Genomic DNA, 72,089 nt, shown 5'->3' with positions numbered 1-72,089 from the left:
GCCTCTGTTTTTAAATGCCACATCTCACAAAATGATGCTATTTTATTTGGTGCTGCATATTTCTTACAAATGGCTTCCAACAACACTTTGCAGTTACTATAAATAAAACAATAACAGAGCAAAGGAACCAGTGACAGGAGAAAGGGAGAGAAAATAAACATGGATAAGGCACTGCTCTACGAATCAGAAGCCTGGGTTCTAGTCTCATTTCTACTACTTCTTTCCTGCGTGCAGAATACTTCAACTCCCTCTGAGCATTGACCCCCTCGCCCTCTGTTTTCCCATATATAATGGGGACAAGGTGGTTTACCTTTGTCAAGTGGTTTGAGGTATGGAGCTAAAAAATGCCAAGTGTTGCAGGTCACTAATTGCATGTGTGTCTTCATCAGATGCACTTTGGAGGTTATTAAAGTGAGTTGTTTTAATCACAGTTCTTTATGCAAACAGAATAACTTCTGCCAGCGGATTGCAATCTGCAGCTAAACATGGACACTACTGAGTGCCAGGTCAGGATTTATTGGAAAACTACAATCTGAACATTTCATTAAAATCACAGCCACATTTTGGTTGAGCTTCCTTGGAGGGGAGGAGAGATTTGAGATTAAAATATAGGCTAGTAGATATTTCAAGCGACAGGTGTGTTATTTATGTGCATCATGGATACGAAAGGAGAACAGTTTATCTTTTTTCAGGTGGACAAATTAAACCACAGTGTCTGACACATGCTCATAAATCCAGACCCTTTACCGTCAGGAAGAGTAATTGATGGGACTAGCTTCATCACTGCCTTCTTGTAAAGGTGATCAAAGAAACACATGACTGCAGGGAGACTGCACACTCTACCAGGCTCTCTGAGGGCAAGATTTTGACAAGTGTGCAGATTCCAATAACAAGCAAGGGACACACAATCAGTGAGAGAGAGTCAGTTTAGTAACAGTCTGCAGTATCAGGCCATGGTCATGCATGCTAATTAACAATAACATTGCAGCTAGTTCATTCACGCTCTACAGCAGTGAGTCCCAGCATAGATCATAAGTAAAGGAAATGGCTTTATCTGTTAACCTGCTTCTGTTGTTATTAATCTTGTAACAACTCCACAGCTATTTAGGAACTTTATGGCTGTTACTACATCACTCAGAACCTCCCGACAGCAAGATTAGAATGCAAATCCCCCTGCTTCAAACGCACAGCCCCTACCACCTGAACAAGGGAAGAATCTTCATTAGGTGTTAGCTGTGTAGCAGGCTCTGACACACAACTGAATGCTTCTGAGTCTATCCAGCAGAAGGGAAGGGACTACAGACATGTTCATAATGTTAATTAGCCACTCATTAATCAGAGAGAGGTAGTTCATGCTAAGTAGTGATGGGAGAAACTTGTAAAGGTTTGGTTCCGTTAATATACTCATAATAATTTGGATCCAAACTTTCTGAACTAGCCAAACCTTTCAAATCTGCATAACTGGGTTGGAATGTTCATGAATAGAACTAGGCAAAACTTTTTGGCCAAAACCACTTTGGTTAAGAAAAAAAATGCTGATTCAGCAATACTAAATTTTTTTGTGAATTCATGTCAGTTTTGTTGAATTGTTTCAGTTGAAAAAAAAAAACCCTAACAAATTTCAGAAAAAATCCATGTTTCATTTTAACATTTTCAAAATGGCTCATTTCAATTATTCAATTAAAAATGGCTTTTTATTTCAAAATGTCCTTGAATTTTATTTTAAAAAGAAAAATCAAACCATTTAAAACTGGTTGAAAACAAAAAACATTTCAATTTTGTCAAAATAAATTTTTTTTTAACTTTTCAATTTGCCAAAATTTTCAAAAAAATTAATTTCAGTTCAACTATAAACATTTTTCCCCGTAATTTTTTGGAATTGCCAGTGAGCTTAAAAATCTGTTATTTGACTGTATCTACTCTTGAGAACAGGCCTATGTGAGAGATTTCATGCAACTTCCTGCTCCAGTGGACAATGACTTCTATGGGAGTATCCCACGGACTTCAATGAATGTTGAAACAGGCCCATAGTGGGCTGGGGGAGGCAATGAGAAATTTGCAAAGAGTCTTTTTCAACAGTGTGTCAGCAATTCTGATTCTGCACTTGGCAGGATCCTGCCAGTACAGAGGTCATGTGAAAATGAAACCGCAATAAGGGAAAAATTGGGTGGGGAAAGGGAATCCTTTGACCAAGCTGTTTCTGAAGTTGAAAACAATACGGTTAAGCTTTCAGGAGTGCAAATTAGGGGAAAACCTCATTGTACCCCAACGATAAATGGAGAGAATTCACACTGCATCTTTGGATCATATACTATAGTTCAGTGTCTATGTTCTAAATGCCAGGGGCAGAGTGCGTTTTCACTCCGTCTCCTAAAATAAATCTCTTTTGCAACTGAATTTTGCCATGCATCGTCTCAGCTAGAAGGAGAACTGCTTTCAGAACTGTAAGGAAAAGCTGTTCACCTGTTTCTGAGATATGTTGGCCTTCAATATCCCCACATTATTCCCACCCTGAAAGAATTATTGTTTGTGGCACTGATGTAAACTGGAGTTTGGTGGATAGTTGATTAGGGAGATAAATTCATTCAATAATTGATGTTGTATGTTGTGGAGAGTGATGTGCTTAACATGGGATTCCTTGACTTTGCTCTTTGTGTTGTTCAGATACCCACTTGAACAAATGTATTTCAACTAAGATTTGTGTGTGGGTATTTCCTAAATTTTTGAAAGCACGGATTTAAAACTATAAAGGAAAAAAAACCTGAGTAAGAGAGACTAAGATATGGTTGAAAAAGTTATTTTCACATTTTATGTTCTAATACTGACATAAAAATATCCTGAGAGGTGAAAATCTGGTATATGCAGGGTTGTTTTTTTTTAATAAATGAACACATTTATTTGGGGGAGGGGGAATAATACATTGAAAAGTTCTCTGCTTTAAAAAACATAAACTGAAGAAATCCTAGGAAAGTAATGGTAATAAACTAGGCTCTTAACAGAACATGTTGGTTTAGATAAAACATTTTCCCCATTCCCTTACATGCAATTATGTGTGTGTAATAATGCCATGATGCATACCATCTGCTTTGTTTGCAATTAGTAGGTGACAGTTTTTATTTACCTTTTACTGTGTCATTTTCTGGGTGTTTAAAAAATATTCTGAGCCGCAATTCTGTCCCTGGGGTTCACCCCATCCAGCTCAGCAATGCACCTCCTCTTACCGATTCCTTGAGACACAGCCCTGCCTTTAAAAATTTGCTTAGGCGAAGAAGGAAAACAATCCTCTAAGTGATTCTAAAATTTATGTTTTAATCCCAAATCACTTATTGGTGGGGGGCTATGAATGTGGCATCAGATATAACCCAGTCTTTCATGCAGCATGTTATTTGTATGTTGCATTTATATTAGTTAAAAGGCTGATATCATTCCAAAAAGTCATATCAGGGCTATGATGTCACAACCTGAACTATCACTCTCGGACGACATGACATTTTTGAAATATGATTATTTTTTAAACTCACCAGCGGTGGGGTTTCTCCACTCTACTCATGAAATATAAATAGATAAATATTAAAACAATCATCTGGTCCACAGTAGTAGCCCTCAGAAATGACGAGCTTTTACCGCTTGGGGTGTATTTCACTGTAACGTCATGAGCTATAAAGAGCTCACCTATCATTAGAGAAAATCTGTTTTACTCACTTCACAGATATATCAGTGTAAAAGGTGTTGCTATTAATATTGTAAAAGAATTTCAGCAAAATGTCTTCAAAGGCCACAGATTTACTGTTTTATCAGAACAAGAGAGACATTTGTAAAGGATCCAATCAGTACATTCAAAGAGACAGCTGACAACGTAAATGTTTGACTCAATATGTTGCAGACAATGGAACATATCATACCCTCTGCTCGTGCCAGAGGAAGCCATAGTTTCCAGCACATCTTCACTCTGGGGGGATGAAGTGTGGAGGGCCACCTCCTTGGAATAGTTACTCCTTTCCGTCAGCCAGCTGCATGGACGGGGCTCAATACAGAAGAATGGGAGAGGGCCAGAGCATGGTCAACGCTAACTGTGGAGGTGGCACTTTCCACCCTTGTGCTGATTAGTCAGAATTTTTGTTTATAATTTCATGCTCTCCACAATTCTTCCTACCAATTCTTCAGTTCATTCAGTGTAGCTGGGGAATCTAAGTGTCTATGCAACACTTTGTATTGTATATCCATTGAATAGCATTGTGTGCAGCTCTGGGTGAGGAAAACATGCCCGTGTAGCTAGAGCATTCATCATGAATAAGCAGGAGAGAGTCTGATCTACACCAATGCTGACATCTGCCAGGGTCCTTTGGGCAGGTCTGACATTTGAAGTGGTTGGGCTTTGTCGGTAGATTTTCATCTTTGCTTGGGAAGGTGGAAATCTGGATTTCAGCTGTGCTTAAGGCCTGGTAGTTAGACCTTTTCCCCAAGAGGATATTTAGTTTTGGTAAGACCTTGATGTCCTTTACGAGCAAGGGCTAATGCACTTGGTTGAAATTAGACTGGAATAACTGACCTGGTAACTTGTAGAACACAGAAGGTATGTCTGTCAGCTCTTAGTGAGCATTATGGGAGGACTTTCAGACCTGTATATCTGCTTAGGTTTTTCTTGGTAAGCCTACAGAAGAGTTTTGGGAGGGTTATACAACTCTGATGCTTCAACCTCTAACTAATAATTGTTAGGAAACAACTTTTCCTGTGGGTAAGTTATTCCAGAATCTAATACCGTCTACATCTTACATAGCGCTTTTTGCCCATAGTTTCTCAAAATGCTTTGCAAGTGAAGTCTGTATCATTATCCCCATTTTACAGAGAGGTAGAGTGAGACCAGATCTAGAGCCAGGAATAGAACCCAGGGCTCCTGAGTTTCTGTCTTTCTTTTTTACACCTCCCTCTGGAGCAGCTGGTGCTGGTCACTATCAGAGACAGGCTATTGGACTAGATCAGTGGTTCTCAAACTTTTGTATTGGTGACCCCTTTCACACCCCTTTCATTCTGAGTGCAACCCCCGCCCCCTTATAAATTAAAATCCCCTTTTTTATATTCAGAGTATTATAAATGCAGATGAAGCGTGATTTGGGGTGGAGACTGACAGCTTATGACCCCCCACTTAATAGCCCGTGATCCTTTGAGGGGTCATGACCCCCAGTTTGAGAACTCCTGGACTAGATGGACCAGGGTCTCCTCCAGTCTGGCCAGCCTGATATCCCTTATGCAGTGTCTGTACAGTGCTTTGAGATCCTCAAAAGAAAGGTGCTATTTAACAAAAAGCATTGTCACGGATATTGACCCTGTACTGTGAATCTCGTTCCTTGTCTTTGCTGGTGCAGTAAATCCCAGCTTCCCCAGGGTGTGTTTGTTGTTTCACCTAGATGGATTAGGAAGGTTTAACACGGCACAGCAGCAGCCCATGGAATAGGTACAGTGAGACAATAAAGAGATAAACAACGTAGCTCAGTTCTATTCACATATGTCCCTCACTTCGGACTCAGTCAGTCAGTCAGTCAACAAAACTCAGTCTCCCCCTGGGGATCAAATGCAGAAATAACCGCTCCCCCCCCCCCACACACACACACACACTGCTCTAATGTAACACAAAGCCGCTGAGCCTGGATTCTCCCACTGAGACCCAAACTGCAGCACAGCTTACTAACAAGGGATAAGGAGAAAAATGCACGTCTTAATACACCAGGCCCAGACAAACCTCGCTATTGACAGAAACGGAATAGAGGAAATCATCAAGGGGGCAGAGTAATAACCCCGCTCGGCGATAATCATAAGAGCCTGAACGCATCCACACAAAGCTGTGTAATGTATTTGTCCCTGATCTCATTCCTCGCTAGGTTCTGGTAATAGGGAGCTAGTGACTTGCTGAAGTCTAAAGAGCAGACGTGCTATGTTAACCACCAGAGCTGGCTCGCTGATCGGACAGCATGTCTACTACTTCAGTCTTGTGCAGCTGCCTCATCAGGGCAAGCTGGTGACATCTCCCACACAACAAGAGACAGGTAGCCTTTGTCCTGCACAAACGAACCACAACCTGAACCTTCGCCCAAGACTCAGCACAAACATGAACCTTAACAGCGTCTGAGCGCGTTTGATGAATGTATTTATTTTTCCATTTAGCCTATGCACATCTGGCTTCCCTCAGGAATGGAGGTACAAGAATACTAGGAGAGGGGGCAGTCTCCTGGCCTAGGTGAATTCTGAAACAGAAATCTCACAGGAGAGCCAGGTCTAATGAGAATTTCTCTTCCCAGGAGGCTTAGATGCCACAGATACAAATAAACACCTGACCAGTCACGTGCTTATCTGACCTGACCCTCAGTCCAAACCAGCTTGAGGTTCATCTATTGGTGGTGGTTATAGCAGTGGTCTGTGTGCTTGGAGGCTATTGAAAGGGGCTCTATAACTACTCTCTATATAGACCAGACAGTCATAGAGACCAGAGAACTTTAATCAGTCAGTGCATATTTATAATTCACTACGGGGATGAATCATTTATATCACATTTAAAATCCTTAATATGTGTAGCTAGGCATATTAGCAGACAAGTAGGAAATGAGTGCTGTAGCACCAGGCAGGAATTATTCAAAGGGAGTGGTACTGCTCCTTGAATCGAGAAGCAGAGTGCTGTGCTCAAATTGGTTAAGGGGAAGAATAAAATGAAATATCAGTGAATCTGCACCCTGCACGCATCTATCACAAAACAACCAAGTCATACAGTACTAAGTAGGGACAAGAAAGCTAAGCACTCATCTACTGTAGTGCTTTGTATTTTTCAAGCACAGTACAAAAATTAACTAACTAATCCTCCCAACACCTCCATGCTATTAGCTGATATTATTTACCCAAGAAACTGAGGGATGTAAGAGCTTTGTCCAAGGCCAGTCCATAGCAGAGGCAAGAGTGGAACTCGGGGGTTCTTGGCTGTCAGCCTAGGATCCAGCCACTTGACAACACCAGCCCATGGCTCTGCTGAACTACAGCAATGTCAATTTTATTTATCTTTGGCTCCCCAGAGAAGACCTTCTCCATCTCCAGCAGGCTGGCTCCACTGTTATTCAGCCAACATTTTCAAGTTGCCCCATACCCAAACAAGCCCAGCGTAGTCGTGTGGTGAGCCTTGGTAAGTCAGGGTTTGCGTGAGCAGAGACCTACATGCTTGTCCACGCATTGAGGGGTTTCCACATCTTTGCCAAGTTGCATGTTTATTGCGCCATTGATTTTAGAACATGTCTCGGGCTCTTGGGTTCAAAAATGTTAGTTAATCTCCAGGACACAAATGCAAGCCAGGCACATGACTGACCAGACTTGAATCCTGCCCCCTCCCCTGCTCAACCCCCAACCATCGCCTGTCCCCAGATGTCTGCAGAAAGAAGTGAGTTTTGCAGCTCACGTGCAGGGGTAAGAAATCTGTCCCAGGGAGGGAGGAGGGGGAGTAAATTGTAAAGTAGAGGATCCCCCTCAGGGAATGCCCTCTCATCTCTATTGCCTCTGCTAATTGCAACTGCATCGATATTACGCAAACAGAGAGAGGAACAGTCAGGTCCCAAACCATTTGGAGCTTTCTCTCTCAAACCCCACAAACCGCAGAATCCAGCTGGACGGCTATTGGCAGCCTGGACAGATGCTGGAGTCTAAGGCCTTGTCTACACTACGAGAGTAGTTCGATTTTACTTGCATCGAATTTTTGGAATCGATGTTGCAAAGTCGAACGTGTGTGTCCACACTAAGGACAGTAATTCGACTTTGTGCGTCCACACTAACGGTGAAAGCGTCGACATTCGAAGCGGTGCACTGTGGTCAGCTATCCCACAGTTCCCGCAGTCCCCTCTGCCCATTGGAATTCTGGGTGTAGCCGGCAATGCCTTCTGGGTAACAAAATGAGTCGAGGGTGCTTTTGGGAAACTGTCGTCATCCGTCCATCACTCCCGCCCTCCCTCCCTGAAAGCGCCGGCGGGAAATCAGTTCGCGCTCTTTTCCAGTCATTGACAGCGCGGACGCCACTGTACTCCGAGCATGGAGCCCGCTGCGACCATCGCTGCAGTTGTGGCCGCTCTCAATGCCTCGCAGCTTATCATAAAGATTTCCCTGAGGCAGATGCAGAAAAGTCAGGCGAGGAGGCTACGGCACCGCGGTGATGTCGTGAAGTCTGAGAGTAGCACAGACCTGTCAGAAAGCAGGGGACGCAGCGCCGAGGACATCACAGTGGCAATGGGTCATGTTGATGCCGTGGAACGGCGATTCTGGGCACGGGAAACAAGCACTGAGTGGTGGGACCGCATAGTGCTGCAGGTCTGGGATGAATCCCAGTGGCTGCGAAACTTTCGCATGCGGAAGGGAACTTTCCTGGAACTTTGTGAGTTGCTGTCCCCTGCCCTGAAGCGCAGTGACACCCGCTTGCGAGCTGCACTGAGTGTACAGAAGCGAGTGGCCATAGCCCTCTGGAAGCTTGCAACGCCAGACAGCTACCGGTCAGTCGCGAACCAGTTTGGGGTGGGCAAATCTACCGTGGGGGTTGTTGTGATGCAAGTAGCGAAGGCAATCGTTGATGTACTGCTACCAAAGGTAGTGACCCTGGGAAACGTGGAGGCGATCATAGATGGCTTCGCAGCGATGGGATTCCCAAACTGCGGTGGGGCCATAGATGGAACTCACATCCCTATCCTGGCACCGGACCACCAGGCCACCCAGTACATTAACCGAAAGGGATACTTCTCCATGGTGCTGCAAGCACTGGTGGACCACAGGGGACGTTTTACCAACATCTACGTGGGATGGCCGGGCAAGGTTCATGACGCTCGTGTTTTCAGGAACTCTGGTCTGTTTAGACGGCTGCAACAAGGTATTTACTTCCCGGACCACAAAATAACTGTTGGGGATGTGGAGATGCCTATAGTCATCCTCGGGGACCCAGCCTACCCGCTAATGCCCTGGCTCATGAAGCCCTATACTGGCGCCCTGGACACTGAAAAAGAACTGTTCAACTACCGGCTAAGCAAGTGCAGAATGGTGGTGGAGTGTGCTTTTGGCCGTCTCAAGGGGAGATGGAGAAGCTTACTGACTCGCTGTGATCTGAGCGAAACCAATATCCCCATTGTTATAGCAGCTTGCTGTGTGCTCCACAATCTCTGTGAGAGCAAGGGGGAGACCTTTATGGCGGGGTGGGAGGTTGAGGAGAATAGCCTGGCTGCTGATTACTCACAGCCAGACAGCCGGGCGATTAGAAGAGACCAGCGGGAAGCACTGTGCATCCGGGAGGCTTTGAAAGCAAAGTTCCTGAGTGAGCAGGGTAACCTGTGACTTTAAAGTTTGTGTACTGAGAAGCTAAACCTGCCCCCGTTTCTTTACCCAGTTAATGTTGACTATCCTATCCAGTTACATATCCCCTTCACCCCCCTTCCAACACACGTGTCGAAATAAAAATAGTTCTACTTTGTTAAAGCACACCGTTTTCTTTAATACTGTTTTCGCGGGAATTTTTTAAAACTGGGACGCAGACTGTGGTGCGGAGCGGGTGTAGTGTTGTGACGCGAATGCAGCTTCTAAACTCAAGGATTGACAGGCTCCGCTGCGGTGGGATGCTTGTTTCAACGGAGCCTGTCACCCCTCCTGATCGGGACTGTGTGTATGGGGGCTCTATGTGACTTTGTGGCAGGGGGAGGACGGTTACAGATCCCATGCTGTGTGGCTCTGTGATCCTGCCTAAGGACCGGCGCTTAAGATCTGTAACTGCCCTCCCCCGCCACAAAGTCACAGAGCAACCCCCCCCCCCCCCAACATAACATGAAAACAACCTCCCAGACTAACCGGGGTAACTAGTCACTGCATCACTGCACTGTGTATGTGCCCTGCTGCTGTGCCTGCCCCCGACTATGTACCCTGCCAAAGGTGACTGTCCTGTCAAATTACCAACCCCCTTTCCCCTCCTCCTCCAAAAGAACAGGATTGAAACAGTAGTTAACAGAAACGAATTTTTTATTATCAACTACACATGGCATTGGGAGGTGAAACTTGGACGTGGGCTTGTGTCAGGCGGGAAGGAAAGAACTTTTCAAATTTTGGGAAATGAGAGCCTTCTGTTATTAGAGCTCTCTGCAGGGGTGGAGTGAGACTTAGCAGGGACCCTGCCGCCTCTCCTTCTTTGCACTTTGGGTGAGGTGGGTATGGGACTTGGTGGCGGGGGAGGGCGGTTAGAGATGGACTGCAGCGGGGCTCTGTCCTCCTGCCTCCATTCCTGCAGAACATCCACAAGGCGCCGGAGCGTGTCCATTTGCTCCCTCAGTAGTCCAAGCAGCGTTTGAGTCGCCTGCTGGTCTTCCTGCCGCCACCTCTCCTCCCGATCCATGTTGGCTTGGTGCATTCGGGTCAAGTTCTCCCGCCACTGGGTCTGCTGTGCTGCCTGGGCTTGGGAACAGGCCATAAGCTCAGAGAACATGTCCTCCCGTGTCCTCTTCTTCCTACGCCTAATCCGCGCTAGCCTCTGGGAGTGTGATTCCAGGCTAGGTTGTGAGACAGTCGCAGATGGGGCTGTGGAAATGGGAAAAAGGGAGTGAATTCCTCAGAAAGATAAATGTAGTTGTGAACAAAGAACATAGTCTTTCTCTGTGAACAAGACCATGCACAGCACCTTTCACATGCGCACTCAGCACAAGGTCGAATTCTCGGCCTTCGCATTCAGTGCCTGGGGTCTTGCACAGCACATTTGAGAAGCGGGGCAGCACAACGGAATTTCTGTTGCAGGCAGACATGGTAAGCCGTACACTTGTGGCAGTTTAAAACTTTTATATTACCACTGGCCTCATTTCACATTTAAAGCAATGTCAGTCCCTGCTGCCAGCAATCCGGCAAGCGGGAACTCTGCCCCTGTCCCACCCCTTCGCGGCTGTCCCCGGGAACGATCCCTTTCGGCTGCCCCTCTCCCGCCTCCACCGCGTGGCTGCAAACCAGCGGTTACAGTTCTGTAAAGGAACGGGAAAGCAGTCCCAACACTAACATTCCCCTACCTAATTAAAAGCAGGTCACCATGGCCGACATCACCCTGATGAGGATCTCCGAGAGCGACAAAGAGAGAATGCTCCGGGAAAGCCTCCAAAGACCAGGGCCGTATGCCGCCCTGCTGTGCAGAGCAATGATTCCCGAGTACTTGATAATCTCGTGGCGCGGCAACGTGTCGTACTTCGGAGGACCCAATAAGGCCGCTCTCCCCAGGAACCTCATGCAACGGCTTTCAAATTACCTCCAGGAGAGCTTCATTGAGATGTCCCAGGAGGATTACTGCTCTATCCCCGGACATATTGACCGCATTTTACTGTAGCTGCAGTAGCAGGGAATAAACAGTAGAGCGGCTTGTGCAGGACAATCACTGAAAACCGGACATTGCTAGATTTCTTTTCAAAACTTGCACTGCCCATGACTAAACCGTTAAGCGCTTAGGGCACACTAATCATGAACAACCCATTCTTTTAATTGTTAATATTCCTGTTTTGTTAAAAATAAATGTTTAGATGTTTACAACACTTACTGGCTGATCCTTCACCAGATTCTGTGTCCGGGGTAACGGCTGGGGACGCTTCGTAGGGGATCTCTGTAAGGGTGATGAAGAGATCCTGGCTGTCGGGGAAATCAGCGTTGTGAGAGCTGCCGACTGCCTCGTCCTCCTCATCTCCTTCCTCATCTTCCCCGTCCCCTAACATGTCCGAGGAACCGGCCGTGGACAGTATCCCATCCTCAGAGTCCACGGTCACTGGTGGGGTAGTGGTGGCGGCCGCACCGAGGATGGAATGCAGTGCCTCGTAGAAACGGGATGTCTGGGGATGGGATCCGGAGCGTCCGTTTGCCTCTTTGGTCTTCTGGTAGCCTTGTCTCAGCTCCTTGATTTTCACGCGGCACTGCGTTGCATCCCGGCTGTATCCTCTCTCTGCCATGTCTTTAGAGATCTTCTCGTAGATCTTTGCATTCCTTCTTTTGGATCGCAGCTTGGAAAGCACGGACTCATCACCCCACACAGCGATGAGATCCAAGACTTCACGATCAGTCCATGCTGGGGCCCTCTTTCTATTCACAGACTGCACGGCCATCACTGCTGGAGAGCTCTGCATCATTGCCAGTGCTGCTGTGCTCGCCACGATGTCCAGACAGGAAATGAGATTCAAACTGTCCAGACAGGAAAAGGAATTCCAATTCAAATTTTCCCGGGGCTTTTCCTGTGTGGCTGGTCAGAGCATCCGAGCTCGCACTGCTGTCCAGAGCGTCAACAGAGTGGTGCACTGTGGGATAGCTCCCGGAGCTATTAGCGTCGATTTCCATCCACACCTAGCCTAATTCGACATGGCCATGTCGAATTTAGCGCTACTCCCCTCGTCGGGGAGGAGTACAGAAGTCGAATTAAAGAGACCTCTATGTCGAACTAAATAGCATCGCAGTGTGGACGGGTGCAGGGTTAATTCGATGTAACGGCGCTAACTTCGACATAAACGCCTAGTGTAGACCAGGCCTAAGTGTAATGTGCTGTGTGCATAAGGCAGTGCTTAATAAGCACACAGCTGCATATCGCTCTAGCTACAGCTTTTGAATGGTCTTATCATTTAGCCCTGTGTTTCGAGGTGGCAAAGGCATGGGTAACCATGGCAAACTTGGGCACAGCTATGTACTCTGTTTGCAAATGTAGCAGACTCCATCACTGGGTCATGTGCACGGATTAAACTGATGATCTCTGAATTTAAATACATAAGCCGCTACTGCGTAAGCTAAGTAACCAGAGCTAACAGTTTAGAGGCAGCAGCAGACACATAAACCTCATTTCTTGCTTCAGCCACTGGAGAGGATAAAATACACATTTGGCCAGTGTATTAAACAAACAAAGACTTTTAAACAGCAACCATGGTATCTCAGCGAGTGCAGCGAGGTCAAGAATAACATGCTACATTGACATGCGCTACCAATGACAAAGTATAACAAAGCACTTCATAAACTGTAGGTATACAACCCCAACTAAAATGCAGCCACCTCTGAGCTGGTACTGGCAGCTGCTTAACAGCTCACAGCAACACAAAACTCACTACCTGGCTGAGGACAAGAAATGAAGAATTACAGAGATCAAATATCGATAGCCAATTGAAACCACAGGGGACCATGAATGAGGGGCATATGAGGGTGACCATATTTTCCAAAGAAAAAACAGGATGGCTGGGACTCGCCTGAGCCACCCCTCTCCTGCTGCAGGGCTCGCCAGAGCCACCGCCCAGGGCTGGGGCTGACCACTCTCCCCCCACCCCCTGAGCTCCATGTCCCCTGCTCCCTGCGGCTGGGGCTCTCCCCAGCCTCCTGACGCATGTGGCTGGAGCTGACCACCCCCACCCCCAACTCTGTGCCACCAGTTGCTGTGGCTGACCCCCTCCCAAACTCCGCCTTGCCAGCAGCTGGGGCTGACCCCAGCCCTCCCCAAGCTCCATGCCCCGCACCACTCATGGCTGGGTCTGAACCCCCCCCAAGCTCTGTGCCACCTATGGCTGGGTCTGACACACCCCCCCCCCCCCAAGCTCTGTGCTACCAGTGGCTGGGGCTGACTCCCCTGCCCCCTTCCCCCCCCCACCTGAGATCGGCACCACTTGCAGCTGTGGCTGGGGCTAACTCCTGAGCCCAGCTGCCCAGCACCTAGCTTTGCTGCTCCCTCCAACGCTCCTCCCCACCCCCCGTAGAGGTCGCGCCCAACTTTTTTGGTAAACTGGGTATTTGTTTGTTTGCTTTTGTCAACTGATCAGTTGGGAAGAGCAAATGGGACAAATGCCCAGTTTTGTCAGACAAGTCGGGATGGCCGGAACAGAGCTTAAAATGGGACTGTCCCGGCCAAAACTGGACGTATGGTCACCCTAGGCAGATAGGCCATTCCTACTGTTGTTTCAAGCAGTTGGACTGTACTTACGTTGCCTGTGCGAGTCAGTAGAACAGGCTTAAATGAAAATGGCTCCAATTACTCCCAGACATAACAAAGCAAGGGCAGTTCAGTACCACATGCAAGGGTCCCCTAAAATGGGTTGTGATACCTCATTCGGAGTCCTGTGTTGCTCCTGTATGCAGTACACCCATTCCTAAACTGGTTGTAACATCAGCCCTTTGCATTCAAAATGTTGGTGAGACTCGATGACGGTGGCTAACGCGAGGCAGCAGCGGCTGTTCCAGACAAAAGACAGTGAAGGAAATGTCTTTTGTAAAACAAGCTGACAGTCCTGCTGATGAAGAGCTGTCCCCAGGCTGATTTATTAAACATCAGAATTCAGCGGCTCATCCCTCTTTGTGGTGCTAAAAGGCGCTGGAGCAACGTGGAACGAGAGAGGAAAAAGTATTTTTTACCATCTGATTATACAGAGCAGGCCATCTCCCTCCCATTGTGAAGGAGGGGAAACTTACATACTAAATGGTGCAGTTTAATTAATCCCATCTGCAACTCCATGTGGCAAACTGATGAGACAACACTTTGTAGAAAAGTCACTAGGCAAAGAGTTAATTGTAAGGAGCATGTTGATGAAAATACAGGAGTTCCGTCTTTCCTTTCTAACACCCACCTGTAGTAGGAAGAGGGCCTGAAACATAAGCCCAGGTATCAGAGGCCTGGTCTGAGGCCGGGGCTAAAGTAGTCAAAACTTTGCTGATATAAAGCAAAGTTAAGTTGTGAGCAAGAGGCAGGCCCTGCTCACAGAATCTGGCAAGAACAGGGCTAATAGTGCAGAAATACACATTTCTAAGGCCTGGTCTACACTACGAGTTTAGGTCGAATTTAGCAGCGTTAAATCGAATTAAGCCTGGACACGTCCACACGACAAAGCCCTTTTTTTCGACTTAAAGGGCCCTTTAAACCGGTTTCTTTACTCCACCTCCGACGAGGAGATTAGCTCTAAAATCGGCCTTTGCGGGTCGGATTTGGGGTAGCGTGGACAGAATTCGACGTTATTGGCCTCCGGGAGCTATCCCACAGTGCTTCATTGTGACCGCTCTGGACAGCACTCTCAACTTAGATGCACTGACCAGATAGACAGGAAAAGCCCCACAATCTTTTGAATTTCATTTCCTGTTTGCCCAGCGTGGAGAGCACAGGTGACCACGCAGAGCTCATCAGCACAGGTAACCATGATGGAGTCCCAGGATCGCAAAAGAGCTCCAGCATGGACAGAACGGGAGGTACGGGATCTGCTTGTCATATGGGGGGATGAATCAGTGTTAGCTGAACTCTGTAGCAGTAAACGAAATGGCAAAATATTAGAAAAAGTCTCAAAGGCCATGAAGGACAGAGGCCATAACAGGGACGCACATCAGTGCCGCATGAAAATTAAGGCTCTAAGGCAAGCCTACCACAAAGCCAGAGAGGCAAACAGAAGGTCTGGGGCAGAGCCGCAAACATGCCGCTTCTACGCAGAGCTGCATGCCATGCTAGGGGGTGCAGCCACCACTACCCCAACCGTGTGCTTTGACTCCATCAATGGAGAATCACGCAACAGGGAAGTGGGTTCGGGGTACGAGGAAGATGATGATGAAGACAATGAAGATAGCTCACAGCAAGGAAGTGGAGAAACCGGTTTCCCCAACAGCCAGGATATGTTTATCACCCTTGACCTGGAACCAGTAACCCCCGAATTTAGCAAAGGCATGCTCCCAGACCCTGAGGGCACACAAGGGACCTCTGGTGAGTGTACCTTTGTAAATATTACACATGGTTTAAAAGCAAGCATGTTTAATGATTAATGATTAATTTGCCCTGGCAATCGCGGCCAGTACAGCTACGGAAAAGTCTGTTAACATGTATGGGCATGGAGCGGAAATCCTCCAGGGACATCTCCAGAAAGCTCTCCTTCATGTACTCCCAAAGCCTTTGCAAAAGGTTTCTGGGGAGGGCTGTCTTATCCCGTCCGCCATGGTAGGACACTTTACCACGCCAGCCCAGTAGCACGTAGTCTGGAATCATTGCATAACAAAGCATGGCAGCGTATGGTCCCGGTGTTTGCCGGCATGCAGACAACATCCATTCCTTATCTCTCTTTGTTATCCTCAGGAGAGTGGGGTAACATTCATGGTCACCTGGTTGAAATGGGGTGATTTTATTAAAGGGACATTCAGAGGTGCTCGTTCCTGCTTGGCTGAACAGAAATGTTCCCCGCTGTTAGCCACGGGGTGGGGGGAGGGGTGAAGTGATCATCCCAGAAAAGTGGGTGTGTGTGGGGGGGGGGTTAGTTGGGTTTGTGCTGCATGTTAACCCGGAAACCGCAGCCCCTCCTTTTACATTGCAAACCCATTTTAAATGGCCAACCCAACAGGTGCTTGGTATGGGAAATGAGGGCGCTACTGTTTGAAACCATTCTCACATGTTAAGTTTAAAAAAGCCAAAAGACTGTGGCTTACCATGGCTGCCTGCAAGCTGAAATCTGTTGCCTGGCACTGCGTGAGTGATCTCTCACACCAAACCGGCAGGCCCTCAATATAAGAGGAAAAATGCGACCTTGTAACGAAAGCACATGTGCTGTGTAATATGAACAGCAAAATTTAACGTGAAAGAGTGTATCCATTGTTCTCTAAAATGTGTCTTTTTAACCACTTTTCCCTTCTCCTCCACCAGCTGCAAATGTTTCTCCTTCACAGAGGCTAGTGAAGATTAGAAGGAGAAAACGGCAGACTCGGGATGATATGTTCTCGGAGCTCTAGATGTCCTCCCATGCTGACAGAGCACAGGAGAATGCGTGGAGGCAGTCAATGTCAGAGTGCAAAAAAGCACAATATGAACGAGAGGAGAGGTGGTGGGCTGAATTGCGGGCTGAAGAGAGCAAGTGGCAGGCTGAAGAGGATAGGCGGCGTCAGCTTGCTGACAGAAGGCAAGAGTTGATGCTCCGGCTGCTGGAGCATCAAACTGATATGCTCCAGCGTATGGTTGAGCTGCAAGAAAGGCAGCAGGAGCAGAGACCGCTGCTACAGCCCCTGTGTAACCAACAGCCCTCCTCCCCAAGTTCCATAGCCTCCTCACCGAGACGCCCAAGAACGCGGTGGGGGGGCCTCTGGCCACCCAGTCACTCCACCCCAGATGATTGCCCGAGCATCAGAAGGCTGGCCTTCAATAAGTGTTAAAGTTTTAAAGTTTTAAACTACAGTGTGTCCTTTTCCTTCCCTCCTCCCCTACCCCTCACGGGCTAACTTGGCAGTTATCCCCCTAGTTGTGTGATGAATTAATAAAGAATGCATGAATGTGAAGTAACAATGACTTTATTGCCTCTGCAAGCGGTGCTCGAATCGGGGAGGGGAGGGTGGTTAGTTTACAGGGAAGTAGAGTGAACCGGGGGGTGGAGGGGCAGAGGGTTCATCAGGGAGAAACAAACAGAAGTTTCACACCATAGCCTGGCCAGTCACAAAACTCGTTTTCAAAGCTTCTCTGATGCGCAGCGCACCCTGCTGTACTCTTCTAACTGCCGTGGTGTCTGGCTGCGCGTAATCAGCGGCCAGGCAATTTGCCTCAACCTCCCACCCTGCCATAAATGTCTCCCACTTACTCTCACAGACATTGTGGAGTGCACAGCAAGCAGCAATAACAATTGGAATATTGGGTTCGCTGAGGTCTATCCGAGTCAGTAAACTGCGCCAGCGCACTTTTAAACGTCCAAATGCACATTCCACCACCATTCGGCACTTGCTCAGCCTATAGTTGAACAGGTCCTGACCACTGTCCAGGCTGCCTGTGTACGGCTTCATGAGCCATGGCATTAAGGGGTAGGCTGGGTCCCCAAGGATAACGATAGGCATTTCAACATCCCCAACGGTTATTTTCTGGTCTGGGAAGAAAATCCCTTCCTCCAGCTTTTGAAACAGACCAGAGTTCCTGAAGACGCGAGCATCATGTACCTTTCCCGGCCATCCCACGTTGATGTTAGTGAAACGTCCCTTGTGATCCACCAGGGCTTGCAGCAGCATTGAAAAGTACCCCTTGCGGTTTATGTATTCGGTGTCTTGGTGCTCCGGTGACAAGATGGGGATATGGGTTCCATCTATCGCCCCACCACAGTTTGGGAATCCCATTGCAGCAAAGCCATCCACTATGGCCTGCACGTTTCCCAGAGTCACTACCCTTGATATCAGCAGATCTTTGATTGCGTTGGCTACTTGGATCACAGCAGCCCCCACAGTAGATTTGCCCACTCCAAATTGATTCCCGACTGACCGGTAGCTGTCTGGCGTTGCAAGCTTCCACAGGGCTATCGCCACTTGCTTCTCAACTGTGAGGGCTGCTCTCATCCTGGTATTCTGGTGCTTCAGGGCAGGGGAAAGCAAGTCACAAAGTTCCATGAAAGTGCCCTTACGCATGTGAAAGTTTCGCAGCCACTGGGAATCGTCCCACACCTGCAACACGATGCAGTCCCACCAGTCTGTGCTTGTTTCCCGGGCCCAGAATCGGCGTTCCACGCCATGAACCTGCCCCAGTAACACCATGATTTGCACATTGCTGGGGCCTGTACTTTGTGAGAGGTCTATGTCCATGTCAATTTCCTCATCACTCTCGTCGCCGCGCTGCAATCGCTGCAATCGCCTCCTCGCCTGGTTTTGCTTTGGCATGTTCTGGCTCTGCATATACTCCAGGACAATGCGCGTGGTGTTCATAGTGCTCATAATTGCCGCGGTGATCTGAGCGGGCTCCACGATCCCAGTGCTATGGCGTCTGGGCTGAAAAAAGGCACGAAACTATTGTCTGATGGAGGGAGGGAGGGGTGAGTGACGACATGGCTTACAGGTACAGGGAATTAAAATCAACAAACGTGGCTGTGCATCAGGGAGAAACACAAACAACTGTCACACAGAATGGTCCCCCCAAAGATTGAACTCAAAACCCTGGGTTTAGCAGGCCGTTGATTTCACGGAGGGAGGGAGGGAGGGGAAAGCAAATGAATACAGAACAAATCTGGTCCATCTATTTTTTACATCTTAAGCTGCCAGCAGACGGTGCAGCATGACTGATAGCCATCAGCATCTTCTGGGTGCTTGGCAGAAGAGGCTGTACTACAGCTGCTAGCCATCATCGTCAAGACGGTTCAATAGGACTGTCGGCAGGACTGAGTCTCCAGGAGACAAAACATGTCTGCCCAGGTGCCTCTGATCGAACTCACTGAGGAATACAACGATGATGGATACCAGTCGTAATACACCATCTACTGCCAAAAGGCAAGGAGCTGCTGCTGTATAGCAATGCAGCCCCACATCTGCCAGCACCCAGATAGTCGATGACAGCTACCGTCTGCTGCCAAAAGGCAATTAGCTGCTGCTGTGTAGCAATGCAGTACCATGTCTGCCGGCACCCAGATGACATATGGTGATGGTGAGCTGAGCTGAACTGAGCGGGCTCCATGCTTGCCATGGTATGTTGTCTGCACAGGTAACCCAGGTAAAAAGGCGCGACTCGATTGTCTGCTGTTGCTCTGACGGAGTGGGAGGGCCTGACGACATATACCCAGAACCCCCCGCGACACTGTTTTTGCATCATTCAGGCATTGGGATCTCAACCCAGAATTCCAATGGGCGGTGGAGACTGTGGGAACTGTGGGATAGCTACCCACAGTGCAACGCTCCAGAAGTCGACACTAGCCTCGGTACTGTTGACGCAGTCCGCTGACTTAATGCACTTAGAGCATTTTATGTGGGGACACACACAATCCACTGTATAAAACCGATTTCTATAAAACCGGCTTCTATAAATTCGACCTAATTTCATAGTGTAGACATACCCTAAGTAGTGCTAGGCACAAGGATATATATGGAAACACAATCCATAAAGATGGTACCAGAATACCTTGATACCAGCACATTCCCCAAAGATAACAGGAACACACTGACCCATCCTAAAGATAAGGTCAGGATGACAGCATGATGGATAGAGATGTTTTGATCAAACCAACATGTACAAGGCAATTGGTGGCACCCTAATGCGTCAGAAGCAATACATAACTTGTTTGTATTGGTGTATAAAGATGCATCTCAGAGGGAGTGTCTTTGGCCAGCCAAGGGGGGAATGGAAAATCCCACCATTGACTGAGCTGTGTCCATTGTCACAAGCATAGAAGTGCTAGTATAACTGTAGACATTGATCCAAGGAGCTAGGACCATGCTTCATTGACAATAAACCTGGCTGGGTGCCTTCGTACCTTAGTGGGTCTTGTGGTCATTGACCAGTTCACTTAAGGTCTGCTGTGCCAACTGTCTGTGCAGAGCTGGGATGGCACACAGGGGAACACACACACACGCAGCCAAACATCTGACGACACCACCTGCCCATCATCTGTCCAGACCAAGAGCGTACCAATCTCACCTAGCTTCTTTGCAACCCAGGAAAGTTACAGCTAGTCATGTTATTTGTTGTGAGCAATCTATTCATCACACATGGCCCTTTTTAGTTTGTGAACTTTTCCCAAATATTTCTATTACTGATAAATGTTCTGACAGTTTCCACAAACTTATTTGGCGATATGGGCTCTCTAAATTCCTCCTTGAAGTATCTGTTAATAGGAATTCAGGATTCAGGAGGTGCAGCTGATCACGCAAGGTCTTGTCTTCACTGCAGACTTAAATGGGGTTCAGCTCAAGGTGAGGCACTGGAAGGCCAAAGATAAGGTTAAGAAATCTGGTGCTGCCCCAACACCCTGTCTGGTTTATGATGAGCTGAGTGTGTTCCGAGCAGTGCCCCAAGCACGCAGCCCCAGATCAGTACAGGTTCATCTGCAGAACCAGGGGTATGTCCAGAGTCAACCTGTCCCCCTTCAGTGGTGTTCACCAGCAACCCTCTCATATGCAGCGAAGGACCCAGACTGCCCCTGGCCTTTGCACAGGTGTACATGGTCAGAGAAGGCAAGGAACCTTCCCTCTTCACTTTCACGCCTGTGTCAGGGCTCATGTAGCCATAAGGGGGTAGGCTATGCTGTGCTCCCGCTTCCCCTTTGCAATAGCCTGAGGAGTGGCACAGGTGTCATCCTAAAGGAGGCTGCCACTCTGCACCGCGCCCATCCAAGGGCACAGTCTGGGCTACCCTGTGTCAACATCCCATGGCTGTGCAATGTGTGCTGGTAAATAGCTTCTGACAGGCCAGGAGCGGGAGCGGTTGGTATGCGTGTTGAACACCACTCTTGTCAAGTCAACTGAGCGTCCCTTTGCATCAGCACTCCTCTGCCGGGGAGGAGGCAGAATTCAGCACCTTGGAGCCAGGTGTCCTGGCTGAGTAAATGCAGAGCTGCTGCGATAAGGCACGTCAGGCACTGATCCTGGGTGACAGACTGAAATGAGCCCGAGCTCATTACAAGCTAATTCTCATGTTTGCCTCTCTCTCTTTTTGGAAATCCATTACATCATGCCCTTGACAAACTGGTATGGCCCTTAGGGGGTCTATGCTATTGAGTAAGACACCTGGCTACACGCATCTGAATTCTGTGAAAAAAATCCATGGACAAAGAAACCGAGGACTTCCATTTAAATACCTGTGATAACAAACTCTTCGCTGAACTTACAAGTGAAAGGAAAGCCCTGGGGCCAGGTTCTGCCTTGCCCTTCTGCCATCCTATATGCTCTCTCTGCACCAGTGTGGAGCCCACAGGAGGCTAGATATCCCCTGTTTGGAGGCTGATTGAAGAATCCCTAAATTGCACCCGGCTGCTCATGGCCCCAATGGGTCTTGCAGCAGCTGAAGAATCGCTTGGCAGAGGGATTGCCCTGGATACAGCCCTCCCACCCCTAGAACACCACACACCCCAACCAGCTCCCTCCAGAATCTCAGCCCGGGGCTCTTGTATGCGGAGGAAGCCCTTGGGTAGTATCTGTGACATGCTGCTGGGATTCCCAGAATTGTAAGTTACTGTGTTACCCTTCTCAGCTTCAACAAGGGAGAGCTTTGCTGGTACTAGGCTGTCAGCTCCTTGACACACCCGCTTGTCTGCCCTGCCAGAGAACTCTACAGGCCCCTGCCATTCCAAACCTTGGCTAGTAGGTAACAATCAGTGAGCCCCAGTTCCCAAGTTCCTGTGAGAGCTCTCCGCAGTGCGCAGATTTTTCTTACCGAGCACTCACAAAACCTTACCTAGTTCACTGCTCCTTTAAAGAGTCAGTACACAGCAGCTTTCTACCTTAACTGGGGTTAACAGACACTGTATTGGAATCAAAACACGGAGATGGTTTATAGTCAAAGTAAAGCACGTTTATTAATAAAGGACAGAGGTTTAATTGATATCAGGTATTAGGAATAAAAATATCCATGGTAACAAACAAACAAAAGAAAGAAAACACTCTAAGACTTCAATCTAATTTAACAAACTAGAAGCTTTTGCTGAAAGAAGTTTTTCTCACCAGTCTTTCTTCCAGCAGGGCAAACCAGTTTTTTAGTCAGGACCCTTCATAGAGCTCAAAGTGCTCAGTTTCTTTGTCCCTTGGGTGAAGGATAAATTAGGGGTTCTCTCCCTCTCTCTTTATAGGCCAGTAAACCTTTTAAATGTATTAGTCTGAAGCCCAACCCCAGATAAAGTTCCTTCCCACTGCTGTGTGTAGATGCCATGCTGGCTTCTCCCCTGCTGGTGATTCCTACAATGCAAATGATCTCCCTGCAGTATCTGATACCCATTGTCTTTTGACCACACCTGGCTTGATTTACATAGGACACAGACACAAGTAGGCAGAACCTCATTCCTTTGTCTAGGACTGGATACCTTATGCCCTGCCTGCTACACATTTTAAGAACATCATTTTCAGCACATATTTGTAATTTTCCATACATCCCCCATACATACACCACACAATAATATTAATGACCAGCGTGTTGCCAGTTCACATCTGGTACCTTGCATGTCACCTTTTAGATACAGATTATGAGAAAAGTGAATTGGGGTGCACAGAGTTGGTCAGGCCAGCAGAAATTCCCTGCTAGATACTAGGGAGCCCTTTGCCTTCTGGCATATTGGCTATGCTGATACAGAGGAGCTACAAAGAGCTGTGAGCCCTCCTGGATAATGGCACTGTGACCCTAAGGCAGGGGAGAATTCTTCCCTTTGCACAGGTGTAAATGACCACACCACGTGCAAGTGGTGGAGAATCTGGCCCCATAGTCTCAGTAACCGAGAGAAGCATTCAGTTACCTCTTTTGCATTTCATTTTTTAAATCATAAATCTCTTCACTCTGATTCCAATTTGGATCACCATATGTCTCTCTTTAAGCAATGCTGGTCACTTGGGGATAACCCACAGTGCTGCATATGGAAGATTTAGAAACCACCAGCTTTAATTTCAGAGTTTATGAAACAAACAGAAGCGGTTCCAAGGCATGAACGAGATCAAAAGGGCAGCATGCAGACAGTTCAGTACAGTGTACAAAGCAATTCTAATTAGCATAAAGGTGCAAGATCAGATAAACAAGTTTGCCTTTTCAAATGACCCCAAGGCACTTCTCCTTCAGGGGAACCCAGCAGCTCCCACACAATCCATTTTAGACCACCTGCATATGTGCCAAAACTCATTAAGCCTATGAAGTGCTGGATTGAAAGAGTCTTCGGAATAAGTATCTAACAGCTACTTAGCTGTAAGTTTTCCCCTCATCTATTGTATTTCCTCTTTTTTTTTTTTTTAAAGAAAAGCAGGTGGGATGGTGGTGAAAGGAGCCAGACCGACACCACACTAGGGGATTTGGTGCTCTGCTTATCCATAGATTAGGTACCACGTTGGTGCAGAAATTGGACTACACTTAACTTACACCGGCAGAGTTATGTCGGTCCGAAGCATGAAAAAAACAGATCTGCGAGGGACAGAGCTATGTCGGCAGCTCCCCCCTCCCCCCCAGTGTATACACAGCTATGCCACCATGAGTGTGCTTCTGTCAACATAGCCAACATCAGTCGGGGAGGCGGTGTTTCTACGCAGGCAGAAAAACTCCTTCCATCGCTGTATGCTTGCACCTACACTAGGGGGCCGTGCTGGCATAGATATGCAGACAGACTCTATAGCAGTGGTTCTCAACCTATTCGTCATTGTGGGCCACCGAGGCAGCCCACAATGTGTTACCTGGGCCACAGGTTGAGAACCACACAGTGCGTCCCCGTCCCTCCCCTGAATCTTCCTACAGACCCCTATGCCCAGCGCCTCCCACCCAGAGACCCCTCCACAGAGTGGGGCCAGGAGTAGAGCTCTGGGCGGAGCACTGGGCAGCAGGGACTCCGACCCTAGACCCAGCTGCATGGTCAGGAGGCAGCCCGGACCCTGACCCCGCGGAGCCGGCCGGCAGCCCCGACGCTGACCATGGCCCCTAACCCTGTGGGGCAGCCCCAGATTACGGACTCTGTGGGGCCAGGAAGCCCAGACCCTGGCGGCCAGGCAGCCAGGAACCTGGACCACACCGCATGGCCCAGTGGCCTGTAGCACACAGCTCTTGACCTTATGCTTGAACCTTGACCTGGAGAGGCTGCTGCCCTGTCCTTCCTGGCCCAGATACCTGGTCAGCCACAGCCCATGTATTTTAAACCCTCCAGAGCCTGAAGGAGTGAGAGGCTCTAGAGCCTCTGGCCATGCCATGGGCTTCTCCGGGGATGGAGCCAGCTGGGTTCTGCCACCCACTCCCCTTAGTAAGTCAGTCACTTTCTGCCCGATTGCAGGAGTGGGCTGATAAAATTTGCGGATGATACGAAGGTGGGAGGCGTTGTAAATTCGGAGGAGGACAGGGATATCCTGCAGGGAGACTTGAATGAGCTTGTGAATTGGAGTATCAGAAATAAGATGAAATTTAATAGTGAAAAGTGTAAGGTGATGCATTTGGGGATGACTAATAACAATTTTAGTTACAAGATGGGGACGCATTGGTTAGAAGTAACGGAAGAGGAGAAGGACCTAGGGGTTCTTGTAGACCGCAGGATGACTATGAGTCGACAATGTGACGTGGCGGTGAAAAAAGCCAATGCTGTCTTGGGATGCATTAGGCGAGGTATATCTAATAGGGATAAGGAGGTCCTGCTTCCGTTGTACAAGGCGCTGGTGAGACCTCATTTGGAGTACTGTGTGCAGTTCTGGTCTCCTATGTTTAAAAAAGATGAACTCAAACTGGAACGGGTGCAGAGAAGGGCCACTAGGATGATCAGAGGAATGGAAAAGCTGTCGTACGAAAGGAGACTAGAGGAGCTTGGGTTGTTTAGTCTGACAAAGCGAAGGCTGAGAGGGGATATGATTGCTATCTTTAAATATATTAGAGGGATTAATACAAGGGAGGGAGAAGAATTATTCCAGCTTAGTACTAACGTGGATACCAGAACGAATGGATACAAACTGGCCGTGGGGAAGTTCAGACTTGAAATTAGACGAAGGTTTCTGACCGTCAGAGGGGTGAAATATTGGAACGGCCTACCGAGGGAAACGGTGGGGGCGACGGACCTGTCTGGTTTTAAGATAAAGTTAGATAAGTTTATGGAGGGAATGGTTTAATGGTAAAACATAGTAGTCAAGGAAAGCCAAGCAATGGTGGGTAAATAGTATAATGGCTAACGGGGTCGGGCTGGAGACTCTTGCCTATATGCTCGGGGTCTTACTGATCGCCACATTTGGGGTCGGGAAGGAATTTTCCTCCAGGGCAGATTGGCTGAGCCTCTGGAGGTTTTTCGCCTTCCTCCGCAGCATGGGGCAGGGATGTCTAGCAGGAGGGTCTCTGCCGATTGCAGTCACTAAAAACAGGATTGGGGACTTCAACAGCAGAGTCCAGGGAAGGGGTAGGGACGGTTTTATGGCCTGCAGCATGCAGGGGGTCAGACCAGATGATCATAATGGTCCCTTCTGACCTTAAAGTCTATGAGTCTATGAGTCTATGAGAATAGTAATCTGGAGGTGAAAGCTCCCATATCCTATTCCCATTCCCTGAGCCATCTAGTGTCCCTATTTACTTCAAGGTAAAGTAATTGGGGAACCTGCCACAGTGAAACAAGAAAAGCAAGTGTTTAGGGGCAGTTTCCTGCCTCCCAGCCTGTGTAGCCACAGAGGACCCCCAGTGCAGCAGAAAGGGCCAGTCCTGAAGTGCTGGAGGGAGGGGGGAGAACTTCTGGAGAATGCCACCTTTCTGGAGGACTCAAACAAAGTGACATGAGGGTTTCCCCTACAACCTGTAGAGATTTGCAGTGCGGTTTAGGGGAGGGATAGGAGGAAGAGTGTATGTGGCCAGCCGATCCTTTCTTACTTGTTCATTTAGATCAAGTCCTTGCCCAGTGCCTCAAGCCTGGTTGCTTGGGCTTGCTATGTAGGCAGGGGGTAAAGAGGGAGAACTGGAGCATACAGTGCAAAGGGAAGCTGTGATTGCAGCACATGTAAGCAGACGTACTGGAGCTAGCTTTAATCTAGTTAGTGGCAGATGCTTGAGGATGCACCGAGGGTCGTGGGCGTGCAGGCTTCGCCGCTATTGTCACTCAAGCTAGGATTGATGAAGCTAGATCAAATCTAGCTTGGCGACATTTACACATGCTGCAATTGCACTTCCAGATTGCAATCTAGACATCATTTCTATGTTAAGGACCAGTCCAGGAGTTTGGGACTCCATATGTGCCTTTACAATGCAGTCATTAGTTAATTGCACATGTGCAGCCAATGCAATAAGGAAGGGAAATCAAACAGCTGTAATGGAGATCAGAATTTGGCCCGTAATCCACCCTGTTTCTCACCATCAACATTATTTTTGTAAAGAAAAAAAAGCCTTTGGTTGTAATTTCCTAATAGCAGCAAATAGGTGTGAGCACAATAAGGCATGGACCTCGTCCCAGGCTTCCGAAATTAAGGACTACAGCATTTTATTTGGCAGAATTACAGGAAGATTTTTTTACATTAAGAGGATAGTGAAATGAAATGAGAAGGGGCCGTCCCTTTTGAAACTTTTTTTGTTCATGCTTTTTACTTAGACAAAGATGTTCAGCAGAGAGAGGGGAGAAAGATCCAGCTCAGAGAAAAATCAAGATTAAACCATGAAACAAAACTCAGTCCAAAAAATGACATTCACTCCCCCTCCACACACACACCTACATTATTTTCTACTTTCTCTGGCCTATTCCATACCTTGGCTGAAATCCTGGCCCCACTGAAGTCCACGGAGAAAGTCTAAACTTTCATCCATGGCCAGGATGGATGCAGCAGCTAGGACCAGAAAGCTTGCGACGGAAAGCATGTTCTAGTGATATTCCTGTCCCCGTTAACAAGAACTAATCCAGTCTTTACCTAAGCAAAGCTTCCATTGACTCCATGTGATGGGGTCAACAAACCCCACGTAAAATACAGGCAGAAAAGGGTTAAGAACAGTGGTGGATTTAGAGTTAGTGGGGCCCTGGGCGCAGCTTTATTTTTGGGGGCCTGCCTCGGGGACCCAGCCAAGAAAAAGAACATTCTCTCTTATCTCCCCCCGATTTTCATTCTTTTTTCTTCACCCTCTTCCTATGTTATAAGTAATGGGAAGTAAATGAAAATAAAGTGAGGTACCTTGATTGGGGCAGGGAGTTAGGGTGCAGGAAGGGGTGGGGGGCGGGCTCTGGGAGGACATTTGGGTGCTGGGTGCAGGCTGTGGGAGGGAGTTGGGGTGTGGGAGGGGGTGAGGGGTGCAGGCTCTGGGAGGAAGTTTGGGTGCAGTGTTCAGGCTCTGGGCTGGGGCAGGGGGTTGGGGTGCAAGAGGGGGCAGGGGGCACCGCTTACCTCGGGCAGCACAGCTCCCAAAGTGATTAGCACACACACCCTTCGGGCAGCGTGGGGGGGAGGGGAGTCAGGGGGGTCTCCACGCACCGCTGCCCACAGGCGCCGCCCCCGCAGCTCCCATTGGCCACAGTTCCTGGCCAATGGGAGCTGCGAAGTAGGCGCTCGGGCAGCTCACGGAGACACACACATATACACACACACACACACACACACACACACCCCAGGGGCTGTAGGGACACGCCGGCGGCTTCTGGGAGCAGCACGGCGTGGAGGGAGGGAGGCAGAGTGGGCAGGGAGCCACCTTAGCCCTGCTGCTGGCACGTCTCTGCGCGCCCCTTGGGAGGAGGGGAGCAGCAGGTCTCCATTCACTGCCTGGGGCGGGGGCAGTGCATGGAGCTGCCCTTCCCCCCCTGCCAGGGGTCCACAGACATGTGCCAGCAACCAGTTGCTTCTGGGAGCAGCGTGGGGCCACCGGCCACGGCATGCAGACAGCCTGCCTGCCTGAGCCCTGCTGCACCGCTGGCCAGGACTCAGGGGCCGGTTGTCAGATATTTGTCCTGCATTATGGGGCCCCCCCTGTTGTTAGGGGCCCCGTGCTACTGCATGGTTTGTTTCATGGTAAATCCGCTCCTGGTTAAGAACGCCCCCTGCCTGCAGTCAGCCAGACATGCCGGTTATGGAGAGACACACCCAGTTGCAGTGACTAGTAATGAGGGCAAGCCCAAGACAGGAACAGAAGAGGCAGAAGCATTTGGGACGGCTGAGGAGCAACAACTCTCAGCCAACAGAGTGAGACAGTCCAATTAAAACATACATTTCTGTGCCTGGCTGAGAAGGGCCACTCTGTAGTAACTCATCTGGTTGCCAGTCAGCTGTAGAAAGTATCCTCAGCCTGTCTTCACAACTCAGAATATTTTCCGGACATCCAGGAGATTCAAATAAACTGTCTAGTGGCAGGAGTCATTCTTGTGGTCAACGCCCTGAATCTGAGCTGCTGTGTAGCTGACTGATGAGTATGCTCACACCATACCACCCATAGATGGCCCCTTAATGCATTGACATCGATACCCAACCGCAAATATACTCGAGAATCTAATCTATATATTGTGCATGGTGATTCCTTTGTGAAATTCCTACAGGCTGGGATGTGGGAAGGAGTTTTGGGGGTAGACAAGGAGCACAAAGGACTCAAAGTGGCAGAGACCAAGGTAAATAGCATGTTCTAATAATTCAGCAAAATGCTGAATAGTTTCTGTGAGGTACAGAGCATCCTGAATGACCACTGAAGTCAGGGGAAGCTGCACTGGGCAGTTCACAGGATTAGGTCTTTACCTCCAGTAAACTGAAAGTTCCCTCCTCCACAGCATGCTGTTAGAACAGTCCCTCTGGGGGGGATTTTGCTTTTTCCCATCCTGGTCTTGGATCAAAATGGTGAGGAGAAAAACTGCAGAGACCCTAAAAACAAAGCAGGCTTGTTCCACCGAGTTTCCAGCTTGGTTTAAGGGTTCACTGAACTTTCAGGACTGTTCGCCTTTATGGGTAAGACATGTTGCCAGCCTTGCAGCAGTTACAGTACTTAGAAGATAGTTTCTCACAGATACCATGGAAAGTCTTTATTCCCGGAAGCCTGCATGAAATAGAGCCCACAGCACCAATTCTCTCACTATAGCTGCCCCCCAAGGCAATTCAATACCATTCCATTTATATCCAGTTCCTGTGATTTTTTCATCTCCTTTTCCAGAACCCACCTGAGGCATTTTGCCATAGTGCTCCCCAGCTCAAGTTCACTCAGACTCATAGTGACACCCAGGGCTGTACACAGACTGACTAGGGTGGAGTCACTGAGTGGAGGAAATGCTTAGGAAGGGCCAGATTTTCAAAACATCTCAACTTCTGACTGACACAGGGTGATAGGTTCTTTCTCCCTCCTCGGTCACTGCACTTTCTTCAGTACTATTCCTGTATATAGGTATAAAGGAATTTACATATTTAAAGCCACTATTTAGATCAGTCTTTCTGTTGTAAATGAGCCACAAAACATATCAGATTAGGATCAAGATCCCCCTAGTGTAAACTAGGCTGCAACAGAAAATGTGCCCAAGAGCTGGTCCAAGGTTCTAGCTCCCACCTTCTGCCTGGGTGAGTGCAGCCCTACTAGTGGGCAGAGGTATATCTGATCAGTAGAACTGGAACCAGAGGGCCCATCTTCCGGGGGGGGGGGGGGGGGGATTATTAAGGGGACACTAGGGGAACAGGGAACACGAGGAGTTGAGCTGGAAGCAGGTCAGTTACGTGGACAGAGCAGTGCACAGGGTTCAGTAAAGTGCCACTTGTTCCGCTTAATCTGCATTCAGAGTCACTCTTTGCAAATGAAGCAGCAGGCTGCCTGGAGAGGACTATGCCCACGGTAGCCTTTAGTTCTGCTGCTCTGCCCTGAACAATGGCCTTCATGTAGATCCCCAGTGGTAGTTTAAACCTGTCCATCATGCCAGAATCCCTGAGGCAGGCCAGTACCTCATTCCCTGACAGGACAGTTCCCCCAGGGCACAGTAGCCCACCGGTGTAGCCCGGGCGGGGGTGAATCAAGCCTTCCGCACCGAACCCTCCCGTAAAAGCCACATCTGATCTAGTGAACAGATATTGCCTCGGCCCAATTATGGAATTCTCTGGACCAGAATAATCTGACCTACGGAAACATACAAAGCAACAGCCAGAGTTCTGCTGGCTATAAATACCCCTCTGTAATTAACATTGCTTGGCACGAAAAGCTGCCTTTGAGGATCAGTTCTTCTCCGCTGTTGTTCCTTAATTGCCTCTTTAGAGCTTTCTGCATCATGACTGGTGCCAGTGCAGGAGAGCTGATGCAGCCTTTTCCAGAAAGCCTGAGCTCAGCACTGGCCTCGGTGTGCTGGGGTGCTAATTAGGATGATGGTCAATCACCGGGATTGTGATTGCTGAATAACGAGCAGTTTCCCAGGCAAAGGCCACAGATCATGGGCATTTCCCACTGTGTTCCCAGTTTCCATTGCATCAGCCATATTGAAAACAGAAATCAACCCACAAAACCTCCCAGAAAAGGCCAGGCCTTGAAACGGCATCTGCAAAAAGCAGCTTCGTGTTGGTGATTACCAGGGGGGCCGGAGTTTGCAGGCAAACATCAGAAAATGTCAGTGCAGATGGAGATTAAGCCTTCTCCACCTAACGTCAAAATTGCCATCTGCTTCTCTCCAATACAGCCTTAATCAGATTTACTCGGCAAGGCATATGCACAGGGGGCTGAGTGCTCAGGCAGTCATGTCCTTCCTGAGCACTCGCATGGAGATACAGAGGAAGACAGGAAATCTTCATCTTGACAGTTTCCCTGTTAAGGTTCTGTGTGGCTTCTATCATCATTATTATCTCTTGAAAGAGATGCCTCACTAGGAACTTGAAGTGTGTTGCTGTGGGATTGCTGTGTGCATTACGATAAAGGCAACTACTGTAGACCTGTTACTTGCCAATCAACTTGGCCTTAAATAACTTGTTTTGTTTAAGTTTTTTTTTAAAAAAGAAAGTTTTTATTTGATGTTATTTTAACTGGCATCTGTTCAGGCTCCCATTGGCTTATCCCGTGCTCTCATTCTTGAGTGTAATATACTCCGGAACAAAAATTTTGCAGTACAAGGGGGAAATGCAAATAGGGTCAAACAAACCAATTTGGAACTGACCTGAACATTTGATCCAAACTGAGAGTGAACCACGGAAACTTTCCTTCTTTCAACATCCAAAAATATTCAGGTGTTTGCTGTTGCTGATTTTCCTTTGTTGTTTTACGTTCCTTTACACATCCTGGTTTTCACTGGAACAAGAAGTAGTATCCAAATTAGGGCTGTCAGGTGATTAAAAAAATTAATCGCGATTAAGCGCGCTGTTAAACAATAATAGAATTTAAATATTTTTGGATGTTTTCTACATTTTCAAATATATTGATTTCCATTACAATGAGAAGACAAAGTGTACAGTGCTCAGTTTATATTTATTTTTATTACAAATATTTGCACTGTGAAAAACAAAATAAATAGTATTTTTCAATTCCCCCATTGCAAGTACTGTAGTCCAACCTCTTTATCATGAAAGTTGAATTTACAAATGTAGAATTATGTAAAAAGAAAACTGCACTCAAAAATAAACCCATGTAAAACTTTAGAGCCGAAAAGTCTATTCAGTCCTACTTCTTGTTCAATCACTCAGACAAACAAGTTTGCTTGCATTTGCAGGAGATAATGCTGCCCGCTTCTTGTTTACAATGTCACCTGAAAGTGAGAACCGGTGTTCACATGGCACTGTTGTAGCCAGTGTCGCAAGATATTTACATGCCAAATGCCCTAAAGATTCATATGTCCCTTCAGCTTCAACCACCATTCCAGGGGACATGCGTCCATGCTGATGACGGGTTCTGCTCGATAATGATCCAAAGCAGTACAGTCCGACGCATGTTCATTTTCATCACCTGTGTCAGATCCCACCAGCAGAAGGTTGATTTTCTTTTTTGATGGTTCAGGTTCTGTAGTTTCCACATCGGAGTGTTGCTCTTTTAAGACTTCTGAAAGCATGCTCCTCACCTCGTCCCTCTCAGATTTTGGAAGGCACTTCAGATTCTTAAACCTTGGGTTGAGTGCCATAGCTATCTTTAGAAATCTCACATTGGTCCCTTCTTTGCGTTTTGTCAAATCTGCAGTGAAAGTGTTCTTAAAACAAACAACATGTGCTGGGTCATTATCCGAGACTGCTATAACATGAAATATATGGCAGAATGCGGGTAAAACAAAGTAGGAGACATACAATTCTCCCCCACAGAGTTCAGTCACAAATTTAATTAACGCATTATTTTTTTTAAACGAGCATCATCAGCATGGAAGCATGTCCTCTGAAATGGTGGCCGAAGCATGAAGGGGCATACGAATGTTTAGCATATCTGGTATATAAATACCTTGCAATGACAGCTACAAAAGTGCCATGTGAAGGCCTGTTCTCACTTTCAGGTGACATTGTAAATAGTAAGCAGGCAACATTATGTCCCATAAATGTAAATAAGCTTGTTTGTCTGAGCAATTAGCTGAACAAGAAGTAGGACTGAGTGGACTTGTAGGCTCTAAAGTTTTACATTTGTTTTGTTTGTTACATAACTGCACTCAAAAACAAAACAAATCTACATTTGTAACTTGCACTTTCACGATAAAGAGATTGCACTACAGTACATGTATGAGGTGAATTGAAAAATACTATTTCTTTTGTTTATCATTTTTAGAGTGCAAATATTAGTAATCAAAAATAATATAAAGTGAGCACTGTACACTTTGTACTCTGTGTTGTAATTGAAATCAATATATTTGAAAATGTAGAAAAACATTTAATAAATTTCACTTGGTATTCTTTTGCTTAACAGTCTGATTAAAACTGCAATTAATCGTGATTAATTTCTTTGAGTTAATCACATGGATTAACTGCGATTAATTGACAGCCCTAATCCAAGTGATCATTTAACATATAAATGATGATGATGCCTCAAAGCCTCAACCAGGCAAGGAAGTTGTGAAGCAGCCCAAAGCATTCATACCTAACTCCAGTAGTTCAGGTAACACTGGCTACCAAAATCATGTCAGAACTGAAGTTGCTAGAAAGAGGCAAGCTTGCAATAAGAGTGTTGTAGCTTCAGGGTTTGGTGACATTAAGCACTGTCCTTTTGCACAAATTCCACCAGACAACCCAGATTTCAGTTCACTCATCACAAATGCTGATGAGCTAGGATTAAAAGGCTTCTTTCAGACTTTGCACTGATGAACTAAAGTTTAAGACAGCTCTGTAGACTGCCATATACATAGGGCACAAGGTGCTGGATGCACAAAAGGAGTTAGGTGCCTAAGTCCCAGAATGATTCACAAGCCAGGGGGAAATAGGTGTGTGGCCGCCTAATTCCTGTGCAGGGCCTGATCAGGTAGGCATGCCCAGAGGTCGCCTACTGGATCGGGTCCTATTCAAAATGCAGCTGGAGGAGGTGTCCACCTTATGACTTTTAGCCCAGTGGTTACCTGGGCTGTCGGAGACCCAGGCTCAATTCCCAGGCATTTGCTAATCATTTTCTCCCCATCAAGCAGTAACTGCATTGATCAGAATCAGTCACAAGGCTGCTTTAAGCCAGATCAATGGGGTGAGGCTCATTCTCTTCCCTTATTGACTATTTCAGTAGGAAGGTATCCTTAACAAGGTATGGCCTGTGCATATGCTGTTAAAGGTATTGTTAGACCATTGAGAAAATATTTCCACAGAGAATTATTTTGCAGGAAATGAGGTTTCCTTACAGCTACAATGGGGACAAGGGAGACTTAGCAGGTGAAACCAGAGATATGTAAAAAGAAATCCTCTGCTGAGTTTTGGATTGAATCCTGCTTACCTGCATTGACCTGTATCTAAAGATATTGACAAAGACAAGCAGGGACAGTCAGCAGTCAGTTCAGATTCAGTTCTAATAGTTTGAATTAGATGGGCCAAACGAGCTGGAATTATTCATTAAATCAGCAAAATCTGCTTGTCACTTGCTTTTATGCTTGATTAATGCCGACAAGCGAAGGACTTAAAGCTATCCGGTGCTTAGGGCTCACAGCAGAATGGGAACGTGTGCATGGCAAGTGGGAAGCCCTTGTACCGTTGTCTCAGCCTCTCTGGGCATGTCTAAACAGCAAAGAAAACCCCACAGCTGGCCCATGCCCGCCGACTCGGGTTCACAAGGCCCGGGCTGTGGGGCTGTTTCATGGCTATGTAAACTTCCGGGCTCTAGGGCTCTGTGGAGTGGGAGGGTCCCAGAGCTCAGGCTCCATCCCGAGCCCAAAAGTTTACACAGCAATGAAACAGCCCTGCAGCCTGAGTCCCATGTAGGGTGACCAGATGCCCCGATTTTATAGGGACAGTCCCGCTATTTGGGGCTTTTTCTTATATAGACTCCTATTACCCCCCACCACGTGTCCCAATTTTTCACACTTGCTGTCTGGTCACCCTAGCCCCATGAGCCTGAGTTGGCTGGCACTGGCCAGTCATGCATAGGCACTAACTCTGACCCAGAGGAAGCCGGCGTGCAGTCGTGGGTTTTTCTTTGCTGTGTAGACATACCCTCTGTGGCTAGGACATCTGATGGGAAATCCTGAGGGGATTTCAGCAGCAAATCACAGTGCTTCAGCTTTGCCTCCAGGGCAAAGGACCCGCAGGATGGGGAAGGAGCTGACATATAAGGAAAAGCATAAAGGGCATTTTTCAGGTTGGCTCCCTTTAGAATGAATAGTAATAATACTTTGCAGTTACACAGCCCACCAGGGCCACCCAGAGGATTCAGGGGGCCTGGGGCAAAGCGGGGAAGCTGCAGTGCTTGTACTCACCCGGCGGCGGTCCGGGTCTTCGGCGGCATTTTGGCGGCGGGGGCCCCTTCAGTCGCTCCGTGTCTTCGGCAGCACTGAAGGGCCCCCCGCCGCCCAAGACCCGGACCACCGCCAGGCTAGGGCTCGCAGGGCCCAGGGCCTGGGGCAAATTGCCCCACTTGGCCGCCCCTCTGAGCGGCCCAGCAGCCCACTTCAAAGGCTCAGAGTGGCTTGGGCGTTTGTGTTCATGAATCAAATGGTCAGAAGAAGGTATTCGGCCCCAGCCATTTTTAGGATCCACATAGGGATCCTATGTAGTGGCCCATAATATCTGGGGCAGAAGCCCAAAATTCAGACCCAGATTTCAAACACTTCAAAGGTTGGGAGTGTCTGGACACAGGGCTTGGTTTGGCCCCTGGGGGTGCATCTACACTGCATCTGGAAGTAAGCCCAGGTCAACAGACTGATACTAGTGGGGCTCTTGCTAGCATGCTAAAAATAGCAGTGTGGATGTTGTGGCTTGGGCTGTTGCTCAGGCTCTCAAGTCTGGGGTAGGGGGGTGGGCTTGAGGGTCTTAAGTGAATTCTCAGAAGGCAGCAAGGGGTAGATGTTTAAAAGATTGCATGGCAAGTGCCGAGAGAGTAGGTCTCAGGACTCATTGGCAGGGATTGTATCTTCTGTACAAATCTTTCAGTCCCTCTAGTTTCATCTTCTTCACAGACACAACACATGTCTTCTCCAGGAACCAGCAGAGGAGCTCAAGCATGACATCAAAAACTGTGTCTGAAAGGGCATTTGAGTTAAACAAAGTTCGTGCACAGCAAGGATGGTATGGAATAGAAACCTTTCCATAAATAGCCCTTCATGCCAGCTTTAAATGCTTTTAAGTCAGGGGTTTAGATGTCCCTGAATTTTTGCAGTTTGGCTTTGCATTTTTCAAAGCCTCTTTTTCGTGGTGAGGCCCATCACTATACGTTCAGCCTGCTTCTGTATGTCTCCAGGCCATAAATGATTCAAACGATGCTGATAAATGATTTCTGCTTGGGCGACCAACCCATCTCACTGCTGTTTACTTTTATCACACAGTGTCTAATTCACTCTTTTGCTGGTGATATGGTAGGAAGATTCAAGAGGGGGGAAACCTCCCTCTTGCTGATTTGGTACCTTGCACATATTGCACTCTACACACTGACCTGCATTCTGCTTTTACGAGGACTACCACTCCAGAAATCTGGATTCTATTCCCACCACTATCACTGGCCCACTGGGTAACCTTAGGCAAGTTTGTGTCTCCTCTCTGTGCCTCGGTTTCCCCATTTGTAATAATGCTACTTACCTCCTTTGTAAAAGGTTTTGAGTTCTACTGATGAAAAGTGCTATATGAGAGGTAGATATTATTACTAACAAGTGGACATGTAAACTCTTTTTCACCCTCACATCAATGAAAAGTAGCCTGATTTTTTTCCACCAATCATAGATCAGATTATGTGCTTGCTCCTCAACTGATGAAATTTAGTGTCACTCCTTTCAGTGGAGTTGAGACTCACCCTGTTTCCCAAACACATCAGTGAACAATCTTGCATTAGTAGGAAGATGGACTAGCAAATTGAGTAGGTATTTTCCATACCTAGTTTCTAGGATTATTTTGTAGAACCAGAAGAAGGAGAACCAGCTGCTCCAGACTCTGAGATCTTCCCTTCTCAGTGGGTTTCTGAGCCAAGGCTCCAGCCCAAGTGGGAACATCTATGCTGACCAAGAAAGGAGAAGAGCATCTTCACCCACAGACTCACCAACCTAGTGAGAAGAGCATTAAACTAGGTTAAAAGTGGGAAGGTGACAAAAGCCAACCAGTAAACATAAAAGAAGGTGACCTGAACAGAGGGCTAGATGTTTGGATGGGTGGGGGCAGGGGAATGGAAAAGTACAATAGGGTCATAGTAGCAACAAGAGGGAAATCAGTGTGGGAAATCTCTATATGGCAAAGAAAAACCCATGTCACTAAGTCCCAGAGCCTGGGTTAATTGACTTGGGCTCACGAGGTTCACATTATGGGGCTAAAAATAACAGAGTAGATATTCCCGCTTGGGCTGGAGCCCTGGGTCAGAAACCCAGTGAGAGGGGAGGGTCTCAGAGTCCGGGCTTCAGCCCAAGCAGGAATATCAACACTGCTATTTGTCGCCCCACAGCCCAAGCCATGTGAGCCTGAGTCACTTTAACCCAAGCTCTGAGAGACGTGGCGCCATGGGTCTTTTATTGTAGTGTAGACATCCCCTTAGAGACTTTACAAAACTGCAAGGTGTATGGGGAATAAATAGATGAACTAGAAGTATTAGTACATAAGCTACATTGTGATTTATTTGGCATCACAGAAACTTGGTGGAATAAATCTCATTACTGGAATATTAATACAGAGGGGTACAGCTTGTTCAGGAAGGACAGGCAGGAAAAAAAGGGAGGAGGTGTGGTACATTACATCAAGAATCCACTTGTTCTGCATTCCAGAAGGAGGCAAGACGACCACCCATTGAGTGTCTCTGGGCAAATATAAAAGGGGACAAAATAGGGGTGACATTATAGTGGGGGTCTTCAATAGACTACCAGATCAGGAAGAGGAGGTGGATGAAGCATTTCTAGAACAAATGGCAGAAATATCCACACAAGACCTGGTAGCAATGGGGGACTTTAACTACCCAGACATCTGGTGGAAAAGTAATATGGCAAAACAACATTTCCAATAGGTTATTGGAATGTATTGGGGACAACTTTTTGCTTCAGAAAGTGGAGGAAGTAACGGGGGGGGGGGGGGGCAGCCATCTGAGACTTGATTCTGACCAACAGGGAGGAATTGGTAGCAAATCTGAATGTGGAAGGTAATTTAGGTGAAAGCGATGATGAAATGATAGATTGCATGATTCTAAGGAAAGGAAGGAGTGAGAGCAGCAGAATAGGGACAATGGACTTCAAAAAAGCAGACTTTAACAAACTCGGAGAATAGGTAGGTAAAGTCCGATAGGAAGAAAATCCTCTAAAATATAAAAGGTGTTCAGGAGAACTGGCAGTTTCTCAAGGAGACAGTATTAAAGACACAACTGAAACCCACCCCAGTGGGAAGGGAAGATAAGAAGAACAGTAAGAAGCAAATATGGCTCCATCAGGATTTCTTTAATGACCTGAAAATCAAAAAGGAATCCTACAAAAAGTGGCAACATGGACAAATGTCTTAAGGAGGAATACAAAAGAACAGCACAAATGTAGGAACAAAAAAAATCAAAAAGATTAAAGCATAAAATGAGTTGCACCTAGCAAGGAACATCAAAGAAAACAAGAAGTTCTTTAAATATATTAGGAGCAAGAGAAGGACAAAGTGTAGGTCCTGGAGAGCTAATAACTGATGGTGTCAAGAAAGCTAAGGTGTTTAATGCCTATTTTGCTTCAGTCTTTACTAAAAAGATGACCAGATAATCACAGTATTAGCAATAAGGGGGAAGGGATGTAAATTAAAATCGGGAAAAAACAGATTAAAGAATATTTAGATAAGTTAGATGTATTCAAGTCAGCCTGATGAAATTCATCCTAGTGTACTTAAGGATCTAGCTAAAGAAATCTCATAACCATTAGCAGATATCTTCAAGAACTCCTGGAGGACTGTTGAGGTCCCAGAGGACTGGAGAAGAGCAAACATTGCACCAATCCTTAAAAAGGGGAAACAAAAAGGACCCGGGGAATTATAGGCCAGTCAAGTAATTTCAATACCTGGAAAGATACTGGAACAAATTATTAAACAATCAATTTGTAAGAACCTAGAGGCTAATAGAGTTATAAGGAATAGCCATTATGGATTTATCAAGAACAAATCATGACAAACCAACTTAATGTCCTTCTTTGACAGGGTTACTGGCCCAGTGGATAGGGTGGAAGCAGTAGATATGATATATCTTGATTTTAGTAAGGCTTTTGACTCAGTCCCTTATGACATTCTGATAAGCAAACTAGGGAAATGTGGTCTGGATGAAATTACTGCAAGGTGGGTCCACCACTGGTTGAAAGACCATACTCAAAGGGTAGTTCTCAATGGTTTGCTGTCAAACTGGAAGGACATATTTAGTGGGATACCATAGGGATCAGTCCTGGGTCCAGTACTACTCAACATTTTCATTAATGACTTGGATAATGGAGTGGAGAGTATGATTATAAAATTTGCAGATGACACCAAGCTGGGAAGGGTTAGAAGCACTTTAGAGGACAGAAATAGAATTTAAAATCATAGAATATTAGGGTTGGAAGGGACCTCAGGAGGTCATCTAGTCCAACCCCCTGCTCAAAGCAGGACCAATCCCCAAGCAGATTTTTACCCCAGTTCCCTAAATGGCCCCCTCAAGGATTGAACTCAACCCTGGGTTTAGCAGGCCAGTGCTCAAACCATTGAGCTATCCCCCCCCGTAATAAAATGACCTTGACAAATTGGAGAATTGACCTGAAGTCAATAAGATGAAATTCAATAAAGAGAAATGCAGCGTACTATACTTAGGAAGGAAAAAAACCAAATGCACAACTACAAAATGGGGAATAATTGGCTAGGTGCTGAAAAAGATCTCAGGGTTATAGTGGTTCACAAATTGAATAGGAGTCAATGTGATGCAGTTGCGAAAACGGCTAATATCATTCTGGGGTGAATTAACAGGAGTGTCATATGTAAGACACGGGAAGTAAATAACCCATTCTACTCAGCACTGTTGAGGCCTCAGCAGGAGTAGTGTGTCCAATTATGGGCCTCACACCTTAGGAAAGTTGTGGATAAAATGGCGAGGGTCCAAAGGAGAATCACAAAAATGAAAAAAAGATTTAGGAAATCTGATCTATGAGGAAAGGTTTAAAAAACTGGGCTTGATTAGTGTTGAGAAAAGAAGGCTGAGTGGGGACCTGATCATATATTTAGGGTTGTTTTAAAGAGGATGGTGATCAATTGTTCTCCGTGTCCACAGGAGGTAGGACAAGTAGTAATGGGTGTAATCTGCAGTGAGGGATATTTAGATTAGATATTAGGAAAAAATTTCCAACTATAAGGGTAGGTAAACTCTGAAATAGGCTTCCAAGGCACATTGAGGTTTTTAAGAACAGATTGGAGAAACACTGCTGGGGATGGCTAAGTTCACTTGCTCCTGCCTCCATGCAAGAAACTGGACTTGAAGACTTTGAGGTCCCTTCCAGCCCAACATTTCTATGTTCTAGGACTCTAGACTCTAAAAATTAGGAATAGCTACTTCATATTCAGTCATCTCGCCCATTCTCTTATTAATTAAAATTTCTTCCCTTTAGTTAATTTTCTAGTGCTATGACCAGACTAGTTTTGAATGATTCATGTACATGACAAATTACTTGTGGTCTTTGTGAATGTCACATTGGCTGTTTGAAGACATGCCTGTTCCCTTAGGGTTGGCTTTCTGAGTCTCATGACTCTGAGCAAACTCTTTGTGCAGAACTTCTGGATTGTCTTTCCACATCCATTAAGCAATTTGCCTTCTGTTGCTGCATATTAACCCAGTGTGCAGCTGAAAAAATGATTACATTAGAGCTGAACAATGGCAGCATCAGTCCTTAATGAAAGACACTTAACACTGTAGGAACCAAGGTATCCACTTAGCCTTGACAACAACCACTGGTTTATGAGTGGCATAGTTCTATCCGTATTACTTGGGTTTTATCTATCTCGCTACAGACAGTCCCCGTGCTCCGTCTGTGCCCTTCAGGAGTAAATTCAGTAGACTGAAAGAGAAGGACTTTGCAGCTAACAGTAAGACACTCTATTCTCCCAACCACCCTCCACCTCAATGTCTCTGCCTTCTCACTGCACTGACCAGCATGAGGAAGGGTGGTGCAGACAGCCTGGGAGAAGAGAGGACCAACAAAGGGAATGAGGAGATATGGAGGCTGACACCCCATCTACTTTAGACCCAATAGATCACCCCCATTTTCTGTCTGTTATTTGGTCTGCTCTTGTTGGCCATTATGACAATGCCTCAGCAACCTTTAGAAACCATCTAATCAAACTCCCCGTTAAAAAAAAAATAACCAGCCTTCCCTAAGATCTAGGTTAAATTTTCTGATGCCAGTACGATACATCCCCTGCAAACTGATTTGAGGTGTAAATACCTCCCAGCCCCTAGCACCTACCCACATTCTCTGTATTTTTACCTCTAAAGAGTTTCCATGAACCAACTTTTATTCAGGCACTTTTCAAAATAAGGTCACCCTGAGGCCTACCTCCTTTGTGGTGTATTCTTCAAAACAAGAGTCCAGCACTTCATCCTTGGCTAGGGGCACTAGAATCATAGAAGATTAAGGTTGGAAGAGACTTCAGAAGTTCATCTAGTCCAACCCCCTGCTCAAAGCAGGACCAATACCAATTCAATCATCCCAGCCAGGGCTTTGTAGTTACAATATTCCTAGTCACCAGAAAAAAAAATAACCTTAGCTATGTGATTAGACTTATGGCAACATCAACTGATAAGAAATGTTCTAAACTCCCTGCCACACATGCAGCATAGAAATATAGGTTAAACATTATAATAGAATGACTGTGATTACCACTGGAGCCACAATGCTAGTATACTGTGGTTATGCTTTTTGATACCCGTAATTACCACTAATTCATATAATTGGAGGATTAAATTGTTCATTATCACCCCTGCAATTTCATCATTTTTATCCTCTGATTACTCTGAAGTTAGGATTTTGTACAAGGTGAATGTACAAAAGTGTATTATGCTCTAATTGCAGCCACTAAGTATAAATGAACTTTCACTGTTACATGTTGAGAAGAACACATTCTTCTGTCATCAGAAGCATGGCTCCAAAGGCACCAGCTCTATCACATGAGCCAAAGGAGATTGAGGGAGATTTTAGGCCCATAGAGCAGTTAGGAATCCAATTCCCATTGATTTTCATTGAGATTACATCTGAAAGTGGCAGAGTGAGGCCAAGTGGGATTTTGGAAAGAGCTCAAGGGAGTCATGCTCAATTCTTTTAGGCTCCTTTGGAAAATGTCCTGTCTTCCATGGTACTGCCAGGATGTTGAGTTGACTCATTGGGGAAGTCCAAACCAGCACACAGTCTGAAACTTCATTAGGTACACTAGTCTGAAATCTGGGTTTGTAAATGAATCAGAGCTATCCAATGAGTTCGCTGCATCGAGATCAAATGCTTGGCAAACGTTCCGTGAATTAGAATGGTGACAAGGAAAACATGAAACACAAAGCCAAGCAGAAAGGAGGCCATCATTAAATATTCAAACCTACATCATCATCATTACAGTGGACTAGGAAGTAAATAAAAATGACATAGTGGATTATCATAATGTAAATGCCAACAGCAGTTTGCTCAAATTAGAGCAGTTTATTTGTGGTGTGGAAACTAGGTTTGGCCTAATCAAAATAAAATCAAATGTATATTCCAAAACCGATTAGTGTAGTAAAACAAAGCAGTCATAATTGTTGTTCATTATCTTGATCAGCACCAAGAGGGAATCATCTGTGTTACTTTGCTTAATTCCATGGATGTTAACAATTAAGTCAATGCAGTAATAGCCAGTGATTTGGGAAATATTAGAAAGAACTGCCCTTGATTTAATGTGCCTTTATTTTCTCTGCCCCACTTATCGAAAACTGAATTTGCAGTGATATTTTCTAAAAGCAGCACCATAGTCTCTGAAGTGAGTGGAAATAGCAAGGATATTGGAATACCAGAAGAATGCCAAAGTAAAGGAGAAGAGAGCCATGCCCAATTGTAGCAGATGGCCTCCATCAATTAAAGATTGCCATGATACTGAACATCCTGTGTACCCAGCTTTTGTTTTTGCACTATAAACAGTGAAGCATCTCACACTATAAACAGTCAACATTAATGTCTGATGATAATGTGGAACAACAAACCATTGAGAAAGTATATTTCCTTCATCCAGACATATCACTCTTCATTGACAGAGAGTACTTTGATAAACTATCTCCTTTCTGGGGGAGGGCGTGTTTGAAATGCATTTGTTGGTGTGTGTCACTGTGCTTAACTGGATGGAATCACTTTTGCTCAAGAGGAGAGGACTGAAGCCTAGATCTTGGTCATTCTTTTTTTTGGTTGAACTGAAGAGGCCTGTGGTTTTGGAACTAAAGACCTTCCTTCAACATGAGCTTGATCATTAGATCAAAACCCACCTAAACTTTGGGGGAAATGAGGATCCAGACCCAGAGCTGAATTTCACCTCCTGCTGCATAACCAGTTGAGCCTCTGGACCAGAATATTAAATATGAACAGCCCGAGAATTTGTGGAAGTTTAGATTTGGATCCAATTTCAGACTTGGTTTTATCTAGAGTGGGAGAGCAAATGGCCCATTGATCTTAACTCTGTTGGTTCTTCCTAAGATTTAGACACAGCTATCAGGGCCCTGGTGGAGGTATTTAGATGGCAGCAGAAACCACAGAGCCACCTGAAATTCAGGTCTATCGTGAAAAACAGAAGATCTCCTCATATACCAGGAGCCTTGTTTGTCCATGGGTTTCATGTGTCCCATAGGCTTATTATGGTCTCTAAGAGACTATAATAATGCAGTTCCTTTGCACTTCTCCAGAGGAAAAGTAGGCCATTTATATTCACTGTAGTTCATAACCATTTCCACCATAAACAATCCCTTCTGATTATAGTGGACCTTGTTTCCCATCGAATTTAATAGCAAGAGAAAAATGACACTTGACATAGATTTAAATACCATTTCACTCCCCTCCTTTCTGTTTTAACTGTAACTTGCATTTTCCATTGAAGAATCATATTGGTTTCAAGTCTTTGATTGGAAGAAAGGGCAAATCATTCATTAATGGTTCTGATTTTTCAGAGATGCAGAGCACCTGCCTCTTTCTTGGATCTGTGGGGGGGTTTGACACCTCCAGAAGTCCAGCCCAATATTGGTTAGCTATTGGCAAGGGAAGTTACACTGCTCACATGTCTGAAATCAAACAGCTGATAAACATCATACATGGCAAAGTCTTATACCAGTTGTAATTAGGGTTTGGGGAATAACTGCCTTCCTCTTCCTGTTTCTTAGCAGAAGGTTGTCTAGGAGAATAGCTCCTGTATGCTGTATACAGGTGCATGGTAGACTTTTTCTGATGTAGCTATTTTAATATTTTAGGGTCCAAAGCTTCTCAGAATTGGCCTAACCTATTGTAGTCAGTGGGAGTTTTACCAATGACTTCAATGGGAGCAGAATTAGGCCAGTCAAGAGCACTTATGAAAATCCATCCATAATGTAATGCATTTAATATTACAGATAGCTTGCTAAGTGCTCTGAGAGCCTTAAGGCTACTGTAACCCACTGGTGAGTGGGTGTTACGGGTCCCACTTTGTGCCCAATCCCCAGGGGATAGGAATCTGTTACAGCAGCTACCACTGAGGACTGTGCTTCTTTCGTTCAAGCTGTAGCAGCTCACCTTTTTTCAGCTGTGAAGGTCCCTGGTTCAATCCCCGGTATGTTAGCCAAGACAGCATCTGTAGCGCTACATCAAAATAAATTGATATGCCACAATAATCCATTAAGGACCAAAGTTTTGAACATGGACAGGTGAGAGTTCATAGTTGTTTGGCTCATCCTTGCTTTGGGTGCTCAAATACCCTGAAGCACGCACAAAACCCAACATCCTACACATGCATTAGGATATTTGTGCAGCGCAGTGTGAATATTTCTGGATGCACACATTTCTGAATAGCACTTAGCGGTCATGCCGACGGGTGCTCTCAATAGCTAGACATGCAGACAGATGAATAGCTACAGGTCCTGATTTTAATTGTACAATACCTGTTCTAGTGTATATCAGGAGTAACTCCAGGTGAAGTCAGTCGAGTGCTGCTGCTGTAAGCAGAATCAGGGCTTAAACAATGGTAGAACTCCTTGGATTCGCCCTGCATTTCATTCTGAAATCTCTGCACTCAGCCCATCTGCTTTCCCGGTTGCTTATTATCCATCCCACTTTTGATTCATGTTTAATCTACGCTACAGGGGAAGAGCTGAAAATCTGTGTGGTTTTGTGTTTCAGAAAGCCTGCTGTAACGTCAAATATGTTCAGCTTCGGCCCTGTAATTAATAGCTTTAATCACCTTGAGCCAGCACTTTTAGCCAGTTGTGGTTTTGCCGGGAATCCCAGTGGCTAACCTCTCTCATACTCCACTTGTCAGGTCTGTATAATCTTCCAACTTCTTCACTGGCCTTTCAGGAGCTGATAAATCACATCAAGGTCCCATTAACTGTCAGTCTGAGTCCATTTCCCCATAGCAATCAGAGCAGGAGGCAGAGACATTAAAGGAAGCAGCAAGCTGAAAGGGGAAATGTGACTGCATCAAGCACCGTTCTGGCCCGGGCTGCTTAACAAGCACAGCTCGATCTACACCACTCATATTGCCTTTACTTATCACCCTTGTTTCCCCACCACAGCTGCCTGTGTTGTCTTTGAGTGCAGGCCCTTACAGTCATATTCATTAACACAAAGCTCGTCTGACTGTTTGCATCAGCAACACAGACCGGGCTGTCTGACAAGTACAGCGCACTTCTCCTTTTTTCCTGCATCAGTCAGCCATCTGAGCAGCCTCTCTTCACTCTCCAATGGATGCTGCCTCTACCCCAAAGCGGTTTTGCTTTGGAGGACAGTGCGCTGTGGGGATAGCAAGCAGTGCCCCAGCTGCCAGCTCACACTGTTGACCCACCATTTCAGCAGCCGTGGGGAGCATTACAGATTACTCTCCTGATGCCTTTCTTTTCTCTTGGAGCCATTATACAGCAGATGGCACCACTCCGTTTCAATATTTATATGGGGCCAAAGACAAAAGCTTGGACAGGAGTAAAGGGGAGAAAGAGAGAATCCGAACTACAGTCAGAGTCAAAATTAGAACCAGGAGAAACTGAGACACTCCTTTGCCTTCCCCACTCTCCAGAACTCAGAACGCACAAGATTCCCTCCACTCCTCTAGAGCTGCCCAATCTCTCAGGGGCATCAGAGTTCAGCTCATCAAGGTACTTTCCTTCTGCCTGAGCAGAAAGTCTCACTCCCTAATGCAGGGGTCGGCAACCTTTCAGAAGTGGTGTGCCAAGGCTTCATTTATTCACTCTAATTTAAGGTTTTGTGTGCCAGTAATACAGGAGCGCCGCCCCCCAAATGTTAGTGCCCTAGCGACCGCCTAGGTCACCTAATGGGTTGCGCTGGCCCTGCAGTAATACATTTTAATGTTTTTAGAAGGTCTCTTTCTATAAGTCTATAATATATAACTAAACTATTGTTGTATATAAAGTAAATAAGGTTTTTAAAATGTTTAAGAAACTTCATTTAAAATTAAATTAAAATGCAGAGGCCCCCAGACCGGTGGCCAGGACCCGGACAGCGTGAGTACCACTGAAAATCAGCTTGCGTGCAGCCTTTGGCACACGTGCCATAGGTTGCCTACCCCTGCCCTAATGCATAGGGCAGTGCACAGTTCAGTCAGTAATGGACATGCCCCAGTGTGGAAATGGGCTGATAAGCTGTTTGCAAGCACTGGGTTTGTGTTGATTGTTACATGGCTGTGGAGTTTGGGCTGCCCTGGATCATGGTTTGGAACTCAGGGGCGGCTCCCTGATTTAATGCACCTGAGGAGGGCAGAGAAAGAAGAGCAGGGGATGGAACTGGAGCATTGCTGAGGATGTTCTCCAGCTGCATTTCTAGCTCCCAGCCTCACCAGGCATCCACTGGGGAATGGGGTTGAGGAGGGGTCCTGTCCCTGAGGGTTTTCAATCAGCTGGTGGGAGAACCTGGCCACACCCAGTGTCTTCAGCACAGGCCCCAGCTCCTTACAACAAGCCCTTACCCTTTGTGGGCCTTCTTAAAGTCTCTTTGGCTTACCCTGGGAGTTTGCTGCACTTTCAATAGGGCTGAAGTGACCTCCTGGCTGGTCATTCTCTCTGTGGATCCAGGTGTCCCTCCTGCTCATCAGTTTCCTCCCTTTTAAAGGCCTCCTCTCTACCATACATGGTTGATTGGTTTGGAGGGTGGGGCTAGCCCTGCCCACGGGGCCTCTCTGGCACTTTCCTCATCAGTGTGTGGTTTATGCACCCTGGCACAAGCCCCAATTCCTTCCTCCAGGATAAGGTCACGAATGGGAGTGATTCATCACCTGCAGGGGAAGGCTCAGGCCACAGGAGATGAGGAAGGGGAGGGTTAAGGTTAATCAATAAATAGCAAACAATAAATCAACAAATTTCCCACCTCCCACCCAATAGTCCCAATTTATTCTGCCCCCTCCCCTTCCCAGACAGATGGTACACGGAGGCAGAGTCTGGAGACAAGTGCTGTGAACGTGGCCAGCTTAAGCCAAAAGGGTTCCCTTACTGTGTCTTCACCCTGGGTGCGGCAGGGTCCTCTCCTGACTCCCTAGTCTGCAGGCCAGTGGATGTCTTGGCTTGGCTCTCGGCAGCTGGTGCCAAGTCAATTCTTGGCCACTCTGGATGATGGTGTCTGGTGATGCATGCACTGGATGCCCCCAGAAGTTCAGAGACTCTCATGGTGGGGAGAGGGAGTTAATCAGACTCCCTGAGCTGCTCTGCGGCTCTTACAGCTCCTGAACTCAGAGCTCCAAACTGACCATTAAAATGAGTCTGAGTCAGGCTGTCCCTTCCCCGAGGGGCTGAGCAGCCCTGGCTCAGTTTTGGCCCAGCAAACTGCACACAGCCTTCTCATTGGCCTCAGCAGGAGTTTCTAGTCCATACTGTCCTCACTCCTGATTCCCAGCATTTGGGGAAACAGTGGGCTCTGCTAGCTATTACCGAGGGAGTCCACATGGTAAGACCCCCTACAGGCTCAGTTCGGAGTTCCAAATGCTGCAGATTCCAAGTGGGGGTTGCACATAGATCAGAAAGTCCCTTGGAGGCAGGGGAGTGTAAGAAGTTACTTTGCTACACCAGTGTGCTTTTGCTTTACTGCCCCATGGTCCCTGGCTAGCTCAGAAGGGCTGGGGCACTGGTTCCAGGGCCTAGGCAGCTGGACTGCAGGACCCCACTGTCCAGAAAGGGTGTCAGACACAGGGCCTGCACCTTGGAGTGCACTTGAGAGACCCAGAGCTGGGAATAGTGACTACCTAGATCCAGGGGGCTTAGAAGCACAAGGGATTCAGTGGGTGGAACAACGGACTGGTGTCTGCCCAGAGAGGACTGGACCAGATTGTGACATGCCCTGAACTACTTCAACACCTGATCTCCCACTGGAGGAGGAATCATGTTACTAAACATGGGAGCAATTATGCATAAAGGTACAAGCTGTGTCTGTGGGAGTGGTTCCAGTGCTTGGGACCCCCCCCCCCAGACCATCACAAGTCACTGCCTCTTTGGGATTGTTGTTTTCCACTATGGTTACAACAGAAAAGCAGGTGGCACATGTATGCATGATCTGCATGAGCTTAATAAGGCAGTTGTACTCAATGGCTATCCAGTGTCACTTACCAAGGAAACATGCAAGAAGCTTTGGAGATCCAAGGAGCTCGGTCTTGGCTCTGCAGTGTGCATATCATCTGGTACCTATTACACACACATACCCTTGCCCTGTAGCATTTATAATCTTTTCACATCATACATTGTATATTTCTGTCTGTGCCTGGCATTCTTCAGAGGATGAGGACCCTGGTCGTCTGCTTTCTGCAGGAGATGAGACCCCCTCTGAGATCAGAAAGCAGCCCTCTGGGATAGCATGAGGCAAATATGAAGGCCAGCTCCAATCACAGACACAAAGCCAAGCTGAAACATATTTTTGCCAAGAGGCACTTCCCCTTTATAAAGAGTAAATCCAATGGGACAGGCTTCCTATATCTGGAGATACCCAATCATTATAACCAGAAGCATGCTGAACTTTACAGGGGAGGGAACAGAAATCATACCTTGCACTTATACAGCCTCTTTCTTCCTGAAAAGAGCCAACGCACTTTATAAAATATGTACACGGCCACATTGGCAGGAAGATAGGAACTGGCGGACCAGATCTGACCATTGGTCCATCTAATCCAGTTTCCTGTCTCTGACAGTGACTACTACTAGCTTCGTCGGAGTCCCTGGTTCTCAAGCAATTTTGCCTGCAAGCCTCTGTTCTCCCTGCCCCAGTTAAATGCCTTGGACATGAGGCAAGGAGATTGGGAAGTTTGCAGGTCAATTTGACTGAGGAGTAAAGCTGGTAGCTCTGCTAGTGAGGCTGTTGCTCCATCTGGAGAGCTTCCTGTGGTTCACCTGAGAGGAGCCCTGAAGTGATAAACGTTCAGAAATGCATCAAGCCAGGTGCATCTTAGCAGGATCATGGGATGCTGGAGTATATGCCTGAGTGTGAGGCATAAAGAAATTTCAGGTGAGCTGCTGGCTGGGAAAGGCTATGTGAGGAGCGGACCTGCAGAGGCAGGCTGGGTAGCAGGGCCAGAGAGGCAGAACTGGAAAATGGAAATCAGATATGTGCATTGTTCAACAGCATGAATAACTAGATTTGGTATTTCAGTGTTATTTTGTACATATATTGTAAGCCTTAGTCAACATGGACTTAGAGCATTGTACCCATTCTGAAGGAGTTTGCTCACTGACATTGTTTTGCAAGGAGAGGCAAAGAAACATCAGACAAAAATTATTTTTCAAAAATAGTATTTAAGCATTTGAATGGGCGGGATATTATGTGAAAATATGAAACTCACCTAGATTTGGTTAGGAGCTTGTCTGTGAGTTACATGTAACCACTAATACTAGGACTTGGGATTGGAAATTACAAGATTTAAATTTCACTTGAATAGAGATGGGTGGGGAAACGGATTTTCCATTTCAAGGGAAAATCTGTGATTAAAAAAAAATTCCATTCCATAATGGAATAAAAACAAAGTTTTGTTTTGTTTTGAAAATTTCCCACAAAATGAAATTGATACAAAACTCTTTTGTATTGATCAAAATGTCTTGCATAGAATATAAAATGTTAAGAAATTGAAACAAAAAGTCATTTTGAAACAGTAAAATTGAAAACATTCCATTCTGAAAATGGCTCTATTCTGATTGTTTAGAAATGAAATTTCATTGAAATCGACACATTTCTGTGCGGTGTTTCACTTTTGATGAGTTAGCATTTTCCCATGGAAATAGGTTCCATAGGAAAATGTCTTATCAGCTTTACCCTTTAGTTGCAATTGCAATGCAATTTAACTCTGGAGTTGCGCTCAAAGTGTCCATAAGATACAATGAATAAAGTCAACACAGAAAGAGTAGACGGTTTTCCTACATGACAGGACAGAGACTTACTAGGACTGTATCAATTGAAAAATAAAATGAGTAGAGTAATGGGAAGATTTCACACAGCTCCAGACTTTAAGGCCAGGTGAGAGGTCAGTGCTAAAAGACAGAAGTTCCAATGTACTGTTAGTGCCCAGAAAATGCTCAGAGCCTAGTACTTCGCACACCCAACATTGCCCCAGGGAAGATCAGCGACTGAATATTTTTTAGCAATACCAGAATAAAACCATTTAAGGACTGGATGGCAAACTGGAGGTGGCAAGTGTGCTGGAGATAACCGAGGAGTAAAGGACCCATCGTAAGGGAAACTGAGCTTGACATTAAATGACCAAGTGGCCAACTGTTCAAACATAAGTGTCTTTTCATGGTCATATAACCTCAGAGGGAGCCCTGGGATCCAACACCAAGCACACACAGGTTTTGTAATCGGAAATTCTAAGGTGGGGGTCTGTGTGGCCGGAAGGAGGAGCAGCTGTGGCTCTTTGGTGCTGGGAGGTAGATGAGGAACTAGTGGCCTTTCCCCTATGGATTTCTGCTGCTGTGTGGGGACGGTGCAAGCAGGGAATACGAGGCCACCTGCAATGTGCCCAGAGGATCTCCGTTGCCAGAGGTTTGGAATAGGCTGTTCATGTAGATAACCAGAGATCAACAGCTGAAATAACATGAAGGGTGAAGCCAGGACACGATCAGAGCCTTCGAGTGAGGATTCCGACAGCACATACAGACTTGCTCCCCTAGCACGGATGACAGGTTGGCATCCCTGACAGTTCAGGCTGAGATTTTTAAAGGGGCCCAAGGGAGTTGTTATAATTTATTTATTGTGACAGCCCAGTCATGGACCAGGCTTCATTGTGCTGGGTGCTGAACAATCAGAACAAAAAGAGGATCCCTTCTCCAAAGAGCTTAGGGCCTCATATCAGAATTCAATAGGAGCTGTGCACCTGACTCTGTTCCTGGGACTAGTTATACCATATATACCAAGTTATCCTTTGTCCTGTAATCTCTCCTGTCTCCTGCTGTAAGTATAGACTCATGGGAACTCGATTTTCCAGGGTACGTGCTGACCACGTGTTTTTTCCGTTGGAGCTCTGAAGGAAATAACTGCAGAGCGCCTAATGATTACCTTGTTTGATCCTACCTCACCGCCAGCTGTAAGCAAGGAGACTGCAGGCAATCTACTGGGCACAGTGCTTACTCAGAGCTGGAGAGGAGCCCCTGTCACACCCCAGACACTGACAGGAGCCAAATAGAGAGAGCGTGGTGGGAATCGGTGTCTACACACTGTTGGGTGAATCTCCTTGTAGCGAGGTGAACACTGTCTGGCCCCACTGCACTCTGCTGGGTTGAGATTTGCACAGCAAAGTATTGCTGCCACCTGGCTGGTGGTGGTCCCTGCGTGGCTGTGAGTCTGGGGCTCAGGATGTGCAAACCCAGCTGCACCCTGTCTCCAGGTTGAGGCATAAGGTGACCAAAGACAGACTGTACGTGCGGAGTGAATTTATCAGTGCTTGCAGAGCAGCACCAGCAGCGGTAGCTGTGCTAACTGCACCCGAGAAGGGGTAAGTCGAGCTGCTCCCTTGCAGTCCCTTTCCCTGTGCTTTTGAGGTGGGAGATTACTCCCTCCCCTCCCCCACTCCTGAGTCACCTCTGGGTACTTAGGCAGCTCCCGCTGAAGCTGCACTGTGGGATGGAGCTGATCAACCTGCTTGTCAAGCTCCTTTGCCTGTTGGTGTTTTCCACTCATTAATCCTGTTAACAGGATTGGATTTTTGGTGTCCTAAGAGGTTTGTGCATGTTGTTTGATTAGCTGGTGACCACAGCTAACTTCCTTTGTTTTTTTTTCTCAGCTCTTCCCTGGAGGGGGTGAAAGGGCTTGAGGGTACCCTACAAGGAGGAATTCCCAAGTGCGCCTTCCTGGGTTCAAAGGTTTTTGCATTTGGGTGGTGGCAGCGTTTACCAAGCCAAGGTCAGAGAAAAGCTGTAACCTTGGGAGTTTAATACAAGCCTGGAGTGGCAAGTATTTTTTTAAATCCTTGCAGGCCCCCACTTCCTGCACCCAAAGTGACAGAGTGGGGATTCAGCCCTGACAAGCTGGAAGGTGTAGTTTCCAGCCCAAGGAGACATGCCCACTCTAGCTCCAACCCAGCTAGGGTACTAAAAACAGAAGTGGAGTTGCAGAGGCGGGAAGGGCTAGACACCCCATGTATGATCCAGTCTGAGACCCTAGGCACATACTTAGGCGAGCTAGCCCCACCAGCTGCTTGCATCGCCATGGCCATATGCCCATTTTAGTGCATTAGCTGGATCAAAACTAGCAGGGGTATGTCTATTCGAACTGGAGCCTACACCTTCCAGCTCCAGCGCAGCCATGCCCTTGGATACGCAGCGCCCTATGAACCCATCTGAACCACTTTGGAGTTCCACGTCCATAAGGCTCATGTTAGATACACACCATGGGCCCCGATTCTCACTAACGTCCCTTTGCACCATTCTGGCTGTTTCCAGGGACTTTACAGCACGTGTAAAATATTAATAATATTTATTAATTTTCAGGGGTAACTCCACTGATGTTAATGGGCCTGATTCTCTCCTGCATCCTATGTTATGTCATTATTTGCTACTGAGCATTGTGGGTGAGCTGAGCAAAATGGTAGGCCTTGCTGTTGCCATTGACTTCAGAGGAAGTAGAGTTAGAGCAATGCTCAGCGTCTTTGAACATCTCACCCTGAATGTTTTATTACAGCCAGAAAAGCTACCTTTAAAGAAGGTTAAGGTTGCAAAGTCCAGCACACACAACTTAGGAAATGCCAGGATTACAGTTGTCCATGTGGAAAACTTTCATTTTTCTGAAACTATTTTTTGTCAACAAAATAAATACATAAATAAAGATGGAAAAATCAGACTAGCTCCACTGAAAAAAATCCTGAAATTATATCACATGAAACCATATTGTCCCTCAGCTGGGGTCATCAGCAGGGTTTGGACCATCAGATCCACAACACAGAGCTCTAGCACGTGAGCTAATGAAGTAACTAGTAGCAGTAGAAGGCTGTTATCCATTATGTGGATCAGGCTCTAAAGAGATATGACACACATTTTGCCAGTGGGTTTCACAGCTATTGGCTGAAGCAAGCAAGGGAAGTGTGCTGCAATGGTGATGGACCCTGTTACAGTTATAGTCCCTGTCCATCCCTCCTAAACCACCCTCTCCTCCTCTGCATCACTGACCAAACTCCTCCCTTCTGTGCTTCCCTCCACCGAGGGTGACCATATTTCCCAAAGGAGAAAATGGGATACCGCCTGGGGTTAGCCCAAGGTCTTCCTCTCCCGAACACATGGGGCTGGGCCCAGAGCCACCCAGAGGATTCAGGGAGCCTGGGGCAAAGCGGGGAAGCTGCAGCGCTTGTATTCGCCCAGTGGCGGTCTGGGTCTTCGGAGGCATTTCGGCAGCGGGGGGCCATTCAGTTGCTCCGTGTCTTCGGCAGCACTGAAGGGCCTCCCCCCTGCCGCTGAAATGCTGCCGAAGACGCAGAGCGACTGAAGGGCCCCCTGCCACCGAAATGCCGCCGAAGATGCAGAGCGACTGAAGGGCCACCTGCCGCCGAAATGCCGCCGAAGACCCGGACCGCCGCCGGGCCAGGGCTCGCGGGGCCCCTGCGGGACCTGGGGCAAATTGCCCCCCTTTCCCCCCCTCTGGGCGGCCCTGGCTGGGCCAAGCCCTGTGCCTCTCCGCCTTCCCCACGCGCAGGACTGGCATCAGCTGCTGACCCGAGCAACACCCCCCCCGACCGTGTGGGGTAAACCTGCGCCACTCCCCCACCCTCGGTCTGCGCTGCTGACCCCCTTCCCACTGCTCGCCCAAGCCATCACCCCCACACACACATTCCTCCATGCCCTGCTAGGGGTCGCACCCCATGTTTTTGGCAAAACTGGGCCTTTGTCCTGTTTGCTCTTGCCAACTGATGATCAGTTGGCAAGAGCAAACTGGACAAAAGTCAGGACATATAGTCACCCTGCCTCCACACCTCTGCACTACAGTCAGGCTGCCTCCTCCATGTTGTCTAGGCAGCTGGACCATTGACAGCACAGGGGGATGCCTGCCAGTGACATGCTGCAAACATGTTAACCAGGGGCTCTCACAAAATGTTCTCCCCTTCACCCTGTGCAAACCCCATTATCCCCACAGCCTGCGGAGAAAAGCAGAAATTGACTGGGGAGTCTTCGTAGTTTTGCCCTATAAATCAAAACCACTCTCTCAGCATAACTATAACCAATGGCAACACTGTGCCTGTAGGAGCAGCCCTGAGCAAGGGGCGGGGTGTCAGCTGCACAGCCCCAGTAACAGCTCCAGGAAGCAGTGGGCCTCAGACACACCAACAGATGGGATGCTGGACATTTCCTTCCAATGAACATTGGCTAGGAGGGGCTGGCAGCCCAAGGAACTCCCAATGTCTGTTTCTCTCTAGGAGACATCTCTCTCCTGCACTCGGATCATGATTGCTATTAGACACTAATAATGAAAAAATAAACACAGGAGAGGTAGATGGGTTTTGTGCTTTATGGGCAATGCCATTTCAATTGATCTGTTCCGAGCATTTTGAGAAAATGGACACCCCTTACGCTGACGAATCCACAGGCTCAAATCATCTCTCAACATTCCATTCAGCTTTTATAATGCTTCCTATCGATTTTATACAGCAAACTTAATACACAGGCATTATTGCCGTTCAGGGGATGAAAAACGGCAGGGATGGTGAATACATGTAGGGCCCAATCTGCAGCGGTGCTGAGCACCTGCATCTCCCATTGACTTCCAGTGGGGTTGTGGTGACTTAGCACCTCTGAAAATGCGCTCCAAAGCATCTCAAGTTGGATGCCTAAAAGTTAAGGTGCCAGAATTTGTAGCCACTGTTGAAAATGTGAGTCCATGTCTGTTGGTATAGAAATGTGCCTTTAAGTCACAAGGCCCCTCCACCAAGCTCCTACATCAACATTCTCAGCCGAATTTTGCTTTCATTTACTTGGGTCCCATAGAAATTAAGGTTAACTGTGTGACCGCGAGGGGAATTTGACCTATAGAATCACTTTAAACTCAAGAGACTCGCTGCCTTTCTATAGTGCATACCAATGTGTGTGACCATTTCTCAAGACAGTCAGAAGGGGACGACATACATACTGTACTTACAGCCGGCAGATATTGTAAGTAAACTTTGCTAGAAGTTAGGAATGTTTATCCTGCGACAAAGAGCCATAGTATTTTGCTCAGTCAGATTGAAAGACCTCCAAAGCTTTCTTAACATTCTGGGCAAAATTCATCCTCACTCAACAGTTACGCTGGCAAAGCTCCCAGTGATTAAGTCTTGAGTAAGGATGGCAGGTTTTGTCTATCTATTGTGACAAAGTTCCTCCTCTATCTTGGTGGGTCCGGCACTTATTGGCGGATTTTCTTGCCTCAGAGATTCACCATGTGGGCTGGGGAACAGCCCAGAGACCTTCCCTTCTGGAAGAACCCACAGTCCAGGTCAATTGGGAGGTTTGGGGGGAACCCGGGCCCACCCTCTACTCCGGGTTCCAGCCCAGGGCCCTGTGGACTGCAGCTGTCTATAGTGCCTCCTGTAACAGCTGCATGACAGCTACTACTCCCAGGGCTACTTCCCCATAGCCTCCTCCAAACACCTTCCTTATTCCCACCACAGGACTTTCCTCCTGGTGTCTGATAACGCTTGTGCTCCTCAGTCCTCCAGCAGCACACCCTCACCCTCTCCCTCTCAGCTCCTTGCACCTCTTGCTCCCAGCTCCTTACACTCCCACCACAAACTGAAGTGAGCTCCTTTTAAAACCCAGGAGCCCTGATTAGCCTGCCTTAATTGATTCTAGCAGCTTCTTCTTAATTGGCTCCAGGTGTTCTAATTAGCCTGCCTGCCTTAACTGGTTCTAGCAGGTTCCTGATGACTCTAGTGCAGACTCTAGGTCTGTCACACTATGTACAGGAACCAACACGGAAGGGCAGCCACCTTTGAGAGTGAATGCAACAACTATTGAGCAGTGCTCAGCAACATAATATCAAGTGTAGTGAAGCTGGAGCTTTAAAAGTTACAAGTGGTCAGGACTTCAGTTTTATCTCCCCCTGAAAGACAGCATCCCAGCAGCAAACTGCCTGGGAACTAGCAAAATACATCAAGTCCAGTACACAATATCCTTATGCTGCCCTGCAGACTGGCAGCTGTTAGAATGCTGTGCTATATAAAGCTATGTCTCTCTTGGAATAGCCAAAGTGCCTGAGATTTTTGCCCTTTGCCCCTTTTTACTTTAATTTTTTCAGGCGAGCAAATCTGTATGGCTGTGTGACTCCCTGGGAAATCTTGCTATGCACAGAGCAGTGCTGAACAATGCAAAGCATCCAGGAAATGATTTTTTGGCAAACCAAGTTGTACCAAGTGTCTGATCCCACAGAAAGGCACTTTAAAGAGACAATACAGCATAGGAACTCTGAAACTAGCACCACTACCTACTGCACACATAACAACCTGGCGGCTCAAGGCACAAACAGCCATTTCCCCTAGTAGGCAAACTTCTGTCAGACTCATCTCTTCTGCCATTCTTCCCCTTGCAATGTTTCCAAGGGCTCTTTGGCTGAGAGAGGCAAGAGTCAGATTCCAAAACGTTCACGGCTGTTGCCCAAATAATAAAGCTAAGAAAAAGGATCAAAATAGACTCCAGTAACACAGTCAGTGAATATCACTGTATGAATTTATCGGCAACTACAAAATGGTAACGTAACATGCTCTTCATCCTTTTAAATTCATTTGAAAACAGGACACATTTTACTGCCACAGATTTGAGCAGTGCGTTACTAAAGGGTTTTTCTTTCCACTTTCCCCATCGCTTCCCCACACAGATTTATAATTACAGATGGGAATTTGACAAGTCAGGTTCCGAATAATGGCAAAGTTAAACTCCCTGATGGGAATCAGGGGAAGTTGAAATGGTTTCGCAATGCATATTTATTAAGGATATTGGTGACTTTCAATCACCGAAGTTATATTCTGGAGTTTATCTGCTCAGAAACTTTATCTCTAATGAAAAAAAGAATTAAAAAAAAAAAAGGAAAACAGAACAAACCCTGTCGCTGTCAGCGGAGAAATGCTCACCTGCTTCTCAGGCAGAAAAGATACTCTGCAGACTTGGCAGAAGTTACATTAATATATTATCAAGTGCAAAAATCTGAGTAACAGAAGTAGCGAAGAGCAGCATTTCGATTCCACTTAATTGAGGCAAGAGAAGCAGTTTTAGGATGAACCAGCAAATATGTGTTTTATTGACGGGGATAAGATATCAACACCCTCAGTTACCCACCTCATTATAAGTGTCAAGCCATCTCATCTCACTTCCTTCTTGCAACCAAACAGTGAAATTTACCCCTGTGCATAGAACTAGTTCAAGATATATGTGACACTAAAATCCCATTTAAGCTCTCAGGGAACCAATGGACTTTGGCCCAAATTTTCAGAAGAGATCACTAACTCTGGTGCCTTAGGTTTTGGTTGCCCAACTCGAGACCCCATGTGAGTCATTTCCAGAAGTGCTGAGTCACCATAACGTCACTGGAAATCATGGGAGCTGCAAGTGCTCAGCAGCTCTGGACTTGGATGTATTTGCTAGGCCTCTCCATGTTGTTTTTCCATCACATGAACTACAGTAATGGCTGTGAATTGAGTTTCCTGCATTGAGCCAATCCGAGGCATTCTAAGCTGATGGAATGTTGAGAGGCAATTTGAACCCTTGGATTTGTTAATGGATGGGCCCAGCCAGGAGTAGAACACAGGTCCTGTCACTTATCTACGCGACTATTATCCTTCTCACAGTCCCATACGTCCTAGAGAAGATGCCAAGTGGAGACAGATGAGCAGATCTGGGCAGACTCCTGCTCCACACTGAACGTGAGAAGACTCTACAGACCAGGTCTCTTCTTCTCTCCACTGCAGCTCCTTGAAACATTTCCAGGTTCCCCCAGTCTTCTCCCCTCCTCCTGCACACTGCAAATCCATTGCCCATAAGGCTCCAGCTCAATACTGGCTCACTCCCAGGCAGATGCTCCAATATCTGCTGGCTCCCCAAGATCCCTCTCCAACACAGTTCTCCCCTGGCCCAACCAAACTCCAACACATTGGCCCCTGACACTTTAAGGTCAACAGGTTGGCCTAGCTGCCTGCCAAGATCTGGGAATCTCCCCTTTAAGTCTCATATAGTCCAATTTGCATAATACAGCTTGGGACAGGTTGAACCCCTGAGCATATAAACCTTCAGGATTTCAAGGGGAGGCTATTGCTCCACAATCAGCCCCAGGGAACTCTGAGCTCCAGGGACCTATAACCCAATCCCTGGGTGCATAGTCAGCAGGGGGAGTTTGGTTTTGGCAGCAGAGTTTGTAGACATCTCAGAACTGGAAATGGCCCCACTGTCACTGGATTCAGCCACTCCCAGCATTAATATGGCCGGGCGATGATGTATCACTTATGCAAGTAGTAGGGATACAAATCATCTCCCTTCTGTTATGCTCCCAAGTCTCTCCACAGTGCAGACTGATTGTGGGAAGGAGCTAGGATTCATACATTGGAAACACCTTCTTGTATTTCCTCCTAATGCAATTTTTATCTCTGCATTTTATACTCCCTAATAGAAATGGAGATTAACACAATGCATAACCCAGGAACATCCCCTTCTAGCCACAGAGGTGGGTGGAAGAATGCTGCCCTTCAGCACTTTGATTAAGGGAAACGACCTGCATACTTAATATTTACATTTTGGATAGTTTCATGTACAAATTAGTACTTCAGCAAATCCTCCCCATTTCACACCACTGACACGGTCAGAGATAAAACCCCAAATCAGGCCCTTTCAGGTGCTTAGTGTAACATCTGAAAATTGAGGCACCTGAAATAACTAAAAAGCAACAGAGGGTCCTGTGGCACCTTTGAGACTAACAGAAGTACTGGGAGCATAAGCTTTCGTGGGGAAGAACCTCACTTCTTCAGATGCAAGTGGTACTTCTGTTAGTCTCAAAGGTGCCACAGGACCCTCTGTTGCTTTTTACAGATTCAGACTAACACGGCTATCCCTCTGATACTGAAATAACTAGTTGCTTTTAAAAATCTTGGACCAGGATTTTTTAATCAGGGATCAGCAGAATGTTCTGAAGGCGCTCATGGTGCCTGGGACCCATCAATGTGACCTTGTTCTCTAGCTGCCTCTGTAAATTAGCTCTGAACACACCTTCCCTTGTCAGTTTTGCTTTTTTCCTTTCAGAAGCCGGTAACATCCTCTGCCTCCTGAGCCTAGCTAGCTAGGAAAAGCCTGGCTTTAACCCTGTTTGGAACTGATCATTTGCATCCCACCAAGCTTTACCAAGTCCATGTTTTCTTTTGGGTTCTTCCCAGTGTGCAAGTCTGTCAGAGGATTTTCTGCTTTTTCACCGGATTTGAACATGCCTTTTAGCATATAAATACCTTTCTGGACTTATAGAATAATCAGATGTTCTGGTTAAATCCAATGATTAAAACTATCAGCTTCTCAATCAAAATTCTCATGTAAAGATTTACGGGCAGTTTTTTTGTAAATCAGATGTAAGATGTATAATTCAACCTCAAGGAATGCAGATATCCATGTTCGATGTACAGTCTGCAGACTAACCACAGAAGACTGTGTGACTAAATAAACTCATTTTTTTCCTTCCTACAAACGAGACTCTGAGTTTGTATTTTTATTCCAGGCATTGAAAAAACCCAACAGCATCAACAAAATAAAAAACTCTCTCTCCACCATCACTCCCAGCCTGTTTTACTTGGCATCCCAGAATTCCTCGCTCTTTGGCTTTCAACTGGGAGAGAGCTAGCTGTGCTGGATTGTTAATTTGCTGCCTCTTGGTGCAATCACATCAACACTTGCATCCCTAGTGAGTTGAGCCATCACACTATTTACAATATACTTCTCATTTTAACAGCAGGAATGAGCACTGCGCTAGATTTTTAAAAATAGCCCACCTGACACGTGGGGAAGCCGTGTTACATTCTAATGGGTCAAAAGTAACTTCATCAGGAGAGTTGTTCAGCACCGAGCAATAATGCGCAAAGTTGCAGCATGTTCATGAGTGCATCTGAGGCCTGTGTGAACAGAATTGTGAAATACACTACTTACAAGCCCTCCTGTTTCCCTGGGGATTCCATCCGTGTAGCTGTTGTAGCACAGGGAACGGCAGCAGAGGCATAGCTTAGCTGTGCCAAGTACAAATCCACCTGAAACTGGTTGGTAGTTACTCAGCACGGCTCAGCCATGCCTCCGCTGCTGCTACCTGTGCTACCACGTCTACACCGCTATTTATACGTGAGCTAGCGTGAGTACATATATGAGAGCAGGGGAATCACATCCCTAGCTCATGTAGTGCAGACTTAGCCACAGATACAGACATGGACACATCCTCACAGTGCTCTGATTCTCATCTGAGTTATTATTATTTTTTTTTTGACATTACAGCGTGCAAAACTATGAAGAGCCGCCCTCACCCGAAACTTGGTGCTCGTCACTGAATGTCTCTGATCTCCCTTACATCTGCATAAAAAGAGCGTACACTCCCTTGACCACAGGCACCGACTTTCAGCTTTCTCCAGGGGTGCTCCACCCCTGCTCAGCCCTGAGGTCCTTCCCCCACTCTGCCCCCTCCCCTGAGCACGCCCCACCCGCTGCCAAACAGCTGATCAGCGGCGGGTGGGAGGAGCAGGGAAAGGAGCTGATCGGCAGGTGGCTGTTGGTGAGTGCTGAGCACCCACTATTTCTTTCCGTGGGTCCCCCAGCTCCAAAGCACTCACAGAGTCGGGGCCTACGCCACTGACAACTGAGTGACATCACTGCAAACAGAACCGGATCCAAAGGGCCAGTTTGCTGGGTTGTTAAAATAGAATTCCAAAAAGAAAACTAAAATTATACCATGTACAAAGCAGGTACTAGCCTCCCATAGAATGGGCAACAGGCAGTGCACCCTGTGTGATTTTTGGAACGTAGGTGTACACAGCTATGCATATGAGTACCCGAGAGGAGAATAACACCCCTAGCTCATAGTGTAGATGTAGTTTAGTGTGTGTGCGAAATCGCCCAGAAAGGAACATAAAACATTTTGGAATAAGTTTCCATGAAAAATGCATCAAGGTGGGATTTTCAGCAAGCTTTGTCATTGGTGTAACTCTGCTCCATTGACTTGCACGGGAGCAAAAGTAAACTAACACCATGTGATTTTGAAAATCCCACCAGAACAGTTTGGTTCAGCTCTTGTAAAATCAAATAATGACATAACCCCAATTCTTGCACGTGGTCCTAAGCTCCTGTCATCTGATGCATCTGTCCACTTAAAACACCAGTATGCTGAGCACTTTGAAAATCTGGCCCGGCGTGACTTGCTGGAAGACACAAGGATATCTATGGAAGAGCAACCACAGCCCCTGGACCAGGAGCGTTGCTGTGTTACACAACAGTGGCACTCTACAGTGGGTTTCAATGTCAGCCCCAAACAAAGCCTATTACAGTAATCAAAGAGGTCAGGAAAGTATAGGGTCACTGCTTCCTAATGAATTGATAACGCCACCCTTGTCCACCAGAAACTATGGCAAAGAGACAACCACTGATTCTCAATGACATTCTGATGAGAACAGACAATCAATGGGCTCCCAGTGAATGTAACCCTGACCTAAAGGAAACCCTCACACTGATTTGCAAATTAACATTCTTAACAGCAATGTGGAGGCAGGATGGTGCTTCCTACAACTCTGTGCAAAGAAGAGCAGCAACGACACGCAAGAGAGGGCATTTACCAATAGTTATTGCAAAGTAGTACCCAACTGTGATTAGGGGCAGAACACTTCCTGGTCACCAAAAAAACAAGGAGTTAACAGTATCCATCCACCTCCATCTGTACAGGCATTCGGGGAAGTGTCATGTGAATGGCTGCCTGGAACCGAAGCAGAGTGAGAGAGAATAGCTTTGGGTACGTCTTCACTACCCGCCGTATCGGTGGGTAGGAATCGATTTATCCGGGATCGATATATCGCATCTCGTTAAGACGCGATATATCGATCCCCGAATTCGCTCACCTTCGACTCCGGAGCTCCACCAGAGTGAGCGGTGGTAGCGCAGTCGATGAGGGAGCCGCGACCATCGATCCCGCGCCGTCTGGACCGCAGGTAATTCGATCCAAGATACTTCGACTTCAGCTACACTATTCACGTAGCTGAAGTTGCGTATCTTGGCTCGATCCCCCTCCCCCAGTGTAGACCAGCCCTTTGGGGAGGTTTGCCTCGCACCCAGGCATACCCTGAACTCCAGGTTGAGGGGCTTTTAGCTGCCTGCGTATTTCGCTTGTTATGACTTTGACTATTTTCCTGCTGAGTCATTCCACCAGCACACATTGAATTAATTTCTCCCTATACTCAAGAAAAAGCTGATGTGTCTTAGAGACCACTACGAATTAATTGTTAGTAAATGCTGAATTATTCCCACTACCAGCATGGCAGCTGGTCCTAATAAACTGTACGGGGAGGGGTGGGGAACAATCTCCTTTGCACTCGTTTGAAAGCTGACCTGTTAATAAAGAAAACCAACAGATTTGCAAGATGAATAATAATGGACAAATGGATTCAGAGAAGACAAGACCTAGCTTGTAAATGAATGGACTCTGGAACCTGCTCTCAACTCTGTTCAGTAATAAAATGGTGATTGTCCAAACTCATCCATTCAAAGGGTTTTGTCTTTATTTTAAACAGAGATGAATGAAAAAATCAGATTTTCTGGTCCTAGGGACATTCCAATATTTCAACTTGTTTTCATTGCAAATTGAGATGAGAAGTTGAAATATTAAAATGCTTCAGAGAAAGAAAAATTCAGAAAAAAATAATTTGGAAATTTTATTTTGGCATTTTTGCTCAAAATGAAAATTTTCAATATTCCTCAATTGTTTCAGTTTGTTGAACTGACCCAAAAAGTTTCATTTTGAGTCAAGTGGATATTAAATTGCATTTCCCTAGGAGTCACATTGAGTCATGGGAGCTGTTGTTCAAGTTCCTCATGCCCCCATTTTCTCCAGTGGACCAGGCTCATTGGCCAGACTACATCTCCTTTGATGCACCAGGCAACTGTCAGAAGGGAAACTGCAGTACATCATGGGAGAAGTAGTTCAGCCAGGAAGCCCAGCCCATAGAAGAGAATGGGAGTAATGGGACAGGAGAACTACAATTCCCATGAAGCAATGTTACACAATAGGGAAATACAGTTTAATGTTGAACTATCTCAAAATTAAACATTTCAGCCAGTTCAACAAACCAATATTTTTGTGTCCGATCAGCCTGAAACAAAATATTTCATTTTTATTTTCCCAACAGAAAATTGGAAAATTCCCACATAATCAAAATTTACCCCTCAAATTTTTGATTACCTGGGAACTGCATTTTCCATAAAAAAAAACATCTGATGGAAGATTCCCAACCTGTTGTAATTTTAAACAAGTACCAAAGCCCTAAGGCAAGACTGTACTCACAAACACAAGCCTGAGCTCTGCCAACTCTCAGCCTTTTGTGCTCAGAAGTGGAGCTAATGGGATCCACCTGGCCTGGCTGCCAAGGTGAGTCAATGGCATAGCTCTGTGTCCTCTGCAGCTTGATAGTGAGTTACTTGGCCCAACCCAAATCTGAACCTTTATGTTTTAAAGTTAAGCACCTGGACAAAGTAGACCCCTGCCTCTCCTCCCTCACCTTTGAGACTCTGAAGAAAGTGCAATAGGTCTGGCACCCACTTGACTGGGGCACATTGAGTTTGGCTCAAATTTCCTCACTTGTTAGTCACACCCCAGAATGCCTGGCACACCCACAACTGGAAAGCCCCAGAACCATTCAGTCCTTATGCAAACCAGGTGTGCAATGCACTATGGGCCGTCAAGTACCAAGGGAAGTAGTATGAGAGTTGAATGCAGCAAATGTCAAACACCCTGCAAAGGGGTGGGGGAGTCAGAGCTGCTGGCTCCCATCACCTTACCTGCTTCCAGTGGTGGGGTGGGGAGATGACTGTGTGTCTTCCCCAGTTGTCTCTCTGTGATAGATCATTGCAGGTAGGAGAATCCTGTGTATGTTATCGAAAAAAAAAAAGAAGAAGTGTGATGTGTTAGGACTGAGAGTAGATGGTGGTGTCATAGAGAAGCAGTTGTTGGCTGGCGCCTTTAAGGAGACACTTTCAGAGTGATGTGATTGATTAGTCTGCGTGATACCAGGTTCCTTATGGTGTTCCCAGAAGTTACAAGAATAAATGCAGTCAGGGTTCTAAGCTTGTCAGTGCCTGGACCTCCACCTGCACCCCAGAAACCTCACTAGGGAACAAGCACCTCTGCTGCTGGGCATTGTGTCCCAGTGCAGGGACAGAGTACAAGCCGAGCATGCTGGGACTGTAGTGAGGACTGGGATGTTGATACAGTGCTTCCTGTGCTCTCTTGCTGCTGTCCACTTGAAAATCTCAGAATGTGCAGCTCTTGTGCCTGCCCAGGTGACACACAATGGATGTTTTCAAGCGCAGAGAGAGAGAGGTTAGTGACATGGAAAACATTCCTTATGATAAGAGAATAAAAACACTGGGGATGTTTGCTTTAGAGCAGAGGTGGATAAGAAGGGACATGATAAAGGTATGCAAAACATTGAATGGTACGGAGAAGGGTGCTTCTATTCACACTCTCTCATAGTGCTAGAGCAAGGAACCATTCCATGAAAGTGGAAGGGTATACATTTAAATCTGATAGAAGGTTACACTTTTCCACACACTGTGCCATAAGTCTGTGGAACTCATTGCCACCAAGTATCATGGAGGCCAGCAATCTTAGCAGGATTCAAAAAGGGAGTCAGTATTTAGAAAGGTTAACAGGAATATCAAGCGTTATAATGCTAAGGATTAAAAAGTAGCCCCATTTTTTTGGAAAGGATATAAACCCTCAAAGGGATAAGCCAACCTCTAACTAAAGGAGGTTGAGAAGAAATTTCCCTGGGGCAAGTTATCTCATAACTGTCTTCTGCAGGGTCTCTTGCAACTTCATCTTAAGCAGCTGGTACTGGCTATTGTCAGAGCAGGACACTGGGCTACAGGGACCTCTGTTGTGACACAGTTTAGCAAACCCAATCAGTGGCCAGAACTTTAATCCCAAATTCAAACTGGATCCTTTTTGGACTAGTAACAACAACGGTTAACTTTGATGTTGCTGTTCCTTGTCTGTGCACCTGCGCACTCCCTGATTTGAAAGGAAATGAACAATACCACAAGGGAGGTCCTGGGAAAAAAGAGAACGCATAGGAAATTGCAAGCTAAGCCCCAGCCTCATAAGACTGGTACCTCAATTCCTAGCCTAGAGCACTGGGAGATCTGTGAACAGCTCAGACTTTTGCTTCGACCAAATCCACACCTGGACTAGATCATTGTCTGCAAAATCCAAGGTTCCTCGGGGCTTCAGGACATGAGCCATGGTTTACACTGATCGCGGCAGTTCTTCAGAGCTTCTTACAGACAAAGCACTACTGCCATATCTCATTAGTAGTAAGACATGCAGCAGGCAGGCAGAGCTGTGAGAAACAGAACATGCTAAGAGGCCAGTGGTACATGCTGAGGCTCCAGTTTTTATCCTGCCATAGTCTCTACTGGCCTCTCTGAGTCCCTGGTTCTGTACCCATTTAGGTCTCTCTTGAAATCTGACCCCATTCTCCAGTTTCATGCATCATATCACAGAGAGTTTCAAAGCACATTGCGTGTGTGTGTGTGGGGGGGTGACTTCCTAAAGGATGCAGAGTTGCACCTGGACCTTGGGGCGCTGGGGGGTGTTAGGCCAATAATGAATGCTTTTGAAAATCCCATCTTCTGAGTATCACCTGTCACTACAACCATTCCCTCCTACCCAGCGTGGAGGAGAAAACCCACTCCAGCCTCTCCAGTGCTGCAAGATAAGTGTGTTCTCCATTCTGCCCAGAACCAGCATTTTGTTCTTTGCTCTTTTTTATTTATTTATTTTAGAAGCCCCAGATGATAAATTACTAGACAGCCTCATTAACTGCAATGCTTTGTCAGTTTTCCCAAAGCAATCAGAGTGTTAGTTAGACCCAAGGAGCAAATGGAAAGCTAAAAAGGAAGCCAAGCACAGCCCTATTAATCCTGTGGTATGGATCGACATTTGTCAACTGTATTGAAGTTTGTTCTACTGAATAGAGCCCAAGAGACTACTCAATTACTTTATCTCTTAGCAATTGGGAACCTGCTCCTTCAGGTCAATCAGTTAGCACAGAGGGAAAAAATTTGGATACAAGATTAACCGTAGAAATCCGCTGCCTTTTGTTCTGAGGTTCTTTAAATGAAAGGGAATAGAGTGTTTTTTTAAAAATGTCCTTTATTTGGATAAGTGAAAGTAAGGGGTTAATTTAAATCAAGGGCCTGGTGGGACTCTCCGACATGTCTAGTCTGTTGTGCTACACTTGATCCCATCAAGGAAGGCTTCCAAAGTTCCAATCTGGCAAGAGGCGGGGGCTGGCATATTCTGGTCACCCTATCTCAAAAGAAAGACACAGCGGAAGTCCAGAGACAGCCAACAAGACATATTACAGACATGGAGAAACTGCCTTATGAAGAGAGATTGAAAAAACTGGAACTACCTACCGTAGATGAATAAGGGGGGGAACATGGTAAGGTATGCAAAATAATGAAGGGTTTAGAGACAGTAGATCAGGTGCTGCCATTTACTCTCTCCCAGGCTATGTCTACAGCACAGAGCCTATGCCAGGATAGCCCCCTACTATACATGTAGTGTACACTGATTGCAGCATAGGAATATTACTTCCCCAAATTACATTAGCTATGCTGACAGAAGAGGCCATGTGAATCACCAAAATGAGGTGTCACTCAATGTCAGCATAAACTAGAACCTAGGCCTATAGAGAGCCTGGACTATCAACACTTCCACATCAGCACCAGGAGCTCAGACTAGATTTCTGTTGGGGGACCATGTGAAACTAGACTCTGCAGGACGTACTGACCAGCAGGACCTGAGTGGTGGCTCCCTTCAACCAACTGACTGGCCCATGCTGGTATATAAACCAGCAAACCATTACAGGGAGCTATTTGAGCAATGATGCAGACTGCCTGTTTGCTTCTGCGCCAGCCTTTTTCTTATTATGAACCTCAGACTCTGGTTCCTGATGCCAGTTCATCCCTGACTCTGCTGCGTGTCTCCTGCCTGCAACTTGGTGCCTGAGTCTGACTTTATGGTATCCTAAGCTGGTTTGACCCTGACTCTGCTACTCGCCGCCCACCTACAGCTTGGTGCCTGACCTGGCTCCACCCAGACTCTATTCCAGGTCTGCTGGGTGACTGATCAGTGCCCATTGGCTGCCCATGGCAATAGGTTTTGCAGATGTTCAAGATGTTTATTTTCTGAGCTCTACTGAAAACTTGGTATAAAGAAAGCTTGGCTCCCTATTGGCTGGGCCAATGGAATATGCCCTCTGGGCCTGACTCCTTGATTGGGGATAAGTATTAATGTTGGTATCTCCCAGACACATACACCCCTTTGTGACACCAAACTCAAATGTCAGTCACAGTAAACTGTGTAGATCTGTGGCCCTCCCTCTCCTTTCTACATGAGGAATGAAATAATTAACTATCCTGACATGTAAATTATCATCACTGGGCATCTGAGTTAACCCCTCACTGAGATGAATGGGGCAGTTCACACCTCTCCAAGCTATTGTTCCAGGCTCTCTGCAGATTCAGGCAGACATCTGCAGTCACAACTGAGTTACCACAACCAGAACAGCTAGAGAGACTTTCTTTTTAAAAAAAATGAAAGCTGATTAGTAGTTTCAAAGAGGTGCCAGGATGTCGTGTGTGTGTGCCAGCTGTTTCCAAGCTTTGAGGGACATTATGGCAGTAGCTGAGTGTGACAGAGTCAGAGGCAGTACACTCTGCCCCTGAGGACACAGAAAGATTTACTATGCTGAATGAGTCCAGTTAGGTATCAAGTCCAAAATCTTACCTCCTGCAGTGACCAATATCAAACCTTATGGAGGTGAAACATGATCACTCAGCAGGGAACCTCTCGACCCCACCCCCCAACATTAAATGCCACTAGAGCCCCACAGTCATCTTCAATGTCTCTTTGTTGTGAACTGCCAAGGTGCTAAAACATGATGGCTGCGGTGCCCAGTTTCAATAGGATGTGGGCATCTAATTTGCTAAAGCTGCTTTTATAATCCCATCTGAAAATGTCATTGAGAGCCCATACTGAAGCTGCTTCTCTGCTCATGTGCAACATGCACTCTGCGGTCTGCCTCCTAATTCTGGAATGGATCACTCTGTTCACTGGTTGCGGAAGCTATGACCTGGAAGTAAACATAAAACCATCACTGATAAATTGCAGATGACCCAAATTAGGGAAGTGGTAAATAATGAGGTCACTGATCCAACAGGATTTGTGTCACTTGGTATGATGGGTACAAGCACACAATATGCATTTTAATACAGCTAAATGTAAATGTATACATCTAGGAACAACAAATGTAGGCCATATTTACAGTATGGGGGACTCTATCCTGGGAAGCAGTGACTCTGAAAAAGGTTTGGAGGTCCCTCATGGTGGATAATCAGCTGAACATGAGATCTCAGTGCAATGCTGTGGCCAAAAGAGTTAATGCAATCCTTGGATGCACAAACAGAGGAATCTCTAGGAGTAGAGAGGTTATTTTACCTCTGTATTCGGTGCTGGTACGACCTCCAGTGGAATACAGTGCCCAGTTCTGGTGCCCACAATTCAAGACGGATGTTGATTAATTGGAGAGGGTTCAGAGAAGAACCCCAAGAATGATTAAGGGATTAGAAAACATGCCTTACAGTGACAGATTCAAGGAGCTCAATCTATTTATCTTAACAAAGAGAAGGTTAAGGGGTGATTTAATCACAGCCTAGAAGTATCTACATGGGGAACAAATATTAAATAATGGGCTCTTCAATCTAGCAGAGGAAAGTATAACGTGATCCAAGGGCTGGAGGTTGAAGCTAGATAAACTCAGACTGGAAATAAGGTGAATATTTTTAATGGAGAAGTAATTAACCCAGGGTGGTGGTGGATTCTCTATCACTGACAATTTAAAATAAAGATTGGATGTTTTTCTAAAAGATCTGCTCTAGGAATTGTTTCAGGGAAGTTCTATGGCCTGTGTTATGCAGGGGATCAGACTAGATCAGTGGTTCCCAAACTTTTTATGTCACTCCCCGCCTTATCCGTAATGTAATCTGTCCATGCCCCAGTCTCCGCGAGCTGGGCCAAGAGCAGGGCCAGGGAGTGAGGCCAGGGCTGGAGCTGTGGCTGTGGTGGCAGCCAGGAGTGGGGCTAGAGCCGGAAAGGGGAGCTGCGGCTGGGATCGGGACTGGGAGCAGGACTGGGTCCAAGCCACAGTTGGGGGTGGGAGTCAAAGCCATGGTCTTGGCTGGGGCTGGGGCCGGAGCAGGAGTGGAGCTGGGGGCGGAACAGGGCTGGATGGTTCTCCCTCTCCACCGCTTGTGGTGGCTGGCCCAGGCCCTGCTGCGCCCCTGAACGTGATGAGGTTGAAGTCACCGGTGAGACAAAAAACTTGGCTCATGTTGTTACCCTGCCAGTAATGAACATTTTACCCTTTCCTGGGTCTCCATGTTATGCTGGAGAAATCACTTAACCACTCTATGCTTTGGGTTTCCTGTCTGAAAACAGATTGAAAACCCCCTGCTTGCCTATCTCAAAGGAGTGCTGTGAGTCATGAATTATTAATTCTGGTAAAGTGCTTTGAGATCTCCTGTTGCTAGGAGCGAAAGAAATGCAAAGCGTTGCCGAGCTCCTTTTGCATTTATTGGGGGAGCGCTCAGGGGTTAAACTGTGAAATATAACACCACATTTGATTTGCCATTTCTTTGGGGGAGAAAACAAGCTGTCTTATTTACTCAGTGTTTTTTGCCTTAGCTATAAAAAGGCCAGTAAAGAAAATGCTTTCTGATTATTGTAAAGCAGGGTGGCTAAGATCTCAGCAGCAATGGGCAGTATATGTATCCTATAATGGCCGTAAGAATAGCTGATGTGTACATAAACTTCCCTTAAAGTCAAGGTAAGCCTTGACAAAGGAATTCTATGTCCCTGCAAACACATTGAGAAGGCAATACAGCCTCATAAAGTCCTTCATCTTATGCAATGTCTATTGGTTTCTCATTGTATTGATTATATTGCAGAGATAAAATATAAATTCGGTATACTCAGCAAAGACAGCTTTACTGCTTTATTGTGCTGATTATTACAGAAGGTATAAATTGGGTCATAATTCTGAAGAGTCATCAGAAATCCAGACACAACTCAAAGTTATTCATTTGAAATAGTGTTTATGAGATCTTCAAGAGAAGATCAATATATTAGTGTGTACATGTCTGTATATATATATATTTAAATACACAGATAGATAACCCCCACTTCTGTTTTTCACTGCTTCCCCAAGAGGGTGTTTCTCTTCACCTCCCCCCACACCCCAAGACATTGCAGGAGAAGCACAGGAGGGTTTTTTTTCTTTTGTTTCTTCCCCTCCAGTCTATATACGTGACAATGCAAGGCAACCCCGTGATTCTTTCATGAGAGGAAGATGGAAATGGAGGGAAGAGAACCCTATTTTTTACACAGAGAGTTTCAGCAGCTGGGAGTGGGCTGGGGACTAACTTCTCCCTCAGATATACTGGGATGTAGGGTACCTGAAATGGAATTAATTCAATCCAATCCATTGCCCATAACACTTTGCCCTTTTCTTGCTTATTCCCCCCTTCCAGTTATTTGCCACCTACTTCTCTCCCTCCACATCTGCCTCATTCTTTCCACCTCCAAACCATTTGACTTGCCTGTTTTTCATATATTGTTTTCCTTTATCACTCTCGCGTGCCATTCTTTAAGAGGCAGCATCTCCCTCTCTCTCGTTCTCTCTTTCCCAATCCCCGCTTGCTCTCTCCCATGTTACATTGTTTTCCCCCCATTGCTCCCCTTCTCCTGTTTTCTCAGTCCCCCGTGGCCCCTGCATTCTCAGCTCGATTCCCACTTCCTCTCATCAGCCTCCCTCGTCTCTTTCTGCATAACGTTTAGCAGTTAAATAGCATTGTACATTAGGGATGCTCAGCATTTTCTATAGAAATTTTCTTTCCATGGAAAATTCCAGGTGTTGAAATGGATTTTTAATGGCCCACCGCTGGGCAGATAATTACCGGGACCAGTGAAAATTTGGGTACAATATGCTTAATGCACAATAATTTATTTGACAAAGAACCACACAAGCTGTAAAGGTTACATAATACACAACTCCCTAATGAGCCTCAATTCCCCAAGCATAAACCGTCAGTAACTATGTTGGCCTTACACAATATCCTGATTGGCAAACAAAGCAGGTATAGCTACCAATTCTAGAGGGCACTTCTTTTCTTCCCTTCTTTCCCCTCTCGGGTACTTGGCCTGTCAAATGTCCCCCAAAGCAGGGTCTAGGTTACCCCGAGGCCTTCTGGTTTAAAAGTCCCACAAAGGTCCCTCATAGCAGGATCTTGGTTACTCCAAGGCATTCTG

At 46.4% G+C, this 72,089-nt stretch overlaps 1 long non-coding RNA gene across 1 annotated transcript; it reads right to left on the bottom strand.

Moving 5' to 3' along the window:
- Window positions 1-25,879: 25,879 nt before the first annotated feature.
- LOC135975308 (uncharacterized) lies at window positions 25,880-47,312 on the bottom strand. Its single transcript, XR_010592232.1, has 4 exons — window positions 47,025-47,312; window positions 45,253-45,468; window positions 31,437-31,567; window positions 25,880-29,688 (listed from the first exon to the last, which is right to left on the bottom strand). It is a non-coding gene; the product is annotated as an uncharacterized LOC135975308 (long non-coding RNA).
- Window positions 47,313-72,089: the final 24,777 nt, after the last annotated feature.

Source organism: Chrysemys picta, chromosome 13, assembly GCF_011386835.1.
Source record: "Chrysemys picta bellii isolate R12L10 chromosome 13, ASM1138683v2, whole genome shotgun sequence".
In the NCBI taxonomy this organism is placed as follows: domain Eukaryota; kingdom Metazoa; phylum Chordata; order Testudines; family Emydidae; genus Chrysemys; species Chrysemys picta.
The sequence above is the reverse complement of the archived record's forward strand: the minus strand, read 5'-3'. Positions and strand labels throughout refer to the sequence as shown.